Below are 72,089 nucleotides of genomic sequence, written 5' to 3'. Positions count from 1 at the left end.
GTGAATCAGAAATCTTGACTTGCCATTTGGTTTCAAAAGCAAGGGGTAACTGAATCTTCTTGGCGTGTTTGGGAGAAAACAATTGGAATAGGAGAGTATTCTCTTCACCCTTGTGGTGAATCAGAAATCTTGACTTCCGAAAGTTGATCCACTTTGTATAGTTAAGATCCTTTAGAGGGCCTGCTCTCGGACAACCTGAGAGGGACGACCCAAGTGGGGACAAGCCGATTACCTGGCTCTTCCAACCCACTATAAACTCAAGGCTACCAAGGACACAAAACTTTGGTAGACGTAGTGTTTGTCTTCGCCTAGTGTGATTGCTTATGGGATTTCGACCATAGGGAGATCACTAGGCAAGAATGCTTAAGGTACTCTTGTGATCGCGAGATCGGTTACTCATCGCAAGGTGAGGTGTCCCGTAATTGGGAGCAAGAGGAACACTATGAACGGAAGCCCTATCTAAACACCTTAAGTTAGTAACTACCTTTTTTAGCCGCTCAACTTCTTGGTGCAAGGATCGATCCTAGTGGACTACCCGGATCACCCCAAGATTTTACACTCACCATCTGTGTTCCCTTGGTTATGCTTATGGCATTTCCATGACAAAGCTAATATCTCTTGTGGGAAACCACTTGGTGTGAGGCAAAGGAGCATCAAGTGTGGGCCAAGTTGTTGAGTAATGAACCATGAGTTCTAGGTAGATATTGCTTGATGTGTCCTCAAATGTGGTATACTTGTGAAAATCTTTTGAACATACACATGATGATAATTCTAGAGAATTTTTTTGAGACGTCACATATGCTTGTATCATGCAAGGTTGCTTTGTCCCTTGCTTGATTGTTTGAAGAATACTCCATGTGTCACTATCTTGCTTGGAAAGAAATTGTTTTTGAACATCAAATTTGCTATGCTATCAACTATTGTCAAACTTTGTCAACCAAGTCAAAACATCAAGTCTTAACATTTTTCGTGTGTTGCTTCCTAAGGGGAGTCTCATCATTTGAATTTGATTTTCTATGTCTCTAGTTCTTGAACATGCTTAAAGTGGCTCTTTGGTCTTAGTGCTCTTGGTCTTTTTGTCTTCATGGTCTATGTTTTCTTGCTAGTTATCTTTTTGCTGAAATGGTTTCCTTGATTTCTTGACTACACACTTGGGTTGGAGAGTTGTTCACTTGTCACCCTGCTTGCTCTATCTATTTGGCTATTTGGGCATCTTGCCTAGCTATTGACTTGAGTCATTCATGTCGTAATTTTCTTGGACATATTGTTTGACAAGTCACTTTAATCTATCTCTACTATCTTGGCAAGTGAACACTCTACCTCCTATAGTTTCAACATCAAGTTATTTTCTAGACTATTTTATGCTTGGCTTTGCATCTAAAACTATGGGATCTGAAACTTGTGCTACCAAACTTCAACCAAATCTAGATGATCATGATATCCTCCATGTCACTAAAGAGTTTCAAGTTCTATATGCACAATACAAAGAACTAGAAAAGACAAATGATCTTTCTTACCTTCATCTTTCTAAGCGCATGATAGAAATGAAGTCTAAACTTGAGAAAAGGTTAGAGGAGAAGATTGCATCATTACATGAATCTTCTTTAAGGTCTTTACATGCATGTGAGTCACCTTCTTTGAGTTCATCCTCTTCTTCTAGGTCTACATGCTCTACTTTAAGACATCAAATGTCTTTATCTTCTAGATCTAAAGACCTCTTTAGAGAACAAGCAAGTGATACCTCCTTTGAGCCTATGCCAAAATTTCATGATGAACCTATCTTTGACAAAGTTAATAATGAATACATGGATTCATTCTATTCACTTGAGAAACAACCAAATGACTGTAGACATACTTTTGAGAGAAATTTTACTCCCTTGGGAAATTCTTATGATGACTTTTTGAGAACACTTCTTGGCACCAAGCTCATCATGTTGCCTAATTCTAGCTCCTATGGAAACCCATTCTTGGATAACTATTGTGCTTATCATCAACATAATGAGCATAGTACTTCAGATTGCATTGAGCTAAAACATAAAATCCAAGATCTTATTGATAATGGAATTATTGGAACCTCTAGTGACTCATGTGTTGAGGATACTTCTCTTGAGCAAGATTATGTTGATGAACCTATGTCTATTAGTGGCTCCATTATATCCTCCACTTCTTCCAACACTCGTGCATCTCCCAACACTTCAAAGCTTTCCAAAATGCCTCCATCAAATAAAGAACCTAATGCTTTCCACATTGACTACGTGTATCCTCAAGGGCTACCTCTAAAAGAAACTCAAGCTAACCTTCATTTGGCTGCAAACCTTTTCCATGCTACTAATCCTAAACATCCTCAACCTTCATGCACTACTATGCCTAATCCAAGCACTACTCCATTCACTCTTCATTCTCCCTTGTCCTTAGAAGTGGCTCAATGTCAGGAGGACTCTCAAAAAGAAAAAGCTATAAATGTCAAGAAAGATCAAGATCAAGCACCCTTTCATCTCTTTCAATATTTTTCCCCTCCATATCCTATATCTTGTCCACCTCCTAAGTATGATGAAGATAACACTTCCATTATCTCCCTTGAGCTTACTGAAAATTATGAGAAAAGTTCTCTTCATATGCTATCCAAAGCTACTTGTCAAGATCAAAGCATCCCCTCATGTTCTACTTCTCCATATCCACTTCAAAATTGTGCTCAAGCTTCAAGTGCTTCTATTAAAAATGTTGTTCCTATCAAGGGTACTTATGAGTCTATTGATGGCTTTGACTATGTTGCTCAATCTAAAGATGTTGATATCCCTTTTCGCTATCCATTTGCATCTCCTAAGTCTATCCTTGGTCCTTATCCATCAAAGCTAAAGAATTCAAACTTTCCATCCATTTTGGGGCCTTATGTTCCTCCATCTCCTACATTCACTCCTAGCTCATTCCCAAGCTCTCCTATAATACCTCAAGATCAACAAAGACACTCATCCTTGATGAATTTTCACCCATCTATACATCTAAACCAGTCATATCATCCTTATTCATCCACAAATCCCAAGTCATTTGGAAGTGAGAATAAACATAAGAATCCATTGAAAAATGAAGATCACTATGTCCCATCTAATCGACATGTGAATGCTAAGAAGGAGAATGCACAAAAGAGACCACAAAGGTCCACTATTAAGAGAGCTAAATCAAAGAAAATGTGGGTTCCTAAATCCATCATTGAAGAAATGCAATCTCAAGCACCCAAAGAACGAGGAAAATTTAAAGCTATGTGGATTCCCAAGTCTCTTTTAAAAGACTTGAATATTGAAAATACTTCAAAGTTGACATTCAAGCTTCCAAAGGCTTCCATTCCATCTTCCAAAAATCTTTCTAAAAATATTCCAAAGCCTTCCACTCCACTTTTTTCCAAATCTCTTCTACCACCTCATACATCTAAATCTCAAGCTATTTCATCCATGATTCCTCCATTGTTCCAATACCCTTCAAGGTGTGTGTCAATGTTGATCTTGTCCAATATTTCAGCTACCCTCATGAAATCCTCTAAAGCTTACACCTCCTTTCTATACATGAACTCTTATCCTCCATATACTCTTCCTACTACCATTTCTCTTTCATCACCCTATCAACATCTTTGAGCATACCTTTCTATGGTCTTGGCTTATCATGACTTATCTTTCCTATAGGAGCACTATCTAAATCCAAAAAGCTTGAGCTCTTTCTAAAAATTCAAAAAAAAAAAAAGAAGAAAAAATAGAAAGAAAATAAAATGAAAATGTGCCTTGGTGAAAACCACTTCTTGTGGCACCTTGGTAGCAAAAGTAAAGAGAACTAAATTTATCCTATGGTGAAAACTACTTCTTGTGGCACCTTGGATAAGTACCATGATGAAAACCTGGCAAACAGGCGTCATGCGTAATTCTTCCATCATCCATCTGTCCCTTCTTCTCTCTTTGATCTTGACAATGTTGAGCTATCTTTGCATATTGGCTATCTTATCCACCAGATTTTCTATTGTGCTCTCCCATTCACTCATAGCCTCTATCTTGAGCTTTATTCTTATTGCTCTATCCCATTGCTATACTATCTAGTTGACCCCTTGGTCTTGATCACAATAAATAAAACATGGTTCTCATAGGCCTCTTGACATGTCTACTCTCTTGGATTTCATGCTTTCATGCTATCTTTCTCATTAGCTTCCATCGCTTATCTTATATGCAATCACACTTGTTGGCTTCATTGCTTATCCTACATGCTATCTTTCTCATTACTTCCATTGCTTATCCAAAATATGCTTCATATGACTATTTCACCTCTTTCCCTAGCTTGGGTACTCTTGAGGAGTCAGTCCTTGAGGATCACTTTCACTTGCTTCATACTCATTTTTCATCCATCTTTGCATATCCACCAGCTCATTGCTCCATCATATCCTATACCTTGCTAGACATTGGGAGAAAATGATGTGATCTTGCTTGAGAACTAGTGATATCTAAAACCTTCTAAAAATTCCAAAAAAAATCATATATGATCCTGAAAAAAATCCTAAAAATCAGAAAATGTCTTGAAAAAATGATCATCTTAGTGAAAACCTCACTTTGATGTATCACCAAAAAAAAAAATTTAAAAATACAAAAAAATTGAAAAAAGTCCTGAAAAAATCTGTCAAGTGGTGAAAACCTGGAAATAGGCGCTACTTGAAATCCTTGCACCTATTTCTATCAATCTCAATCATCCACTTCGCTACACATTTCCTAGCTTGGAATTGTTTCTTGTCCTCATCTTGGGGGCATAGCTACTTAGCCTATTGAGGTATTCTTGTGGATTAGGGTTTCTTTGACAACTCACAAAATCGTGTTTCTCAACACTTCCCCCACTTTGACATCAAGTGTTTTTTAACACTTTACAGATAGTTTACCTATAGTCTCCGATGTCGCGATATCTCACTATCAGAATCAAGTCTGGAAGAAATGGCCAAGTGACTTGCACACACACACTTTAACACTTAAACGACTGAGCTATGCTGACATTTATCTACTTTGTGTGCTGTCTATGATGATTTCTTTGCCATGTATTCCCTCCCTAATAGTCTTTCAAGGATGTCATTGACTAGAAGACTGGGGGCATGGGACACATTTTCTTGATTTCTGCTTATGGGTATACTTTTGTTTGTCTATAGTGTTGTAAGCATTTATGTTGGTCCTATTCAACACGTTGACTTACAAATGTATCATCCTTGACTGTTTCGCAAGACCGCACTCAGGGTTTATCCTGGCGCTTATGCCTTGATACAGGTGTAATCTTGCTAAATTAAACTTAGGGAATCTAATCGCGTAGTTATCTTGACTTACATGTCTTTGATGCTTATATTGGATTTCCACATACCTATCTAATATCGATCATATTCATATCCTCATAGTTATACTAGTGATGGTTGTATGATCTCATGATGTCCCTAATAAATGCTCAATGATGAAATTAAGAGTCTAAATGTTATGCACTTCTTGCTGGTAAACCACTTTGCATGTTAGCTTGCATTTTAGGTTCATTTTCTAGCTTAGTCTTGCATTCTTGCATATGGGGAGAGCTCTCTCTTCATCTTTTTGTGGACATATCAGCTAACTCCTTTCATATATTTCTTTACTTTCTTCTTGTTCATGTCTTTTCACCTTCTTAATCTTTCGCTTCATCTCTTTTCTATCTTATCATCACATTATATAAAGTTTTGACCTCTTAAATAATTTTGACGTCCTAGATTCATTTTCGGGATCAAAATCCAAATTCGAGTTCATCTTGATGGTCAAAATTGTCTTTTAAAATTCTACTTTCTTCTAAGCAGTTAGCTGACCTTTTGAGGTCTAATCTCCGAATCATCACTGGGGCATCTTCATTTCTCCATGTCTTCATCATTTCCATACTTCATATCTACTTAAATTCACTATTTCATGTCTAAAATCACCTTTCTACTCATTTCAACCTTATTTTTATGCTATATCCTTCAAGGTCAACTCTAGTCAAACTGGGGCATTTTATCAATTTTTTTATATAGTCATTCTTGGGTTCTAATCATCTATCTGTCATCTTGGACATTGCTATATTCTAATTTTCTCATTTCTAGCCAGTTTTTGCATCCCCTTACCTCATTTCAATTTTGATCCCGAGGGGGCAGAAATACTCTATCTATTTCTTAGGAGCATTTGTTTGACCTTATCACTTGCTCTCGATCTATTCGCTTTGCTAGATGTTAGAATTCTTTTTGGATCTTAACATCATCTTCCTAATGTTCAGTACTACTGCTATCAGGCTGTGCATTCAGGACTTGCTATCTATTTCTGCATTTCATTCTTTGAAATCAGATATCTATATCTATCACTGCCTACTTGGCTTTCTATTTTCTTTGACATAATGTGTTCCCAGATCGATCACACATTAGTCAAAGAGGGGCAAATGTAATCACCTAAAAATGGTCATCTAGACTATTAGCCCCCTTCTCAGCATTTTGGCTAAATTAATTTAATCATTTATCTAGACCAAATTGCTAATAATCAATTTATTTGATTATAACCTATAGTTTGACTATGCTATCCTAAGTTCATTATTTGATTAAAAGAACATGTCCCCTTTTAATTAAATAAAATACCCCATTCTTCTAACCCACTTAAAGTGCACACATAAAGTCTTTTTTCTATTTTGCAATTAAAAGAAAAAGCTTTGTGACTTTTGTCTTATATGACAAGTCAACTTATATTCTATTGGTTGATTTGTGTGTGCACATGGATCACTCCTCTTTTCAAATTCCACCGTTGATCATCCACCATCTTCATCTTGATCTCTACCGTCCATACATCTTTAAAAGGGAGAGAGCTTTCCCCCTCAATCTAATCCATCTTTTGAACATTGTTATGCTGCAGGTTTTCTAACAGGTTTTATTTGGAGCTTTGTGGAGAACTTCTCTTCCTTGTCTACATTCTCTCATCCATGGCATTTTAGCTTAGATTCATTTGCATGTTAGTTTAGCTTCTATTTTGCAATAATCTATCTCACATAGCTTAATATTTGGATTGTAACACTCTCATCCATGCTTAGAATAGCTGCATTTGACATTCTCATTCTAGCTTAATCTTCATTTGCATTGCATCCTTGAGGAACTCCTTGGGACATTTGCATTCTTGCATCTTGTCTTTGGAACCTCCCATTGCATGGTTTACTAGCAAGAAGAGTATCTCTAAGGCTCATCTGAGAGCCTTCTTATTCTTAAAATATACTCTCTTGCACTCCGTGGATAGGGAGCTCTAAGCCGACATCCGAACATTCCAAACTCATGGAATCGTTTGGATAGAAGGGTTTAGAGTGGGACACTTTCGAGTGTACAGTAGGAGCAGTTAACATTAAGTGAGGGGAAGGTGAGGCAACTGCAGCAGTGTTTGGGTGAGGCAAAAGCAGATGTGGAGCATTGGCGAATGATGACTGATCAAATGTAATAGTAGTGGGATGTAGCCTAACGAGTGATCATTGCACTGGGGGTGAACAAGTTGGTGGAGAATGTGTTTGTGGAAATGCACCAAATGGCCAAGGTACACTAGGAAGCTGCTTATTGGATGGGATGTTATTATCAGGCATTCCCACATGAGGACCAGCGAGAGGTGCAATTTATAGATAAAGAATTTACACATTTGTTAAACATGCAATTACGTGGCAAAAGGTTTCCAATTCCTATAGAAGCGGTATGGACATGTAGGGGGTTGACACTAGGAGCTTCTTCATCTAGAGCTAGGCCAAAAGAGACACTATTAATCAGACACCCTGTTGTGCCACCTCCCCCAGGAGGCTAGAATAAATGATCCACTAGACATTGTTGGGATGTAATGCAGTTAATGTTGTCGTAGGTGAATAAAAAATTTCTGTTTGCTGTTGTGGCAACTAATGTTGATTGTAATGCATTGTCATGTGTATTTTTAGTATTTTCAAAATATATTTGGATGTTTTTCTGATTTTTTCAAATATTTAAATGTTTTTGGAATGTTTGGTAAATATTTGAATATTTTTTTGTGTTTTTGCGATAAATGTTAGGATGGTTTAACTCTTGTAAAAATGGGAACAATACCATCCATGGAGTGAGGATAACCATGACTGGTAAGCAAGAATGTCTGTGTGTGTATGAAGAACCAATGCAGACAATAATAATGCCAAAAGGGGGACATTTCTCCAGGTGTATGACGAGATGGGCATTCTCGAGGCCTATGAAAAGGCATTAGGGGCCCAAAAGAGGACACTTGGATCTCAAGTATGCAAAATAGGGCCTTGAAAAGACGTTTTTAACTCGAGAAAGGCGTGTTGGGGGCCCAAAAGACATCAGAGGTCTTGAAAAAATGGTGAAACAAGGCCTATAAAAAGGTTTTTGGGCAGAAAAAGGCATTTGAGGGGCCTACAAAAGGCGCTTTGGGCCTAAAAAGGTGTTGGAGGGGTCCAAAAAGGATGCTAGGGCCTTGAAAAATGCACTAGAGGGGCCCAAAAAAGGTGCTTTAGACCTAAAAAGGCGCTGGAGGGGTCCAAAAAGGACATTGGGGCCTTGAAAAAGGTGCTAGAGTGGCCTAAAAAGGCACTTTGGGCCTCAAAAGGCACTAGAGGGGTCCAAAAAGGACGTTGGGGCCTTGAAAATGGTGTTAGAGGGGCCTAAAAAGGTGCTTTGGGCCTAAAAAGATGCTAGAGGGGGTCCAAAAAGGATGCATGGGCCTTGAAAAAGGTGTTAAGGGGGGCTTAAAAAGGCCCTAGAGGGGTCCAAAAGGACACGTGGGCCTTGAAAAAGGTGCTAGAGGGGGCCTAAAAAGGTGCTTTAGGCCTTAAAGGGCACTAAAAGGGGGAAGCCAAGCTCGCACACTTATGCTTACTTATTTTGTGCCTCTGTTTAAGTGAGGATGAAAGAGTCCAACAGATATCTAGGCTTTCAAGATAGCATTGACATTTTTGTTGAAGAAGGCTAGACTACTCATGGCTACTACAACTTAAATAAGACTAATGATTCATGGGGAGTTGTTGCTCTTGAAAAGAGGAGGGAAACGAGGGCACCTCTTACACTATCCACATTGTGCCGGATTTTCCAAAGTCCTACGAAATGTTTCAAGACATCACCACACTTCTTCTTAATATTAACGCGGTGTGTTGGGTTCAAATAGCTGATGTCCTATTATATAGCCACAATTGAGGAATTGATAGGAATTTTAGGGTGTTGTTGACAGGAAATTGCCCCCTTTTTGAATGCTTTTGGCTAGTTGTGAATTTTTTTGTTATTGTTAGATGAATTTTGAATTTTTTTTTGGCATTTTTAAATAATATTTGAATTTGTTGGTATGGATAATTTTTGAATTTTTTTTGGTAAGTTTGGATAATTTTTGGATTTTTTTGGCATTTTTGGATGATATTTGAATTTTTTTGATATTTTAGAAGAATTTTGATTTTTTTTTTATAGTGTTAAGCTATTTTTGATTTTTTTTTTTGGAAATTTTGGATGAGATTTGGGATTGTGGGGGTGAAACGGAGGATGTGAGCAAGATTTGGTGGAATATGGGAGTAACCAGGACCATGTGAGGTACCTAAAGAGGCAATGAAAGAGTTTATGACACCAAATGGGGTGATTGAGGGCTTAAAAAAATATTGGAGATCATTAGGCAAGGTGGATGGTGGAGATGTGCATTGATTTTCCTGCAATTCATGTCTATGGTATCTCAATACATAATCAGACTTCTTATGTTGCTGAATTTGTTGTGCTCTCTATTGTTGTTGTCATACTAGCTATTTCTATTGTCATGTACATTCAATCAAGGAAAGGGGCTTTGATTTTCTCTTGTTATTGTTATTATTATTGCCATTACGAGCTTTTTTTCCCTTGCTTTACTATTGCTGCCATACTGGTTATTTTTCTACTATGAACCACATTTGATGCCAAAAGACCTCAGAACTGTAACCCACGAATGTTTCTCAATTGGGTATGTGTGAAATTAATTCTAGATCAAATACCAGCCTGATAGACTACTCCAGTCCAGGCTATAAGCTTCTCAACCCCAGATAAACAAATAATTTTCTTCCAAATACCTCCAAATAATTCAACTATAAATGCTACCCCTTTCTCTTATTCCTATCTTCTATTATTTACAATGGAAAGCCTCAAAGAACCAAAATTTATCTTAGAGACGAAGAATCAACCATTCAACTGTAGCCTCTTTTCAGCATTGAAGGCTTTGTGTTGTTTAGGGAAGTCCAAAAGCGTTGTTTCTCACCCCTTTTCAAATTAGAGGTGGCATTCTCATTTCTTCTATACCATTTTTTTTGGTATTTTTGATTTTTTTTGGATTTTTTTGGTATTTTTGATGTTTTTCTTAAAGCTTTTAGACATAAAACCATTTGAGATGGATGCTATTGATAAGTTCTACTAATTCTGTACCATCACAATCTGAAAGTTGGTAAGTACCAGCCCTAAAGGATTTTGTGATAAGGTAAGGACCAATCCAGTTGGCCTCCCATTTCCCTTTCTTTTCTCTTGATGCTTGGTTCTTGGGGTTTTCTCTGAGCACTAGGTCACCAATCTGAAAGACATGAGGTTTGAATTTTTTGTTATAATGCCTTGATAATATGTTATGATACACTTTGAGATGTTCATGCATTATATGTTGATGTTCTTCTAACAACTCTAGCTATTCTAGATAGACCACTCAATAATCCTCATCTAATAGGACGTCTTGAAGAGTAACTCTCAAGGAGGGGATCTCAACCTCTAAAGGGAGAATGGCTTCACAGCCATAAACCAAAGATAAGGGGGTCGTGCCTGTAGGCATCCTAACACTTTTCCTATAGGCCCAAAGGCTGAGGTTCAATTGTAAATGCCAATCCCTACTAGTATCATTGATAGTTCTTTTGAGGATGTTGATGATAGTTTTGTTGGTAGCCTTTACTTGGCCATTGCCTTGGGGATAATAAATTGATGAGGAATGGTGTATAATGTGAAATTTTTCACATAATTCATCAATTATTTGAGTTTTAAAATACAAGGCATTATCTGTGAGAATTGCATGAGGTATGCCAAACCAACAAATGATATCATTGAGAATAAAAGAGGAGATCTATTTTCCCATAGAGTTGGCAAGTGGTGTCACTTCTACCCACTTGGTGAAGTATTCGGTGGCAGTGATAATCCATTTATGCCCACTGGAGGAGGGTGGATGTATGGTTCCAATCAAATCAAAACCCCACTGGTAAAAAGGCCATGGCATGGCCAAAGGATTTAGCTCTTGGGCTAGTGCGTGAACAAGGTTACCATGGATTTGACATTTTTTACAGGTTTTGACAAAATCAATAGAATCATTTTCCATGGCTGGCCAAAAGTAGCCCATTCTAAGAATCTTCTTTGCTAATGTGAACCCACTCGAGTGTGGCCTACAAATCCCTACATGGACTTCTTTCAAAGTGACTCTAAACTCATCCTTTTTGAGACACCTAAATAAAGTACCGTCAAGACCTTTCCTATACAACGTATCAGCCACCAAGGTGTAATGGGAGGCTTGGTGAATGAAATTTCATTTTTGGTTACGTGAGAGGTTAGACGGGATGGTGTTATCATGCAGGTAAGTGATAATGGGACTATACCAAATGGAATCGAGGGTGGTTAGATGGAAAACGATAAGGGAATGGGGTTGAGTAAATGCAAGTTGAACCAACTCTTCCACTAGGAACTCATATCGCTCATGCTATTCCTGGAGCTAAAGTAAGGAGGCCAAGGTGGCCATAGCATCTGTTGCTCTATTCCTTTCTCTAGGAATTTGTTTGAAAGTAATGTGAACAAAACATGCCTTGAGTGCATCAACTATATGTTTATATAAGGCAACGATTTTTCATCTTTTGTCTAATAAGTATCAGTAACTTGATTGATGATTAACTAGGAGTCTCCATAAACTTCTAGGGTTTTCAGTTTCCATTCCAAAGCCAACTTGAGACTCAAGACCAAAGCTTCATATTTGACCATGTTGTTGGTGCAAGGGAAGAGCAATTTGTAAGATTTAGGAATGGTAACACCAAGTGGTATGATGAACAAAATACCGGCACCTGACCCATTGTGTGTGTAGGAACCATCAAAATAAAATTTTCATGTTATTGGCTTTGTTTGAAGGATATGCATATCAGGGAAGTCAACTAAGATAGGATTGGAACTTTCTATAGGTGCATCTACCAATTGATTAGCAATGACCTATCCTTTTATTGCCTTCCTAGCCACATACTCAATGTCAAACTCGTTTAGGATCATTACCAATTTAGCCAGTCTACTCATTAATGTTGTCTTGCTGAGAAGGTATTTGAGAGGATCAATCTTGGAGATGAGCTTGACTTTGTGCTTCAAGAGATAATGACGTAATTTTTGGGGAGCAAAAACTATGGCTAGGCAAGCCTTTTCAATGAAAGAATAATTAAGCTCATAGTTGACTAAGGTGTGACTGATGTAGTAAATGGCTCATTCTTTTTCTTGGTCATTTTCTTGCACCAGGAGGGCTCCAATTGACTTATCCGTTACATAAATATACAATAGTAATGGTTTGTGTGATATCAGAGGTACCAACACAAGTAGATTCATCAAATAGGTTTTAAGTGTTTCAAAAGCCTTCTGACATTGATCATCCCACTTAAAATTTATGTCTTTATGTAGCAAGTGTGTGAAAGGTATACACTTTTCCACCAATTGAGAAATGAACCAGCGAACTGATTGAAGCCTACCTTGAAGGGAGCATAATTGATTCAAGTTCTTTGGAGGTTGCATACTAATTATGGCTTGTACCTTCTCGGGGTCAACTTCTATCCTTTTAGCTGAGACAATATATCCTAGGAGCTTGCCTGATTTGACACCAAAAGCACATTTCTTGGGATTCTAAATTTTGATTGAATAAGAGTGACTCAGGTGTATCTAAGTTCTGTATGAAATCTATTTTTGTAGTTGATTTGAGGAGGTTTAGAGGTTTTGGGCATTTGACGGTTCTACTTGCTATCCTAGCGCTTACTCGTATGGGTGACCATTTTGATTTTGCTGGTATACCTATTTTGCATGGTGGCATGAAAGTGAGTTGGATTCTTTTAGTTTTTAGGCATTTTTCAAAAGTGAAAGTTTTCATTGACCATGATTTGTTTGTAGCAACAAGCTAGATTAGACAAGGTGTTTGCCAATGTTGATAGAATAAGGTTTACTTTCATGAAGTCATGTACGAATGTGTGTTTCCAAACATTCTTGGCTTGATGTACAAAGTGAGGTAATGGTAACTATTGGGTTGATGATGATGTAGCTTTGCTTATTTCAAAAGATGTTTTTGATCAGACACGAAAATTCTTAGACTTTGTAAAATACCAACATGGAAAAGGGTATCCAAATCTATTGTTTGTTCGCAAGTATCATGTTTGCAGACAGCCTATGTTTCATGTTTTTGCTCAAATGCATCACAGGAATGCTCAGATCAATTATTTCAGTAATCAAATGCGTTGTTTCTTTGTTTATATGCATTATTTTAATGCTCAGATGTGTTATTTTAACTTTCATATGCATTGTTTCCTGAATCAGATGCGCTGTTTGAAGTCTCAGATGCGTTGTTTTATAGGTGTATACATCATAACAGAAGTCAAAAGCATTACAAGAATGTTCAAAAGCACTGTTTTATGCAGCATATGCATTACTTTAATGATTGTTCAACAATATCTTCGTCTTAAACTTGGCTTCTCAATACCGGTTTGAGGTTTGTCTTTCTGAAAGGTTTATGATCTGCACTGGTGTTCATTATTAAGTTTGAAAGCACTTTCAAGCACAATAGTAGTGAGATCAAAACAAAATAATAATAAAATCACACGCACCTAGAAAACTAAAAAAAAAAGGCTTCCTAGCAAGGTTATCTAAGGCTGGTGACTAGTGGGTCTTAGTGTTCCAACTATATTTGGATTTACCTCTCTTGTGATAGAGAGCTTCCCACCAACACCAGGGAGGTTTGGTGCAATCCCTTGCAAGACTACTAGAGGAAGGCTACGTGCCAAACACAGGTGGCTTGCATTCAATTAGGAATACAAGATTGGGGGGCAATCCCTCTCACTGGCCCTATTAAGGCAACTCGGAAGGTAGCCCTTCTATGGCTCGATTATGCTACCTAATGAAAAGTGAGAAATGGAAATCACAAATAGGTCTAAGAATTTGATCATTTGAGAAGAGTGAGAGCATATCTTTAGTATTTTGGCTCCCCAAACACGAAAAACACAAAAATTTGATTTCCAGCCCTTATACTACTAAAGACAGGAGGGCTCCTAATTAGACTATGTGTGGATTTTTTTCCTCGTTCAACTGTGACCGATCTTTACAAAAGGTCACGCATTTTGATCAACTTGAAGGAGTTGAGAGCATAGGCCTACTTCTTTATCAGATTAGCGAGATTGAACGTTCTTATTAAGTTATATTTGAAAAACTTAGAAATGCCACATTTTTTATTGACAAGAGTCGAGGTCCACCTACTTGATTCGGAGCTAGCAAAGGCTAGGAGCATTTATGAGGGTCTCCATTCATGTTGCATGCTATCTGTAATCTAAAGGCTTGTTTGTTAATGAAGAAGGGATCTGTAAACAAAAGATATTCGGATCCGGAAGTTAGATACAAAAAATTGCAACTTTTATCAGATGTGCTACAGAAATGCTCATATGTGTCACAGAAAACCTCATATGCGCTATTCTATCATGTAAATGCGCTATAATAAAATCAAATGCACTATAAGATCTTCATATGCTCTACAGAAATGATCAAATGCATTATAGAAACATTCAGAAGCATTGTAGGAATGAGCAGATGCGTTACAGAAGTATGCAAATGCATTATAGAGAAATGTAAATGTGTTATAGTACTATGCAAATTCATTACAGAAAAATGCAAATGTGCTATAGTAAGATTAAATGCATTAAAACAGAGTTCATAAGCATTAGAATATCTTTCAGAAGCATTGAAACAAGGCGCAAAAGCATCAAAAGATTCGATTATGGCCCTTCTATGCTTGGGAAAGACTTTGGAATGTCGTTCTTGCTGATATGAGGTCTCCCAGAAGCAATAGAACCTATATTTGATCAAATATGCACAAGAGAATAGCCAAAAAAAAACACAGATCTATAGTAGAAATGAAAGATTAGACTAAAAATTTTGAAAATAGAGAGGCTTTTAGTTCAGCCCCACAGTGGGCACCATTTTGTACACGGTATGAACGCGTATTCATGAAACCTTATAGTAGAAATCAAATGGACTAATGACAAATTATACTAGACCCAAGATATCATCATCAGAATGTAATCTCTACAAGCATCTCATGTCTACCTACCCACATCCTTCGCAGTTTCTCCTATAGACTTTTTAGGAGACTTTATTTCTCCCATTTCCTCCTCCGCTCCCGACATGTTCTTCATCTTCTCAAATAGACTATCCTCCACCTGCATCGTTGACCTATCATCTGTTGCCCCCTACAATGCTTGTTGCGCTACAGTTCCCGATAACATCATTAAAGCTGAAACATTTAATTGAACGCATATTCATGAAACCTTACTATAGAAAGCAAATAGACTAATGACAAACTACACTAGACCCAAGATATCATCATCAGAATGTAATCTCTACAAGCGTCTCATGTCTCCCTAACTACAACTACTAAAATAACTCTCAGACCAGCATCTTAGTGACAGTTCTAGAATGGAATTGTACTAAAAATGCAGATCTACAATGAAAAGTGCAAGATCTATAACTAAAATGCGGATTATATGTGAAAAATAACTCTTAGAAATGCTCTTGAAATGATCATGCTATGAACTAAATATGCAATAAATGAAGCTAAATGATGCAAAATGACACAAAATGATGCTAACAATGCTATGAAATTGCCACAATGAAAATGCTAAAACAATGAGTCTAAATATGCCTATAGTGTAGATGCATAAAAACTTGGGTCCCTTGCCTCTTAGATTTCACTTTTGATTGGGGGTGAAAGTGAAACTCAAAATATCTCATAAGAGGCTAGGAGGAAGAGTCCAACAGACTTGGTTTTGAGGATAATATGGAAATTTTTCAAATTCTTTTAAATGGTAAAAAGGAGATTTTCTATCTTGTGAGGATAAAATGATTTTATTGATTTAATAAATAATTTATTTTCAACACTTTATCTTTTTTCTTTCCTCCCTTTTTGAATTTTATTTTATGAATTTGAATTGTTTTCTTTCTCTTTTAAAGTTGATTTAGGTCTTGTAGATTTGATAGGTGATTAATGACCTGATGTGATTTTTTATTTTGAAAGTCTGTTGTGTTTCTTCTAATTTTCTTTTTAATTTGGACTTGATCGATTAAAATTTGTGTGAATTAAATTTTCACCAATTTTTTGGTGTCTACACTTCTATCTTTTTGTCTTCTTCTCTCATGCATCCATGGCTTCCATCATCATGATCTATCCTTGCATTTTCATATTAGCTTAAATCCATATTTGTTTTCATAGATTAATATTGCATTGTTATTTCCTTTCCTGCATTCCTTTGTATTGTCATCAATTAGATTGGTTTCCATATTCATTTGCATTCATATTTTGATATTTGAATCTCTCATTTTATGGTGTACTTGCATGGGTACAAACAAGATCAAACTAAGGGATTCTATCACAAACCCTTGCACTCCATGAATAGAGAGCTATGAGCTGTCATTCGAGACCTCACTCTTAAGCAATCTTGGATATAATAACTCATAGAAGTGTGCTCACATTTTAGGCATACAAGTACAACCTAGATGGATTCATCAAAATCCCTTCTTGTTGGAAAGAGGGTTAAGAGTGAAAGGAAGAGATAATAATGCCCAAGTAAAGCGTAATAGAGGCTCATATGTACTAATGATAACTATATTGTTTAATGAGATTGTCTGTATCAAAAAGAACATAACCACTCAATATGATAGAAGCGAAGACCTCAAATATAATCACAAAAGTCCTCCCTAGTGGGAAATACACCTGCATAAGTGTTCTTTTGTAAGTTTTATATGCAAAGTTAATAAAAACCTATTCAGAGTTCCATGGGCATTAAAAAAAAATGATTCAGTAAACTCCCAATTTCAGTTATGAGGTCAAAACTGAATGGTTTCAAATTGAAAATATAGATAAGGTAAAGGCCGGACTTTAAATTTAATAGGTGACTCTCAAAGAACCTCATATGTCAATTTGGCATTGAGCTTGGCCACAATACTTCTTTAGGAGATTCTAACACGTCACGTTGGTGTTTGGCTTGCCCTAACTAATTTTGTTAGCTGTTGTAGTTCATCATGCACAGTATCCAGCTGTTTGAAATTTTTTAATCAAACCAGAAAAGACTGCTGTGTATGCCTTAGAAATGGAAAAAATCCTGTCAAGCAGAGGTAGACTGTTGTGAATACCCTGGCCACTGGTTAAAAATCCGCTGCCATAAAAACTGGTGAATTTTTTATTAAGAAACAAATCAAATAGAGATACGCTGAAAGAGGTGCGATCTTTGACCTGTGATTTAATAATTTTACTATTATAAAACCCACAAAAGCTTTTGCCATAATATCAATATTTTCTGGTACACATGCACTGAATTAACCCTAAAGCTTGACACTAACAGTAGATGCATAAAAAATTGGCTGTTGTCGCCGTCAGAAAAAACATTGTCTAAATAACAAAGAAAAGAAAATTAAACTACCCGCACATGGCTGGGTGCTCGCAATTTTCAAGAGTGTTCATATTTCTAGAATGTGTTGAAGATTGTAGTTGCGATAGAGATTTTTATTTCTGGTTTAAAAAAATTAAATTACATTTTTAATGACTATTATGGTCACCTTCAGTTGAAAGAAATATTTGTGAAAATAGTTAAGTCAATATTATAGTCATGCGAAGAGGCATGCATATGAAATATGAAGGGTCTTGTATTTGAAATGTGAAGAGACCTTTATGTGTAATATGACGAATCTCATTTCAATCTATTATGTGATTGCTCGTGTTATTTTGCTAGTGTGGCTGGGTTGTTTCCTTCGAAGAAGGGTTTTACAGGGATAAATGTACTGAATCTTTTGTATATTGTTTATACTCTTCTATTGCTGTTTATCTATATTTCTGGACTAGAAATTTAACAGTTTGCAGGCAAAAAAGAGTTCATTCAATCATATGGGAAACACAGTGGTGAAGACTGCAGGGAGGCAGGTGGCATGAAGAACAGAACAGCTGTTGCAAAAGACACATCATCCGCCGGGATAAACTAGGGCCCACGCACCCAAGCAAGATGACAACATTCAGGTTGAAATAGACTTTTTAAGGCGCAAAATCTCCCACGAAAAGTCTATTGACTAATAATAATAATAACTAATAAAAAATAGGTTCTTTTAGACAGGGCTTCTTAAAGTTTTATTGTGGGTAGGTTCTTTTAGACAGGGCTTCTTAAAGTTTTATTGTGGGTGCTATTAAGACTTTCTAAGATTATTATAAAGTGAGCGTTTTAATGAGTTTTGTGGTGCAGTTCAAGTTAAAAGTTTGAGATCCTAAATTTATGGAAGCTTGATCTTATAAAATTTTGTTATTTAATTAATGTTCAAAAAATTACAAAATTATGATAAAATTTGATAAAATTGATTAACAAATGGCTGAAAATAACCTTCCTATCCATTCATATTTGGAGCTCTAAAAAAAATAAGGACTTCTATTTTCCAAAAAAGAGGTTTCAATTATTTTAGTAGCAATTTTTTTTTACCTACCATTCCTTAAAATATGTCCTAAAGCCCTTCATGAAACCCAGCTTACCCACTCCTTTGCTGCTTGTTCCAGCTTTACAGGCAGGCTTAAATGATGATGGCAGAAATGGTAAATGAGGAAAGTTCTCCCTTGCATTGACATATGTTGTCTTCCTGGCGGTTAGTGACCTGCATGGCTAATGCTACCTAATGAGATGTGGCGTACAACCAAATGGTTCATGTGCTTTGTTTCAATTTCAACATTTTGCATGAAAATTGCATGGAGTGAGGCACCTTGGAAAGTTACAAGGGGATGGTGGTGAATTTAACTGCACATCTGGCACATTTTGTCAAGCAGCCAGAATACTGGGTGGGGGGATGAATCAGGATTCCCTGAATCTTTTTTATTTTAAACCACAAGTTACACATTTCATTCATTGAAGTAGAAACCAAATGAACAACTAAAACATAAACAACACGAGTACAAGATAACACCAGATTTTTATCATTGAAAATGCAAATGGGAAAAAACACAGAGAGGGTTGGATCTCAATATTGTATAACTAGTTACAGAATATTACAATGCTTACTACATGGCTCACTGCCAAAAGAGATTACAAAATTAACAGTTAGGATTGCATCAAATGTATGCATAAATCAGTTCCTTTGTGGTTCAAACACAGTCTTGACAAACTTCATCTGTCCTTTACTGATTCACACAACCTTGATATCCTTTCGCAGATTCACATACCCATTGCATTAGCATTTCTTTTTTGTTCTATATTAAGATGAAGATACACCAATCGTATACATACTGTACTGTGCTGGCCAAGCCCAAGCATAAGTAGTCAGCTAGGATAATTCATTACACATTTCAGCTAGAATATACTCAATGTTTGCTTCCATATATCAACCAAAATAGTATCAATATTGATGCCCACTTGAGATTACATGTTTCATTTGAACCTTAGTCATATCCCAAAGTTATAGTATCAAAAATATTCATCTGTCTTGTTCAGGAGGAATAGGGCAACTGGCAAACTGAGTTACCAGACCAAAATTGCAACCCGACCGAAGTGTCAAAACTCATGAACACTTGAATATATGTACACTAGTAGTAGCAATACATTTTGTCAAAAGCACATAACCATATCTGTTGTGTGGAGCAACATGAATCAAAACACTATTAACTGTTTCACTTAGTGTCTGAAAGCCATAGCAGAATAAGTCAACGAAAGTGTGTTGACATCATACGACATTCTCCTTCATCAATGACAACATTTCCAACACATTTTTGCTGATATGTTTTCAGAGCCCTCTGCTCGAGCTCTTGTAATGATCATTGCTGATGATTAATGCCATTCACAGCCCAACTATAATTAAATTAATGTAATGCTCCCTTTTTGCCTGGCATGTCAATGAATAAATAAATACTAATGCTAGCCTATTATATATTCTCTCCATAGACTAAAGAATGAGTTAATAAAGGGTGTTAAGTGTTTCACTAAATATGAGAAAAAAGTTATAGTTATTACTAATATGAATTTAATTATTCATTGGCAATTATTGAAAAGGGGTCCAACTTAAGTTACGACTTACGTCTTTCCTAGGCCAGGGGGTGAATTATTAATGAGGCAAATATTATTATTTGCCTAAATTGCTAAATAATAGAATTAAAACAAGGAAACAGATAGCTTCTTGGCTGAGGATTGCTATAAAAGGCTCGATTGGGGTTTGTCTCATTCTATTTGAAATATCGATGTGTTGCTAATTTCTCCACTCTTGCCATTTGACATAGCAGCCATATCTGAGGAGAAACCCTTGGATATCCGTAGGTTGGACAGAAATTCAACATTACTTGACAAGAGGACTCACTCTGGGTTCATCATTGAGAAAATTTCTATTGTTGTAAGCAGGTTTTTGGAGGACAAATTATGCGTGTTCTAGCATTGTAATAGCAGTATATTTGATGTAACAATCGTGCATGTTTTATATTAGAATCATTATCAATAGATTTGTGTTTGTAATTGATTATTTCCTTGAAAATCTAGATAGTTTCCTTGCATGTTTTCATGTTATTATTTTGTAATGAAATGAAGCAAAACATGTCAAGATTTGAATACACAAATCAGATTTGAGAGAGCATCTGAGTTTGGGTTATTTCAGTTATATTAGAGCCTCAAATCCTGCCAGCCTGTGAGGGCTTCGGTTGTTTAGTGTTAAGGAAAAAAACACATTTTCTAGCATTGTAATAGAACTATATATTTGATGTAACAACCATGCATGTTTTATTCCGGATTCATTATCAATATATTGTGTTTGTAATCAATTACTTCCTTGGAAATCTATATTGTTTCTTTGCATGTTTAGTCCATATGTTTGCATGTTGGTATTTTGTAATGAATTGAAGCAAAACATGTCAAAATTCAAATACCCTAATCAGATTTGAGAGTATCCGAGTTTGGAATAATTTGTTTTGATGAATAGTCCTTTTCTATTAATAAATAATATACTAAGATTACAATTCACAAAAAAGGGTCGGGGGGTACAAGATCACCCCGCGAGAGTTCACACAGTCAAAGTTGGAGTCAACAACTATTTATCAAAAAAAACATATAAGAAGCAACCCTCAGGCAGCTAAAGCAGTGCCAGCTGAGGGGGCTGGTTCATCCCGATCATGAAATCCTCAGTCATCCCTGGATTGGCAGGCAAGCTAGGAACAGTCTAGCTATCAACAACATCATCAGGGGCTTGGTCAGCATCCTTGGTATCAGGCTACGGAGGTGAGATGGCCAATTCCAGGTGAAAGGGCCACTTTCCAGAAACCACATGCCGAGGACCAGGAGGAGGAGCCAAGGACTAGCCTGTGTCACCACGAGGTGGAGAAATCGAGTGGTGACACCAGCCACCATTGCCACCTCTGGGAGAGTGGTGGCAGAAGCCTATGAACGCAGCGTGTGCAAGCAGCGGCCCGAAGAACTGCACCCTCGACGACGATCTCTGGGCAGCGTGGTATCAACTAAGGCATCTGGAGGTACTATGACAATCGTACAAGGGGCATTGCCTCAGTGATTGAGAAGCTCTTGAAGGTGGGCCACCTCACTTGGATCTACATCATTACATTATTACAAATACACGCTTTAGTGTACATAGCAATATTTATATCAAGAAAACTGTGAGTGGAAAGAACATCATTTCTATCTTTCCACAAAGAACAAAATCTCCATCCTGAAGGTATGCTAGGTTTGGATAAATTTTCTAGGGATCCTGGGGGAATCACCCAAAATAACCATATGCCAAGAAAAGGGTTCAGGTCGAAATGGCTTTAAAAAATCATGAATCCAGTGCCAATAATTTTGAGCACATCTACAGAACTAGAAAATATGTAGGAAAGACTCTGGCTGGCCACAAAATGGAGATCAAGGATTCGGAACCTCAATATGCTTAAGCTGAGGCCCAAGGGGAAGATCTTGAAAAGCCAGGCACCAAGAAAAATAAGCAATCTTGGGTTCTATAATGGCACTCCAAATAGTGTCAAAGCGCTTTCTCCATTGAGAAAGGAAAGATTGCAAATGCCATCTCTGATTGAGGGTATCCACCATTGGCAGATGGGGAGAAAGCCATCTATATCCCAAACTTGGCTTGTAGTGGTGAAAGGAGTGGCAGGATACCACTTCTAGTTAGTCCACCAAGACCGAACAAATTGGATACCCACTTTATGAATTATGTGACCTAGAATTGTAGAAAGCAACAAGTCAAAAGTCTGTCGATCTGAATGGGCAAGACGGTACTGGACTTGCATAACTTCCCAAGATCAGAGACTCATGAAGACCCTAGACAAAAGATATTTAGGAGTCTTGATGCCACATTTGAAAATACACAAAGCACGAACACCTTGAGTCTTGTCTAGGGGAATATCCTAGATGGCAAACAAAGGAGACCACCAAATCTTCTGTTGGTTCAAAGAGAGCCCATCACGGAACTCATCACCAGACCACCAAAGCCAAGGCTTAATAGCTTCCCAAGCTTTCCATATGCTCTTGATAACAAAAGAGCCCTGTATGCACACGGGTTCTCGCATGATGAGAAGGGTTTGAAAGCCAATCCCCTTCCATGTAGGTTTGTTAATAGGAAACCCAGAGGAAATGCAATGCCGAACCAGAATCTTCTAAGCTTCATCTCCAGTGATGGCACAAATAATCCTTTTTGTACAAAGAGCAAGGCCTTGCTTCTATGTGGAGAGAAGGCGAAGGCCTCCAGACTCTTTGGGGAGACATCAAAAATCCCAAGCAACTCTGTGAAAGCCATGATGGTTGAAACTAGAAGCCTAAAGAAAATCACGAGCATTTGCTCTAAAATCTGATAGGAGGCTTTAGAAGGAGCCCAACAAGAAGAATAATAGACATGCGTAGCTGCAAGAACTTTAGAGCAAATCTGAAATTTGCCCACAAGAGAAAGCGGTTTCCTAAGCCAATAGTCCAGCTTCTTTGTAATCTTGGCAACCACGGCGTTCCACAGATCCACTGGCGAAGCTTGAAAGGCAAAAGGAATGCCTAAATAGTGGAAAATCTCCCCGTGTGTGACCCATTTCCATTCAAACTAGTTAAGCCAAGGCAAAGCTGGCAAAAAAGACTGGCAATAATAGAGCGTTTTATGCCATTAAATAGTAGAGTCAAAGGCTTGACAAAAAGTGTCAAGGCAATTCAAGGCATTATTGATGTTTTCTTCATCCTCCAAAAGAGAGAAAAGAATCATTAGCAAAATAACCATTGACCAACTGGGAAGAGGACTCTAGTAAACAAATGCCACGAAGCAAACCTAAAGACACAGAGTGGGCTAGCAAGTAACCAAACCCTTCAACAGCAAGAACATATAACACCGGAGCCAGAGGGCAACGCTGCCTAATGGAACGGAAAAGCCCAAAGGCGTTAGATTGGGAGTTATTGATAGTAATGTAAGTACTAGCATCTCTAAAGAGCATCTCCACAGACTACAAAAAAATTGGGATCGAAACCAAGAGCCTGGAGCATAGCCAAGATGAAAGGCCATTTAATCCAGTCATAGGCTTTAGCAAAATCTATTTGCAAAAAAACAGATGGCTGATTGGACTTGCGAACCCACTCCATACCTTCCCAAACAGCAATGATGTTGTCAAGAATATACCTGGATTTGATAAGCCAGTTTGCTCAGGCCACACAATTAAAGGAAAGAGATGGAAAATTTTAAGAGAAACTGCCTTAGCAATAATCTTATAGGACACATTAAGAAGGGTAATGGGCCACCAATTACAAATATCTTGAGGATTACCAATTTTAGGTATGAACTTGATGTTTCCTTTGTTGATAATAGCTCCTAGGCTTTTAGAATGATAGGCTTCAAGATAAACTTTGTGCAGGTCGGGACCAATATACTCCTAGAGGTGTTTGTAAAATTCATAAGGAAACCCATCACACCCAGGGGACTTGTCATTAGCCATGGAGAAAACCACCTCTTTAAGGTCTTGGAGGGTAAGAAGTTGCTCACAAAAAGCACGTTGCTCAACCGCTAGGTGGTTTAGACTAACAGAAATACACTTTCTGAGGGCTTCCTCCCAAGCAACCAAATTTCCCTGCAAAGCAAACACATTTTCATAATGATTAACAAAAGCTTGCAAGATGTCAAGGAGACTGGAGAGAACAGAAGTGCCTTGTTTGATTTTTTTAATCCCAAAATTGGTATAACGAGCTCAAAGAGCCTGAAAGAACTCCTTCGAAGCTTTATCACCAACCTCCAACCAATGGAGGTGAGCTTTGATTTGGGCCCCTCAAGCAACATAATTATCCACAACCTGTTTGTCATGGCACAGTTTGGCAAGTTGAATTTGCAAATCAACATCAATAGGGTTAAGTATGAGAGCCTCAGAAGCTTTCTTGAAAACAGTAGTAGTGGATTCATAAGACTGCCTTCTAAAAACCGCCAACTACCGCCCATAGATGCACAAAAAGAAAGTGGTTTTGGTAATGGCATTATTCCACCACTGAATCCACCTTGTCTGAGAATGCAGATGTGGCTCCAAATTCTAGACACGTAGGATATGAGCAATAGTGGAAGCATGCATCAATACTAATGTATTGAGGAAAAACTAAGTCTTAACAACTCGCTGGACAGCTATGTGCCATGAAATAGCAAAATAAATGGGATAGTGACCTGATAACGTCACATTTGGCAAGGGAATGATAGGTAAATCTCGATCCTCAGAAAAGGAGAAAAAAATTGTGCAATAATCATGGCATGATCGAGACGTTTTAAAATACGGTCAGAGCCAACTCGAAAGTTGGACCAAGTGTGCCAAACCCCACTATGTTGGTGGCAGTTAGTATTGGGATCAAAAAGGCCCAATTTATTATGCATGTAGTACCAGGCTTCCCTTTCCCCAACTATCCAGTGAAAAGGCAAAATGTCATCTTTATCAGAGGCCAACTCAACCATATTGAAGTCACCACACATAACCGAAGTAGCTGGAGGCAAGTTGTGAGCTAGCCAACCCCACAATTGAGATCTTTCCACAAGATCATTGGGAGCATAAATATTAACGACTCCAAAAGAATGATTGTTAATAGGAAGCAAAAGCCAAATGATTCTATGCATGGGGTCAAAACCGCGCGAAATAATAGCAGAATAAAGACAAGGAGACAAAAGAGTAACTCCACCACCTCTACCAAAAAAGTGCAGAGAGGAAATCATAATGCCATCTGGCCAAATGACTTGACATGTAGAGGAAAGCATGAAACCAAAGAGCTTAACTTCTTACATAAAGAGAAAATCTAAATTACCAAGTCTATGATGGGTATCCCTGACATAGTACTTTCTGGAGAGGTTTGTAAGACCTCGCATGTTCCATGATAAAAAAATTCATAAAAATTCTTCAATATCTTCCTCCTCGAGAGAGAGGAGTAGTTATTTTGTAAGAAAGTTGAAATTTGGTTAAAGCCAGAAGGAAAATCCTCTGGACTGATGGCCCAACATTTCTCCTCTAGTTTCTCAGCATGTCTGGGAGGACTGCGAGAACATTGCATATTCTGAGTCGCTATGTAGGAAGTAGCAAAAGTGGGTGTGAATCACAACCAAGGTGTTAGCCCTAGTAGCCACCTTAATCCCCTATGAACTAGGGTTTGAAACCTATGAAATACCAAGGTTTGGTTCCAAAAACACCACTTGTGTCGCTGCAATGGCTAGGGTTTGCGCTTCTATTGAAATAGGAGGAACCGAAACGATGGCCGCATATGACTATTTAGGAGCCAAGAGAGCCTTGCCCTTGCACCCAATAGTAGTCCATTCTTCTTTTTGCTTCCCTTCTACTAGTTTGACAGGGGCCTCTTTAGGCAGGGGTTTAACCCTAGGCATAGCCAAAGGGCAATCCCTAATCTTGTGTTCCGCTGACTGGCACCTATAACAGGTGTTAGGCAAGTTCAAATAAAGAACCTTCTGAGATAAGGTTTGGGAACCAATTTGTATCTCCACAGAATCCTTAAGATCCTTGGAGAGATCAACCTCAATGCAAATGTGTTTCTGAGGATGAGCATTGAAAAAAATTTCATACTCCTTTGTAATAACTTTGCCAAGAGTATTGGCAATGGACTAAGTAAAAGCCAACATGGCAAGGGTGAACTCGGGAACTCTACCTACACAACAACCCTAAACTTTTTGTCATCAGAGACAGTGAAATCTTTCGACCATCTTTGAAAAACAAGCAGGGAAGAACACACAGACCAAGGACCATTGCTAAAAACTGCATTTTCCTGTGATGGGTTGGCAAAGCGAAATTAAAAAAACCTTGGGTAAGGTTTTGCTCAGCGTCAAGGTAGACTCCATGAGGAGTTTAGCTCTTGTTAACCCATTCTCAGAGCATAGCTTCAAGAGGAGTCCTATTTACAAAATACCCTATTAAGGTATGTTGTTCTAACCAATCACAAGCAGCATCAAATTCTTGCAAAGGAAGGATAATATCAGGATTACCTCGTGAAAAACCTTCGGGACAAACTTGCGAGGACATTTATTCAATGGAGGTGACATGGCTTTCCAAAGCAGCAACGTGACCACTAGTATCAACAATTGGGTCACCACTGGCCGGAGCCATGATAAACTAGCCTAAAAACTCCCACAGTAAATGCAGTTTGACAGGTGGAAAACATAGAAGGAAAGCTCAACCAGAGAGCCATACACAAGGAAACTCAAAGTTTGCATGAAACCCTAGCAGAGCGAAAAACCAATTCTCTTTGACCGCTTCTTGTTTGGAATATTTCAGTGGTATCAGATCCTCAAATCTTACTGGTATTTATTTCTTTATTGACATGTCAGGGAAAAAAGGGACATTACAATCCTTCCTTCCTGGAGATTGCTTGCCCTCCTCAAGTAATATGTATCTGCATGCTGAAACTAAATGCCTAGGTTCTATATCAACTTTAGTAACACTGTTCCACTAGTCCATTGTGCTACTTTGATAATTAACAACGTTACACCCAGAGTTGTGAACCAACTCATCACATTGCATTTGAATCCTCTTTACTCTTTTATGTTATGATGCAAAAAATCTGCCCTCTTACTAGCTGCATCAGCAACCCATGTCTCATGACTATCTGCCCAAATTTGAATGCCAAAGGTGACCCCATAACATTGTCTTTTCCATAATTAAGGGCTGCAGTATCTTGAGGATGAAGAGATCCATCATTGCTGATAAAACAATCAGTATTGTTGTCATACATTTGTGTCATGTCTTTTTTTCTTGCATGCTGGCTTTTCCAGTTGCACGTGTGCCAGATGTTATTGCATGGCAATTTGGTGAATACTTAGATGATTACATGTATGTTTCTGAGCAATTGTGATTAGTGGACTTGTGTTGCATGTTAGTTTGGTGGATACCTAGAGGGTTGCATGGTATTTTTAATCGATTTATGAAAGTGGGTTATTGGAGGTCAGTTTGAATTCATTCTATGCACCCTAGAGTGGTACTATCACACAAAAATTACAACAGAAGCAAGTTAGGTAAGCTGAGGATAATCTCATTGTTGAAGAAATGGGTGAGAGGAGAGCAAAAAGCCTACCTAGAGACATGGACCATCAGCTTAATGATTGCTTGACTACTTTTGCCCAACAACAACAAAAAATGCTACAATAGTTACATGAATGTATGATTACAACCATGGGCCAGATGGGATTGGACCATTCACAATCAAGAAGGTGAAGAAGTGAGAGTAGTAGAAGGCATAGTAAAATCAATAGCGCCGCTACAACAGTTTTAGGTAGACCACTTTGACCTACTTTCTACTAAAAAGAGACCAACAATCATCTACAAGTTCAAAACAATAGCATAAGAGGAAAGAAATTCAAAGGAGGTACCCAAATGGTTTAGAGGACAAAAGGAAAGCATTGGGGAGTGACTCTTATGAGCTTTTGTCATCTTTGCAAGAAGATTTACAAGAGGATTCTATAAGAGAAATAAACATGTCTTCTCTTGATGTTAAGCTTGAGATTGATATGGATAATGATGGTGTGCATCCTCTATGTGATCACAATGCATCTTCTAATGTGTTAGTTGATTCCAATGATGACACAAATCATTCATATGAAGGAAAATCAGAAGATAACGTTCAAGGACTTTTTGGGAAACATGGAGCAAAAGCCTTTGGTGTGGGAAGATCTGCAATACCGTTTGGTGATGATTGATGATTTTGTTTACTTCCTCATTCTCATGAGTTTGCAACCATTATACATGGAATAACCAATGTAGAGGAGTCTTTAAGTGTTGAGTACAAGTATGACGTTTTCAACAAAGAATTGCTTGTAAAAGTTGAAGACATGACACAAATGCATAACAGTGCTGATTGTTGTAACAACAGTGATATATCTCTTCATCCTCAAGATAATGCAACCCTTAATTACAGAAAAGACAATGTTATAGGGTCACCTAATGTTGGCATTTAAATTTGGGCAGATAGTCATGAGACATGGGTTGATGATGCAACTAGTAAGTGGGCAGATTTTATGCATCATTAATAGAAGATGTAAATAGGATTCAAATGCCCTATGATGAGTTGGTTTACAACTCTGGATATAATGTTGTTATTATAGAAAAGACAACGTTACAGGGTCACCTGATGTTGGCATTTAAATTTGGGCAGATAGTCATGAGACATGGGTTGATGATGCAACTAGTAAGTGGGCAGATTTTATGCATCATTAATAGAAGATGTAAATAGGATTCAAATGCCCTGTGATTAGTTGGTTTACAACTCTGGATATAATGTTGTTATTATCAAAGTAGTGCACCGGACTGGTGGAGCAGTGTTTCTAAAGTTGATAGGGGATCCAAGCATTTGGTTTCAGCATGCAGATGCAAATTGCTTGAGGGCTGCATTCTCTAGGAAGGGAGGGCTGTTATGTCGCTCTTTTTTGTGTGGCATGTCAATAAATAAATAAATACTAATGCTAGCCTATTATCTATTCTCTCCAAAGGCTAAAGCATTAAGTTAATAAAAGAGGTTAAGTGTTGAATTAAATTGGAGCAAAAAGCTATAGTTATTGCTAATATGAATTTAATTATTCATTGAAAATTATTAAAAGGGGGCCAACTTAAGTTATGACGTAAGTATTTCCTAGGCCATGGGGCTGAATTATTAAATGAGGCAAGTGTTGTTATTTGCCTAAGTTGCTAAATAATAGAATCAAAATAAAGAAATCGATAGCTTTTTGGATGGGGGATTTTATGAAAGGTTTGATTGGGTTTGGAGTCTCATTCTAATATGAAATGTTGATTTGTTACTTGATAATTTCTCCATTGTTACTGGTTTGACAGTATCCATATTTGAGGACAGAAACCTTTGGGTATTCAGAGGTTGGATGAAAACCCAAAACTACTTGAGAGGTGGACTCACTCCGAAGTCATCATTGAGCAGATTTCTATTGTTTTAAACAGGTTTTGGAGGAAAAATTATGCATGTTTTAGCATTGTAATAGCAATATATTTTGATGTAACAACCACACTTGTTTTATATCAGAATCATTATCAATAGATTTGTGTTTGTAATCAATTATTTCCTTGGAAATCTATATTGTTTCTTTGCATGTTTAGTTTGTATATTGTACGTCGGAATGACAGGACAATAGGATGAGTTTTTGGGATGCAAGGAAAATGGTCCTCATTTTTAGGACGACGGGGGCACGGCAAGGGCACGGTGGCAAGGGGAGGACAGGGTAGGGAAGGGTGTAGTATACATATAGAACTTGAAATGCTAGTTATGAAATGATGTTTCAGTAGAGCATACCAACTTAAAATACTTTAACATAGAAAAATTGGAACATGAACTAGAACCATTGAACATCCAACATAGTTATATACCTAATAGTAACACTCAGAAATCAAAATTCAAATAGAAATTCAAGTACCCATCCAAGCGGTGGCACAGTTGTGGAATGACGGAGGTGGGGGGTATTTGGGTACTCAAGTACTTGGTGCGGGTACTTCGAGGTTTGGGACAAGGCTGCGAGTACCCGTGTTACACTATTATTTTGTAATGAAATGAAGCAAAACATGTCAAGATTCGAATACCCAAATCAGATTTGATAGAGTATCTGAGTCTGGATTTCAAATAAGTTCAACGTTACATATCTTGAATACAAACAAAATGTACTTTTATCTTTTATTGTAATCCCACTAGAGTTTTATCTGACAAATCCACTGATTAGTTTTTTCTAACTAATGTATTTATTTAAGCGCATATGCTCAAATTGGTATGGCTACGCTGTAGTAACATGGTTCTGGTTCATTATATGCATAGCTAGCTAGCCTCTACTACACTTGGTAGCATCGAATCTTCTTATCTAAGGGTACTTAAGAATATTCCTATTTTCATACTGTACTAGTTCATAAGCTAGAGGCTTTAATAGGCAAAGTTGCTTTGCTTTTGTTTTCAAACCCTGAGGAGGATTATCAAAGCATTTACTTCACCACTTTGCATTTTGAAGGAGCCAACTTTGATTTATGATAAAAAATTTAATAAAGGTGAAAATAGAGGGTTGGGATTGAAATAGCTACTTGGAACCAATGTGTGATTTTTCTAGCACCATCAGTTTGTTAAGATTTTGTGTGGGAAATGTTGTGTTTAACATCATTGTTCCTTTTCACACCATACTGATGTATGTTATCACATGTTTTTCACTGTTTTATGCTTGGAAAGAAACACTATGAGATGATGCAACTTGCAATGAATGTACGGTGAAATTCAAAAACATGGACACAGATAAATTTTCTACTAATTTTTAACCATGGTTATGGGAAGACCCGTCTCCCCCCTAAAAGACACGTCTCGGAGATAGAGACGTTTCTTGGAGACTTTTTGCATCTCCAGAGACCTCAAAAAAGGTTAGAGACTTCATGACGAAGTCTCCCAGTGTCCTAATCCAAAAAGTGAAGTCTTTCCAAAGACTCCATGAATTGCCCCTAGTTGTACTACCATCAGAGGACCCTGAGTTGGAGACTGGTGATTTTTTTGGAGAACATGATAGCTGAAGACCTTGAGATGGAAGATCACAACCTTGTGGAATAGATGATAGTACCATCAACATACTGGTACTAGATACATTTCTGATTTTTATTTACTGTACTATGTTTGTTGATTGTTGTTTGCATATTGACAATTTTGCATCAAAATATACTTTAATGAATTTAAAATTTGAATATGTAATGATTATCTCAGCGATTATCAAGCTGATATGATGATGATTACATGCAATATTCTGAAAACAAGTATGACTATGAGATATAGTAATCTGATCGTGTGAGTTTTGAAATATTTGACTCTATATTAATGTGACATTACTATTATTATTTACTGTAGTCTTTTAGTTTTACAGCATTAATATTTTGCATTTAGTATTAGACTCTTTAAACTATAACAAAAAAAATTGCCGTCTCCAAGTACACGGTCTCCTATTTTTGAAAATTTGCAGAACTGGTACCAATACCAGTACCTGAGACCTCCAAGTCTCCCCGTCTCCCAGTCACCTTGTCTTTAACATAAATCTGACACACAACTGCAGAAAGAATAGACGACACAAAGGACACTACAATTTGAGCAAATGCTCAGGAATAAAATGCTTAAAGGGAAAAACCCATAAGAGAGATTCTATTAGAAAACATCTTTAGAAATGGTATTGCAATAGTGGAATCAACCTCTAAAACACTTAGAACTACTTAGCTCTGATACTCGACTTTGATCTTGTTATTCAAAACACCCCTCATGAGTCCAATGCCTTCGCTGTACCGCTTGAGAGCGCCAGTCTTAGTTCATTGTAATCGTTCTATAGTTATGTCAATAGAAGCTACATCTCTATCCTCAACACACCACTCACCCTACGACTGCGAGCCTTCCACTGACAAGGATACTTCACAACCACAGTTATATTTCTTACAGAAGCTGCTTTTCCTTCTCTCTGGTTCAATGATATGCCTAAGGTGCCACACCCTTTCTTTTCATTCTCTATTCACTCACATGCCTAAGCACAAACCTAAGGGGAATGGTGGAGATTAGATCTAAATGGACGGTTAAGATCTGATTTTCAACACTTGCATTTTCATTAGACAGTCATGTGAATTTCAGAGAAAGACCATGTTAGATTTTGAGGATACTAATGCAAAAGAAGAGGGGGCTCAAATCATCCTTTTTGCAAGATATAGACCTAAACTACTTTTGGAAGGCACTTTCCAAGGTAATATTTAACACTTCCCCTTACTGAGGAAAGTGTTCATTGCCACAGCCAACTGGTCCCTGAAAAATATATGTTTGGTTCTTGGCAAGGATTTTGTGAGGATATGTGCAACCTAATTCTCTGTAGCTGTTCCTCAACAGTTAGTCAAGCTCAGTTGCTCCTCTCTGAACCCAATCATGGAGTGGTACATAATCGCAATATATTTCGACTTGTTATGAAACACTGGATTCTTTGTGAGTTTAATGTAACCCTGATTATCAAAGTTTATCATTTTAGTTCTCAACTCTTGACCAAATCAACCAACTAGTAACTTATGAAGCCAAATAGTCTCACAACTAGCCTAACTGGCTGCAATATACTCATCCTTAGCAGAACTCAAACCAAGACACAGCTGCTGAGCCCAACCCAAAATGACACTGTGAAGTCCTTTTCCTGTCCGCAGCACATCCTGCCTAGTTTGAGTCTGTATAACCAACCATTCGAGCTCCATCCCTGACATAATTCAGTCCACAATTTACTATGCTTGCTAATTACCTCAAAATGTGTTTTTCTGCAATCCAGTGCACTCTCCTCAGTTCATGTGCTGACTGAGAGTGTTCACAACAGACAAATCTCCAATGTAGCATTGACTGGGTATGCCAAAGAGCCAATCAATTTGTCAATACAATATGGGACCTCCAATGCTGACTTTGAAGCACCCAACTTTTTCTGGTTGGTGGTCATGGGCCTGCTGTTCTCCACATGAAATCTCCTCAGAATGTCAGAATGTCTGCAACATACTTCCCCTCCCCCAGAATAATTTGCCCATCCTCTTGTCAAAACTCCAATCCCAAGAGATAATGCACAAGTCCTATGTCCATCTCAAACTCCAAAGCAAGGTCCTTCTTGCAACTATCTATGAGCCCAACTCCTACAATGAACAAGTCATCAACATAAAGTACAAGAATGAATGGATCATCCTAAACCACTATATAGTAGAGATTCAGATTTTCCTCACTCCTTGAAGGCCATCTGCTGCAAGTAAAAATCAATCGTAGCATACCAAGCACGTGGAGCTTTCTGTAAGCTGTATATTACCTTCTTCAGACAGTACACATGAGATTTTTTGTCAAACTGCTCAAATCCCTGTGGCTATTCAATTTATACCTCCTCATCTATGAGACCATTCAGAAAAGTGGTCTTCAAATCCATTTGATGAATCCTCCAATCCATCTCTGCTGCAATGGCTGTGACACTCCATATAGAAGTATCCCTCTCTATTGGAGTGAAAGGGTTATCATAATCAGTTCTATCCTCCTGACAGAATCCCCTAGCCACAAATTGAGCCTTATACTTCTCTTTGGTGCCATCTGCGACATAATTCTTATACAACAATTGACTTCCCTTTGGTCTAGGTGCAACATCCCAAACATCATTCTTCATGATATTGTCACATTCTGATCTGCTGCCTCCTCAATTGTGTGAAGACCCTGAATCTCTGATGTCTCTCACCATGGCCAGATAACCACAAAATCTCTCAGTTGCCAGACTCTCTCCAACCATCCTTTGTGGCTAACACATTAACTTCTTGGCCTCTTTCAGGGTATCTAACCATCTTGACAATCTCCTCTATGAAGTGACCTCCTGTGGAACAATATCCTCATGCCCCCCAGTCTGCTGTGTGAGTAACCACAGGAAATGTACCTCTAGAACCTATGGCATGACTTGTGCCCTATACGTGACCCTGTGAATCTTTACCTAAACCATGTATGCCTAGAGTACCCATACTAGGTGAACTCGTAACCCCTAAACTCCATGTGTGTGAAACCTGTGACTTTGTCCTCAATGATTTATAATCTTGTGCTTGTGGAACCTGATTGTGACTGCCTCTCAACTCACATCACTTCCCAAAGGCTTGCTTCAAAAATATGACATACCTCCTCACAACAATCTTCCTTTGTACTGGAATGTAGATTTGATAGGCCTTTGAGGTTTCGCTGTAGCATACAAGAATGTGCTTCTTTGCAATGGGCTCCAGCTTTGTCCTCTTCTGCAAAGGGACATGAATATGTCATGCACCCACAGATGCGAATGTCTCCAATATTTGGCTACCTCCCACTGAAGGCCTTCAGAGGGATCCTACGCAATTTCTTATGGGGACTTTGTGCTGCCCCAACAATTGCTTTGTTCTTTCTCTCTGCCACCTTGTTCTTCTGAGGGGTATAAGGTATTGTTATCTCCTTCTGTTGCCAAGGACACTTCACAACCACCATTATATTTCTTACAGAAGCTGCTGTTCCTTCTGATATGCCTCAGCTGCCAAACCGTTTCTTTTCATTCTTTATTCACTTACATTCCTAATCACAAACCTGAGAGGAATGGTGGATTACGGTTAAGATCTGATTTTCAACACTTGCAGTTTCATTAGACAGTCACTTGCATTACAAGAATGACCACGTCAGAATTTGAGGATATTAATGCAGAAGAGGAGGGGGCACACATTACCCTTTTGAAAGAGAGAGGCATAAAATACTTTCGAAAGGCACTTCCCAAGGACCGATTTCACTCTGCTCACAATAGCAGCATAGCCATTTCTGGTTTGCCCACCCAAAACTATTACACAAACATCCTATGGAACTGTGTTACACTCCATTTTCTCCACAATGTAGCATGTAATGTATACCCTATATGGCTAAAAAAAATTAGTGGATCACTTCAGAGATGTGCATCGATGGATTCGATGCATTCCATTGTTGGAACTGGAAGAAGGGATCATCTCCTAAACTTTTCAAAAATCATTTTTATCAACTCCCTGGATTAAAATGACTTCCTGCAAGGTCAGTTTGATGTGCAGATTTCCCATGTAATGAGCCCTGGCTTCAGCAGAACATGTAGCTTCCATTGACCTAATATGGATAGCTATATAGTATATGACTATCCCTCCTTCATTCATACTTTGTCATCATATACAACTTACCTGCACAAATATAAACATCCCAACTAAGATGAAATGTTCATTAGTAATCATCCATATGTGCATCCTTGGTCTTCCCCTAGGACTCTCACACCAGAGTGATGTTTGAATTCCTCACTTGCCTTATCCTGGAACATTTTCATACAGAATTTTGCCTCTCTGCTTCCTAGCTACAACACATGGATTTGGGTTTTCTCTATCTAGAGGCTTCATGAACAACAATGTCAGTTCCCTTTGGACATAACCATGTATCACTGTCAAGTGTCAACACAGTATCCTCCTCTCTCATCATGTTGAAGAATATTGCAAAGCTATATCAATGCATTTTGTGTTTTTCAACTCCTCTCTCTTGCCTCTGATGATTGTCAAAATAATCATCATAGAATCTTCAGGCCTTTTTTATATCCAACAGGATAAGTGCCTCGTCATACAATAATTATTAATTTTCCCTCCATAAGAGTGCATAATCACATTAAATTGAGTACATGAGATATCAAGGAGGTCACTGAAACCCTGGCACTTTAAACATACCTGCACTAACTGCATACCAAATTGAACCATTTATATCCATGTTTCCATCAAAAAAACCTGAATCTAAACTCTTGGTCTCTACCATGCATAAGTTACTAGATGCAGCAGCACTAGGCTCTGATTTAAGTGACTCGTTCTGGCATTTATCTTCAATTTTAGGTTGTTCTAATGCTTGCATTGTGCATGGCTTCCAGTCTATCTACCACAGACAACAAGGTTATGGTTAGACATAAACACATAAATATGGTCATATTTCAGTTAATAGTATTTCTGCATTAACTCATGGATTTTGTGGGCTGATTGTTTATTTGAAGTCTCATTAATTCTTGCAAACATAGACAAAGTGCATGACTTATTTTTAAATTTGTTTTGAAAGCTTGCTTTGAAATGCTATTAGTATAATGGTAATTCTTCAAATCTTTATTAATCTGTAATGTTGAAACACAGAATGCTCATATCTTTGGTGAGCTTATGACTATTATGCAGAATGTGTGCAAAAGGAAACCCATGCTCATGCACATTTGTTATGAAATGTAATTAGTGTCAAGATCCATTCTCTAATGGCAGAAGGGGTAAACTATAGTGCATATAAAACTTTGGCCTTTTAATGAGCAGATTAGACAAGCATGTGTAGTACTAGTATCTGTTTGATTATAAAAAATTATATGCAATTAATTTGCAGACAAATAAAGTTTGGTATGCAAATTATCAGTAGGCAGATAATCATAATCTTGCAATGCATTGAGGTTTAACTTTAGATATATGACTGCAACCTTTAAAATTATATTCAATGAATTTGAAATACCATTTTTTTATGCATCATGAGTTTCAACTATGAAAATTTTGATTCTGTCATGTTGTTTTGCTCATTCAGGTAGAAAACATGTGTTGCAGCTGGACATTTCATTGGTATTGAGGATACATCAAACATCTTGTCATTGAAAATATTATAAATTTATTCATATTATGAGGTTTTCAAGGTCTATTCAGAATTGATATTGCAGGGAATTCCATTTATATTCATCATGAAAGTGTAAGATTTCTCTGGATTGAAATTCTCCTATCAAATTGCTTTGAAGATTGAAAGATGCTAAAGATTTTTTCTACAGTTTATTAAATTACAACTCTTAAGTCATAACATGCGCTGTTGTTCTGGATTCCTATTGCATGCAAGTTATGCCTAACATACTTCATTTATATAGACTGGATGCTAATGCCGGGCTACTCTCCAACTTTGAAGTGATGAATCTGTTGCTTTCCAGAGGAGCCACTCAAGATCCTTTGGGTTCATATGGCTCTGCAACTCGGTCTGAATGCGAGGTAAATATTTTTGCAACCTTGAATCTCATGAGTAGCATACATTTCTATGGTAAGGATTATGTGTTTATCGGTTTGTAAGGGCATGCTATAGCATCTAATAGGCATTAGTGTATTTTCCTTTCAAAATAGGTTTTCAATTACTTGGCACAGTCTACGGTGGGAACCCTGACTTCAGAGATTGTACGGGAGTTCTTGTTGAAGGCAGAAAAGTTTTCGCTCACAAAAGCAGAACGGCTTCAAGTTCTAAATCTGAGGCCTTCCACAGCAGTTGAAGTCCATATGGTAGATATCTCATTTGTTGGTCTTTATTTTCATTTTATAAGTACCTTTGGATATTTGAGAGCCACTATACTATGTGTTTGAACTTTTGGGTACTTTATGAGTAAATTAGGATTTTCTTATCTAGTTTATTCTACACATCATGGGCAAACAGATAATAGAAGACTGTGAGGAGAGAATGTCAAGTTCGACTGTTGATGAATTCCTTGAAATGGTCAAGAGTACTTCACCACCCCCGCCAATGAAACCTCAGGTACAAGATGAAGAGGAAAATGACGAAGCAGATGAGGGCAATGCTGAAGAAATGGATGTTGAGGAAGAAGTGGAATAAATTGCCTCTGATGTCAACCATCAAGTGATTGCATATTGTAATTTGTAATATCATAATCTGTTACATAAGTAGAGGTGGTGTGGCATAATATTCTTTACTAGAAAGGAGAAGGCTAGGTAATATAAAATGTGGTCAAGTGATATAACTGAAGATGTTCTTTGAATGGTAACATCTAGTGCAATTTACTAATGAAGTAGTAGGGATGCAAGCCATTTAGAGCAGAGAGTATATCTATTGTACTGAGACAGTTCCAACTTAAAGATCTTTCTCTTTCCTTCCCTGTTCATGCACCACTTTAGATATTTACACCAATAATCTCATCCTCATATTTTAGACATCGAATGCACATATGCCTTGGCTGAGCGATCCTGTGACTCTTGCCATCATCCTCTCTCGTGGATTCCGAACTTAGGAATGAAAGCCACCAATGAAACCAGTCAGAATCAGTCAGAATCGCAAGGGTTGAATTACTATGTCATTCATAATCATTGTCAGAGGACTCTTATTTCCTTTGGAAAAAGTGAATGAGTGTTTATCTCCAGCTGATAAGTTAAACTGTTACACATAAATTGCTTGGTTGAGTGTTCCACAGCTGCCACCTCTTGCCATCGTTCTTTCTCCTGGAGAGTTTAAACTTGACAATGAAAGTTGCCCATGAAACCAGTCAGATGTGCAAGGTTGAATTATTATTCATCCTCACTGTCAAAGGACTATTCTTCTCTTTGAAAAACGAGAGTGACTGTTATCTTCAGTTGATTATCCATTCCCGAGTCCAATTCTCTATGTAACAAAATTGGAAAACAACCTTGGTCTTCTCAATCTTGCATGCCCTGGTTTGAAGATTGATGGGGGTTTATCCTGAACCAAGATTTCTGATGCTCAGGTATAGGAAAATTAGAAAATCTGAGTATCTTATGGATATTCTAGTGATTTGGAAGAAGAATTTTACAGCTATATTTTTAGGAGGAATAGGTTTTTTAAGGTGGAACCTGTTATAAGTAGGAACCCACTCTTCGCAATGCACTGAGCTTTGAAATGTTGTAATGGATAGTTAATGCTGTAAGGGATAATTTTTAGTTATCTCTGTAATGAATGAATGAATGTAGTGAAGGTTGAAAGAAGGAGAAGATCTCCACGATCCCTACTATTCTAAGGAGAAAGGGAAGGTTCGCATGATCACTGGAAACAAAGATTTGATTTAACTGCCTTGGGTGTTAAGTCCAACAAAAAACTCCCCTAACGTTTTTGTAGATTGGGTGAGACTTCCACTTCTTGCAATTGAACGCTACCGATTGTCTCGTTTGGAATATAGCACACATATATCCTTCTCCTCCTCTTCCGTGTAAGTAACAAAGATTACTCTAAGAAAACATAACAAGACAGTACTGTTGAAATAATGGACTCACAAATCCTGTTGCAGAGAATGGTAAGAAGGGAAAACCCACTGCTAGCAATAACATACCAGTATTTATGTTAATTATGAAAAAAAAACTGTACAAATATATAAGGACATTTTATTCCTCGATCTAACTAATGCACTCTCTCCTCTTGAATGATGTTTGTTGTTTAGTTATGTTAAAGTGAATAATGAAAAAATACTGTACAAATATATAAGGACATTTTATTCCTAGATCTATCGAATGCACTTTCTCTCCTCCTGAATGATGTTTGTTTTTTTATTTATGTTAATGTATTATCGGTTGCAATCAATTGAAATGTTCTAAGCTCACAGAAGAAAAGGCACCTAAAAAGGTAATGAGTTGCATCTTCAAATCAATAGAACAAATATAAATTTCAACTAAATCAAAGAGAAAATGAAGAAAATTCAATAACAGATCCAGAGTTCAGCAAGACCACAAGTTAATTTGCTAGCCAATAATTTACAATAATCTGTTTGGGGTAGGGGGCATTAGAATTGCTAGCAATATACAAATTAGAAGGGGGTGCCGAGGCCGAGTAAAGAACTATCCGGCAGGATTTGCTGCTGTTACTAGAACTATACTTGGGAGGGAGAGAAACTAGCTTTTGCCACCGTCCGCCATGCGAGCTATTCTGTTCAGGGGAGGGAATAATAGAATAAAGGGCTTCATGTGCATGCATGCAGAGGGCGCCCATGGAGATATTATCTTGTAGAATTTTTTAGAACATTTTTAAATATAGATGATATCATATACAAATTTCTCAATCATCAATTGAAAACACAATAAAATTTGTAACTTTATCTATATTTTGTCTTTAAGGTGATATGACATGAGAGTTGGTTCTGATTAAATTTAGTGCTCATCTTAGCCTTCATACTATAAAAGAATTGATATCCATTTGTCTTGCAGATTATCGGTTGCAACTTATTTTGTACTTATAAATAGTGTAGATGGCAGTTTGTATGCATAAAAGCTTTTTCATCCAACAAATAATTTTTTCATAGATTTTGCAATCTTTATTTTTTAATTTTTGATGAATAGTTCCTTCTCTATTAATAAAATATTAAAGTTATATATTCACAAAATTACCTTTCTTGAAGGTTCTTCACCTAATGAGTTGATTGGTGGTTTTTCGTCACTTTAAAGACTCTCCTTCAACTTTTCTCTCCATCTCCTCTATGTAATATGCTTGGAACATGCGTCATCCTATATTTCATGGAGTTGGAAGGTTGGAGATGGTTTGAGAGACGGGGATATGTTTTTGATAAGGAGATGCTTTAGGTCAATTTTTAAGGGTACTTAAAAAAAAGGAGAAATTTTATATAGAGAGAAATTTTAAATATGTATATCATAATATTGATAAAGCATTCATTATAGGTATTTTAGAAGCTTAATACATAGCATTAGACGTGAATTGAGTTTTGACATGTGAATTGATAAGAAAAATTTAAAAACTCAAAAGTTTTCATGGTTAGCATATGGCATACATATAGCAAAAATTGCCAAAGGCTCCAAATTTCAACCATGAAATGATGTAGCATATTAAAATTTAAATATTATAACTAAACTTTTGAGTATTGAACATAGAAGTCTATAATAAGATAAAATTGTCCATAATCAATAAATAATAGGGCTAAGAGTCTAAATTGATGAGATTTGACCTTCTCTTGTTGTTGTTCTCATTTGTAAATGTGAAAGGGAATTTATTTTCCTTCTTTTTGGTTATTCTAAGATTGGATTAGGTTTTAGTATTGTTAAATGTAGTTTAGATGTCCTTGTGGGCTAGCCATCCTTTTATTCAAAATCTAAAAATGTATAATTTTTTAACACCAGCAATCCAAAAATGGCTTGGATCATAGGTGACAACTAGAAGTCCCCTAGGCCTGGGATGGCCAAGGGACTTCTAGTCATCTCCTAGCAATCCCAAGGGCCTCTAGTTGTCCCTTATGTCCCCAACCACTTCTAGAGCCAAGAGGGGGTATGGGAAAATGACATCTCCTATCCGCACACCGAGCTAGAAATGGAAGTGGGTCATAAAAACCTAGGGACATATCCATGTGGAACATAGCCTTCATCTAAGTCTTCATTAACCAATTCATTAATAATTTCCTCTAGTTGTAATTGTATTTCCATGCATAGTAGTGTTATGTTCTTAGTTGTCAATCCCAAGGATATTGAGTATGACTACTATGAGGCAAAGACGAATCAAATTATGCAATCTGCAAGAGACTAGAAACTAGGGTTGTCCATCGATGAAAAGATCATTGTGATTGTTGGGGGTTAAAAGTGTCTTGTTTTTACATCCATATGACCCTCATTTACCATCATTTCTATTTGCCTTTAGTCCCTTGTTGTTAATTATTTAGTAAGAAAATAAGAAAATGCTTGAATTATTATCAGAGTGAAAGAATGAACTTCTTTAGTAGCATGGTTCGTAAATTTAATATATTTTGTCAAATTGCTATAGGAATTGGTTATGAGGAGGAGAATGATGGAACCGACTAAGTCCACAAGTTACACAAGGGACTATTGGTGATGATAGTTTTTGTCTTTTGCACTTCCATGAGGGCCCATTTGGTTGCAGGATTAGGAATAACTATTCTGGAATACTTATTCTAGAATAGAAAATGGGGGTACACATTCCTATTCTTTGTTTGGTTTACCTAGAATTTGATAGGGAATTCGTGGACCCAAAAATTTATGCTTTCTAAGATAAATAAAATTAGAATAGGAGTACGTATTCCAATTCCACCTATTTGGGTGGAATTGCAAAACCTCATTTTTGGGCCAAAATTGGAACACATATTCCTATTTTATTTCATATTCCAATTCTGATTTCATGCATCTAAATGAAGAATTCAAAATTTTAAGAATTTACATATGCCTATTCCGCTTGTATTCTTGTTGCCAAATGGGTCTTGATTGAATATGATAGTTTTAGATCCTTGATTTTAGCATAGGTTGTTTAAATGGAATATGGTTTAATGGCATGTGACAAAAACCATATTCTTAATATGATATAATTAGTTATCGATTGGGTAGAACCGATCCTAAGTTTAAAGTTTATGTTTTGTAGACAATAGACCTTTACTCGTTTGTGTGCGAGTGAGCAATTGATCAAAGATAGAGATATTTATTGTGAAAGTAATGGTTGATGAGGTGTAATGGTTGGGAATGTATGTTTTGTTTTTGAATTTCATATGATTAGATTAGTTATTAAGGTTTCTATTTTAGGCTACTTATAACTACTAATATCAATTTGCAAGAGTTTGTTTAAAATTATTGTTATGGTAGTGTACATCTAATGACTTCATACATTCATGCATAATGGTACATCGAAGAATTAATAATTTTATTCTTATTGGGATGGGTGACCTCCTAGGAATTCCTAGTGCTTCACCTTTGTGAGCATCGCCTAGATCCAATGAGTGCTATGTGTTCCATTTATTCTCATGAGAGATGGAGTCATGTTGAATCGCTACTCATGAAACATGGGTCAATGAGTTTGACTCAAAAATCACATAGTTAAGTCCTGATAGCAATATCACAATTTGACTTGCTATGGAAATTATCTCCTACTTATCAATTTTATTCTTCTTTGCTTCCAATAGTCATTACTCAATAGTCATACTATGCAGATATTGAATATGACTAGTATGACTTTAGACATTCATGCATAATGAAACTGCATTACCTCTTGTCACAAGTTTATATCTCTTGTTGTAGTCTCTTCTCTTGTTGCATTTCTTAAATTGAAACTTTTTTCACTTAACATTATTAATCCATTGCACCATATTTCCTAAAGAAATTGGATGTGCCCCAACAAGTATTAAGAAACTAATTAAAGTGAGAATAATCTATAAGTGTGATTTTATTTGTGAGGTTGGTAAGAATAGAATTAAATATAGGACATGAGTGTAGTGATATTTAGAGGATTAGATTGAGTAAAGCATAATTTAAGGTTAGGCATAATGTTATTTGTGTTCCATGCACATCATCCTCGCTTAATTTACTCCCTTCATCCTTTCGGCAAGCAGCCACAATATATGTCATCAGTTTACGATCTCATATTGACATTTGATAGGAGTAAGATGGGCATCCATACAAACCCCAATTTAAGTCAAAACAACAATCAAAATCAAATTATAATTTTACCCTACATTTTTATCATTGTTGTCAGAAAGATATTAAAGATGTGAAGTAGTTGTAAGTTAAGTTAGGAATAGTGCACCTTTGTGAAAGCTTCAATAATGATTGACCTTGCTTAAGCCAGTACCTTAGGTTTGCATTGTAGTAATTCATTTAGGTACATGAATAGGCCTAGAGATAGTCAAGGTTAGTTTGTTAAGAAAGATTCAATACATAGTTCAAAAACCAAAAAAACACAAACAAAAAAAAGCCCATTGTGTGTCGAATCAAGAACTAAGTTAGAATAGGGTGATACATCTCTAACTAGACTAACTTCACCAATAATGTCTTTTGAAATATTCAAACAATTTAGATATTCTGCTAAAGCTAGGTGTAAAAAGCCTCCCAAGAAACACCTTCAATCTTCTTGTACACCTTGGGCAACAAATGTCCTTTAGGAATTCATGAGAGACATTAGGGCAACCTAGATGAGGGCAATCCACAAGGTGCACTAATCCAACATAACATTATTCTCTTGACCTTTGAACTAACCCCCTGTTGATGATGTAAATATCATGATGAGGGTAATGCACAAGATGTGTTAATCCAACATAACAATATTTTTGATGAAATATCATGAATATTGCAAAATAAAGGAGTGTGGGTTGAAATCTTCTGCATGAAGAAAAAAGAATAAGAATATGTGGAAGATTTCTTAGAATGGTTCACATTCATCTTACAATACTCAAGACATCCTAATCTATCCCCTAACACTATCAATATGCTCTTCCTTAGGTGAATTCAAGATGAGACCATGGATGCCCTAAATTTGATTGCCAAGGGTGGCATTTCTAAGTTACTTTTTAAAGATATTTGTGATATTTGCAAGAATTATTCTCGCTCTATTCACGAAAATTCAAGTAAGTTTTCTTCCATAGATAACACATCAGGCATTTTGAAACATGAAATTGTTATCTTACTTGAAGATCTTAAAATCATTTTTTTTAATCACATGGGAAAGTGAATTTGATAGCTTGTATACTCGCAAGAAATAGGAGGAAGTAAAAAAGCTCTAGTGGTATATTGTTCAACTTGTTATAAGAAGCATGTGCTTAAGGATTGTTCTTATAATAGGACTAATGTGGCATCCCTCTAAGAGGTTAGCAAGAGTTCTACATTAAGACATCTTCTTAAATGGGTGGCTCATAAAGAGTACACTAAGAAGCCAACTTACTTCAAGGCTCCTACACACCCATCCAACATAGGCAATACCACCACATTTCCCAAATGAACATTACTTAGGATTTGTTGAATACTTTACAAATCAAGGATCATGGTATGGGGGTTGGAAACAACCTTAGCCTTATTCATAATGGCCCCCAAATTATCAATTTGGTGTACAAATGTGGTTTCAGGCATAGAGGCCATATGCACCACATCCTTCTTCATATCCACCTCTACAATCATACCCACACATTCATTTCCACCATAATTTTCATTTCCACCATCACCCTTCATAAGCTCTTATCAACAACCACAATAGTTTCTTCCTCATATACCGCATTATCTTCACATCCATGCCCACTCAACCAAATCCTAACCCTAACAATAAGCCATCTCAACCTATATATATATATATATATATATATATATATATATATATATATATATATATATATATATATATATTAATGAAGTGGAAAGTTGTCTCACTTACCCTGTAAATACAACATAATTGGATGGAGTATAGTTGACATCAAGAAAAGAAATACCATTTCTTGATTACTTCTTTTTTTAACGTGTGCAAAAAAGAGACTACAAAAACAAAGTTTGATCTTAGGAATTAATTGTGTAATGTTCATATTAAGATTCCTCTTTTATAAGATATCAAGGGCATTCTTGTGTCTAATAAAATTATCTTGGAAATATTCTCACATGAAAAAAGGAGGATATGAAGATTGCTCAAGTTATTAGACAATTAGTAGACCTAATGTTGCAAAATTTGAATATTCCCAAATACGTAGATCCAGGGAGTTTGGTCATCCATGTAAGTATAGATTAAGTTACTATCCCTAATACACTTGTAGATTTAGGTGTTGTTATTAATGTAATGACTAATTAGCCAAAAACTAAGTTATCTCTTGAAGGGCCTAGAGCTACCCCTACTATACTCTAACTAGCTTATTGGTCACTAGTTAAGCCTGAGGGAGATATAGAAGATGTGATTCTTTCTATTGATACTTGGGACTATCTGATCGACTTGATGATCTTGCAGCCCAAAGTTAAGTTGGGAGCTATCCTATAATCTTAGGGAGATCTTGGTTGGTTGTCGCCAATGCTTTCACTCATTGTTGATCAGGTAACATGGTTATCTCCAATCAAGAACAAACTAATTAGTTGACATTGTATTCCCTTGCTCAACTTTATAAGTTGATGATCATGTTTGGGTTGATTGTGACTTACAAGCACATGATCTTGAAGACCCACTTAGGATAACCTTCTTGTTAATTTTCTCGATAATAGGTATGGATCCAATGATATCTTAGAAATTTTGGTCTTTCCCTTGCATGTAACCACTAATTGTCCTTTGGGAATTTTCCTTTGATAGGTGGTTCTCAGTCCATCCAATGATTTCTCATATCACATCAACAGTTGCCTCACTAATGTTTATATGGCCCATTGTTATCCTTAAAATTATTTGAACCATCACAAGTGTTAGCCCATGGTGCTCCTTTGCAATATGAACCCATAGAGATCTTATCGTGTCACACTCTTAATATTAAACTATAATTACACCCCACTGAAATAAGGACCTTATTTCCATGCTTAGGGAACATAAGTATGTATTCTCTTGGGAATTCTAGGATACATGTGGCTTTCATCCAAACACTTGACCTTTCTCTGTAGGATATAATCAAAAAAGAATTACCAGAATTGCTAAATGTAGGGTTCATATATCCTATTTCGGATAGAAGGTGGGTATCTCCTTTAGTTGTGGTACCTGTATACCTAAAATATGAGCATACTTCTATGAGTCATTATATCCAAGATTGCTCAAGAATGAGGTCTCAAATGGTGGCTCATATCTCTCTATTCATGGAGTGCAAGGGTTTGTGACAGAAGCCCTCAATTTGACCTAGTTTGTGCCCATGCAAGTGCACCATAAAATGAGAGATTCAAGGATTAAAAATATGCATGCAAATGAAGATACAAGCTAATATAAATGATGACAATGCAAAGCAATGCAAGAAAGGAAATCTAATCTTTGAAAGGAAATAACAATGCAATATTAAACTATGAAAACAAATATGGATCTAAGCTAATATATGAATGCAAGGATGGATCATGATGATGGAAGCCATGTATGCATGAGAGAAGAAAACAAGAAGATAGAAGTTCTCCACAAAAAGTTTTAATGCTCAAACTCCTCGAAAAATCGGTCTCCAAACTTGCAACATAACAATAGCATAATCGTAGATGTCAAAAATGAGGAGAGGGCTCTCCCTTATACAGAAGAATGTGATGGTGGGAGGCTTCTCACAACCAATATGGGATAATAGAGTTTGATCCATGTGAGACAAAATTCCACCAATGAGAAATGAGGAGGAAAATTAAATGAGGGAAGGAAAAAGGAATTTATTTAATTTTCATTTATTTCATTTCCTTTTTCACATGGGACTTTATTAAATTAAAAGGGAGCAAGTTCTTTTATTTAAATAAGAAATTTTTAATCAAATTAAAAGAGGGTTTTTTCTCTTAATTAATTAAATGTGGATTAATTATTTAATTAAAAGAGAGGTTTTCTTTTAATTAACTAAGACTCGGGAGAAAATGATCAAACCTTTAGGAAATATTAAAATAGTTAAATTGATTACAATTTGATCAAAAAAATTGATTTGAATTGATTTAATGAAAGATTACAAATGATTGATTTAGGAAATTTGATAAATTAAATAATGGGGGCCCATAGTCTACGTGACCATTATAAGGTGCATACATTTTCTCCTCTTTGACTAATGTGTGATCGATTTGGAAACACATGTAGTCAAAGAAAGAAATTGAAGTGTGAGATCGATTTCAGATCACAAAACAACCCAAATGTGTGGTCAACTCGGGAACACATCAGGACAAAGAATATAAATAAATTTTGACTTTAAAAAGTCAAGGATAAAATTGATAAAATTGAATCAAGGATTGAAGTTGATAAGTACTGCCCTCTCGTGATTGAAATTGAAATGAGAGAGAGGAGAAACAACAAATTGATAAATTTGATCAAATCAAACAAAAGATAAAGTTCTTGATTTATGAAAGATATAAGAATCACAGAACCAAGGTAGATCATCAAGCATGAAATATTATGCCCCAAAGGTGAATTAGAAGAAAAGAAGTGGGATGAAAGTGAATGGAAGGTAGAAGTTTGGAAGATATGGAAAGAAACAAAAAGAACAAAAGAAAATGTTTCGTAAAAAATAGAATGCCCCAAAATCAATCAATTGTTTAAGATAGAAATTTCAATTGAGATCACGAAAGAAGATAAGGAAATGAAGATCAAAATATGACCATAGTTGATTGAAAGTCCACAAGAAAGATTAAGGGAAAACCCTCTCAAACTCATAATGCAGCTTAAAAATGCAAACTAACATGAAGTCTAATAATGCAAGCTACATGAAAATGCAAAGGTGTACTTGCAATAGCGCAACTATAACATAGGATTTTGTGTTCATCATTCATTAAAGAATGTAAAAGAACTTACTTTCATCATTGGGCCATTATTAATGGACATTGAAAAATCACACAATTAGCACTAATTACAAGTGCAACTATGAAGATATGAATGTGATTTATATCGGATTGGAATGTGGAAAGATTCTAACATAAGCATCAAAGACATAAAGGTCAAGATGACTTTGATGTTAGCTTACCCAATTTAATGCAGCAAAACCATGCTCGCATCAAGGCATAGATGCCAAGATGACCAGAAGAATGGTTGTGCAAAAATAGTCAAGGATGATGCCTCAAATCTCCTAAGTGTTTCAAGGGACAACAAGAGACAATCTAGAGTTTCAAGACCACACCCACAAGGAGAAAATAAATAAAAGCATGCCCCATACCCCAAGTCCTCTAGCGATGCATCTTGGAGAGACTTATCAGACAAGGACACTCAATGAAAGTCAATAACAGTCAACACATAAAGAAAATATCATGACATAAGTCAAGCATTATGTGTTTCTCTTTAATTAAATTGTAAGTATGTTAATTGATACTGAGTTCTAAGGACAAGGATCAAATTCTTGCAAGCAGGGAAGATCACAGGACAAAACTAGGTAAGACCAAACTGATAAGTGTTGAAAAACACTCGATGTCAGGGGTGGTATTGAAAAATACAATTGAGGTGGTGTTGAAAAACACCATTTGCGAGGTGTCCTAAAGACTAACACGGTGAAGCGACCAAAGCTAACATAGTTATGCCCCCTAGACAAAGACCAATTACAAACCAAGGCAACGAGGATAAGGCATGGTGGAGAAAGGCCGAGTGTCAAGGACATGCACTAAGAAATAGGGGTGCAAAGGCCTCAAGTAGTGCCCATTTCCAGCTTTTCACCACTTGGATTTTTTTTTAGAAAATATAATTTTTTTTGGAGATACATCAAAGCACTTATTACTAAGATGATCATTTTTTCAAGATATTTTCCAATTTTGTAGAATTTTGACAGTATATCATTTTTTTTTATTTTTGAAATATATCATTTTTTGTATTTTTCAAGATCAATAAATATGTACAAAGATACCCCCAAAAAGAACGGACATCATGGATAGAACTTCTTCAGGTGCAAGACATTGATAGGATCAAGGGGCTACTCTCCCTCTGTTGTAGACAGTAAATAGGAACGATACCCAAAAGTTGCTCTAATAATGTAAGGTCCAAGCCAGTTAGGTTCAAATTTACCCTTTTGACCTCTATTATGTTGATTCTTAGGATTTTCTTGTAGGACAAGATCTCCCGCCTTGAATTCTCTAGGGTGTGAACCTTTTCATTGAATGTTTTTGACATGCACTTTTGATAGACCCTCATATGGTCAAGATGCTTGGTGTTTCTTATCTAGAAGTTCTAACTCTTGAAGTCTCATGGCACAATAGCCTTCATCTGTAACTAGACCTTTGAGGGAAACTCTAAGTGAAGGAATCTCAACCTCTAAAAGTAACATTGCTTCAACACCATATGTAAGGACAAAAGGAATAGCCCTAGTAGGAGTATGAATACTTGTTCTATGGCCCACAAAGATGGATTTATTTGTAAGTTCCAATCCCTACCATTCTTATGAATTGTTCTATGTAAGATTTTGAGAATGGTTTTATTTGATGCTTCTGCTTGACCATTTCCTTGAGGGAAGTAAATGGAGGACCAATGCTGTTTTATCTTGAATTTCTTACAAAGTTGTTTAAGGTCCTTATTTTTAAACTAGCCTCCATTTTTAGTGATAAACTCAGAAGAAACTCCATATCTACAGATAATATGATTTAGAATAAACAGAGAAACTATCTTGCTCGAGGCAACAGAAAGTGAGACAACTTCTACCCATTTAGTGCAGTAATTAGTAGCAATGATAATAAACCTATGTCCACATGATGAGTTGGGATGAATATGCCTAACAAGATCAAAGGCCCAACACTAAAATGACCAATGAGAGATAGAAGGAATGAGTTCCCTACCCAGAGCATGTATAGGTTACCATGTTTTGGACACTTTTCACATGACTTTGCAAAACCTATTGCATCAATCTGCATCATGGGCCAATAATAACCAGCCCTAAGTAACCGTCGAGCCATGGAAAGACCATTGGAATGTCCCCCACAGATGCCCTCATGGATGTTAACTAACACTTGATTAGATTCTTCCTTTTCTAAGCATCTAAGAAGTGTTCCATATAGACCCCTCATATACAAATCTCTAGAGATAAGGAAATGGCGAGAGGCATTTCGAATAAGGTTTCTGCATTCAGATCGATTAAAGGTGTCAAGTATAATGTAATCACAAAGGTATGAATAAATGGCACCATAATGGGATGACTCATGACCAACAAGGGTACAAATAACATGACTTTCTTAGGAATCATAGATAGGGTGATGTAGCTCTTCCACCAAGAATTGAAATCTTGATTCATGTTGCTCTAATTGAAGAAGTGAAGCAAATGTAGCCATAGCATCAGTTGCTTCATTTTCTACTCTAGGGATTTGTTGAAATGAGACAAATGTGAAGTAGGATCTGAAGGAATCAACCATTTGATTGTAAGGTACCAATTTCTCATTTTTCGTTAAATAATTGTCATTGACTTGGTTGATTATCAGTTGTGAATCCCCATAGATGTGTAACTCTGTAACTTTCCATTCTATAGCCATCTTAAGTCCATTTGTTAAAGCTTCATACTCAGCAATGTTATTTGTACATGGAAATAATAACTTGTAAGATTGAGGAATTGTGTACCCATGAAGAGAAACAAACAACATACCAGCTCCAGAACCATTTTGCATAAAGGACCCATCAAAGAACATCTTCCATATTCTTTCAATCATATACATGAGGTGCTCATCTAGAAAATCAACTTATATAGGTAAATTATCTTGTAGTGGGAAATTAGCCAATTGATCTACTATGGCTTGCCCTTTGATTGCTTTACGCTCAACGTACTCTATGTCAAACTCTGAAAGGATCATCATCCATTTAGCAAGTCTACCACTAAGGGCAACCTTACCTAGTAAATACTTAAGTGGATCAATTTTTGCTATGAGGTGTATAGTGTGCGCAAGCATATAATGCCACAACTTTTAGGAAGCAAACACAATTAGGAGGCAAGCTTTCTCAATACTAGTGTAATTAACCTCATATAAAACAAGAGTACGACTAATGTAGTATATTGCTCTTTCTTTCCCATGTTCATCCAGTTGAGCTAATAATGCCCCCAAGGAAGACTTTGTCGCTGAAATGTATAGAATAAGTGGTTTCCCTAGGATAGGAGGCATTAAAATAGGAGGATTTGCCAAGTATTTCTTGATTTGATCTATGCTCTTTTGACACTCTTCATTCCATACACATTTGACTCCTTTATATAAGTTCTTGATGAAAGGTTGAGCTCTGTCTACCAACTGTGAAATAAACTTCCTTATAGATTGAAAGCACTCTTGAAGACACCTCATTTGACTAATGTTTTTAGGAGGTGGCATATCCATGATTGCTTGAACTTTTTCAGGGTCCACCTCTATTCCTTTTTCTAAAATAATGAATCTTATTAATTTTCCAAAGGTAACTTCAAATGCACACTTTTTAGGATTTAACCTTAGTTGAAATTGTTTCATACAATCTAGAATGACTACTAAATCATTTAAATGTGTATCTCTTTTCTTAGACTTGGCCTAGGTGTCATCCACATAATCTTCCATGTTTTTATGCATCATATCATGAAAAATAGTTGTCATAGCTTGTTGATAGGTGGCTCCTACATTTTTTAATCCAATAGGCATAACGTTCCAACAATAGGTACCCCATGCACAAGTGAATGTAGTCTTTTCTTGATCTTTAGGAGCTATCTTAATCTAATTATATCCAGAAAAAAATCCATTAAGAAATAAATCTCATAACCTGCAATCATATCCACTATCATGTCTATATTAGGAAGTGGAAAATCATCCTTTGGGCATGCTCTATTAACATCTCTAAAAGCTGTGCAAACTCAAATGGTTTTGTCATGTTTTGAAATTGTTGCAATGTTTGATATCTATTTAACATAGTCAATAGCTCTTATTAATTTTGCACCAAGGAGTTTCTCATATTTTTCCTTGACTAGGAGAGCTATGTGGGGATGCATCTTTCTCATTTTTTTCTTAATTGGCTTAACACTTGGAGCTATGGATAAGTGATGCATAATAAGATTAGAGTCCAACCCTGGAAAATTAGAATAAGTCCATGCAAAATTGATCTTCTTTTCTCATAAGAACTTCATGTAGGATTATTTTTCTTGTGATGACAAAGAGTGAGCCAAATATACCATTTGTGGAGCTTCGTTCGTACCCAAATTGACTGCTTGTGTTGGTTCAATAAGTGCTAAAGATCTATCTTGAAAATAACTAGGGAGATGATCAAGTACCTCATCCTCAAGCACCTCAGAGAGATTTTCACTATCAGATACATCCTTTCTTTTTACTTTTTTTGGTTCTGACACTGCCACATAGTGGTTTTCACTGTCAAAAATCCTATTCTTTTTATTTTCTTTTCTTTTTATTTTGTAACTAAGGTACTTGATGTCTAGCTCTATCATGTTGGTAGTCGGTTCACTGGTGGAAGAGACTATGGGTTCAATGGCATTCAAATAGCAAGCTAACTCATAATCATTTTAAAACATTAAAAGCTCAAGTTCATGATTGTGTTGGTACCAATCAATCAAATTAGGATGAATAAGGGGTAAATCAATGATTGGTTGAAGGTTATGAATATGAATGATAACTCTGGTGACCAAAGAGTCAAAGTCTCTCAAGTAACTTCTAAACTACCCAAATCGAGATTCATCCTAACAAGCGAAGAATCGTCCATTCAAATCATCTGATCCTATACATGAATTGTCGACTAACTTGGGGTGAGAACTATATGTATGAACAACGTCAATGTCCATATCAACTATAGAAGGCTCTGAGAGGGGGTCCTATTCATACTCATTAGAATTTGTTTCTAGATCTCAACTAGGATGCTTACACCATGAATGCTTGGTACGTTTGGACGTGCAAGCCTCAATATCATCAAGGGTCACACTCTCTTGTTCCAAATTGGCAATTACTTCATGAGATACTAGACTATCTGAATCTCCCCAAAGGAGATTAGTAGAAGGGACCCAATCTTCACACATATCTTGTTGATTTTCCAAATTAGATATGTACTCTTCTTCTTCTTCACTATCCGACTTATCAAGGATAGGAGCAACATTATTGTGATTTTCATATCCAAGGCCAACTGGCTTCTTAGACTTGTGTCTGAAAAGACCATGATCAAGGGGTTCATCTCTAGCATCCAATCCATTACTAAGAGGGCCATGTCTAGGATAGCCCATCTTCTTGACAAAAGTATATCCTCTTCCATAAACTTTAGGAGAGGGAGTGAAGTTCTCGTTGTGCATATACTTCTCTTCTCTATAAATCTAATCTATAATAACCACATCTTCTTTATCATCTTGAAAGGCACTAACGACTATACAAATGTGTCAAATAATGCCATAGTTGAAGAGGAAGGTTTCATCTCTTGTGAAGGTATACCATAAGACCTAGGTGAAACTGGTAATGTTGTAAGGGAGTTGAGTTGATATCCCTCCATGCCAAGGTCTATGGATTTGAACTTGTCTTTACATTCAGCTAAAGTTGCATCAAAATCATCTACTTCTCTATTGAGGAGAACATGAGTACTTGCTAAAATCAAGTTAATAGACAAGGTATTATCCCTAGGTATACAAATCGTTGTTCCATTGTAAGGGAACTTAACACACTGGTGATAGGTAGATGGCAATGCTTACATATCGTGAATCCATGGTCTACCAAATAAAATATTGTACGCAAGGAGTCCAACATCAACTATTTGGAATAAAATATCTTTTTCAATAGGACCAACCCTAACGGGAAAGATGGCCAACCCCTTTGAACTTCTCTCTACCTCATCATAGGCGTTGATAATAATCTTCTTTTTGGTATCGTTCAAAATAACCTAATGCCTTTAAAAGACTCAAATAAAAAATATTAAGCCCAACACCCCCATCTATCAACACACGCCTAACATGGGTTCTATGGATAATGACGAGATTTCCTTTCCATCTCCATAATAACTTGCCTTTCTTCCTCTAGGCATCTAAATTGTTCTTCCTTCTTAGCTTGTTCTTCTAGAAGGGCTTTTCTCTCATGCGCAAGTACTTTGAGTTTGTCACTCACATAACCTAAAGGTGTCATGAGAAGTGTACATGGTCTTGACTATATAAATCGATTACCAGTAAATGTTGCATTCAAACGAGTGCCAGAAGGATCACTAATTCAATCATCATATTGGGACTTCTCTTCTTGATAGGCATAATGCTTACCTTTCTCAACCCTTTGGTGTGCATCCAAATATCTATCCTCAATATGGGATGAGGTTGGTCTATTTTCACAAGTGGGACCACCACTCAAAAGGTCAACATAGTATTCACCACTTTGATTCTTCTTTTGTGGAGCCATTGTAAAATCCATATCCATATCCGAGTGAGGTGATGCTAAGGGTGTACTTAACTCAATAAGGTCATTACTAGGGTCAAACAAAGCTTTTGGAATATTTTTAGGCAATTGAACAAACACAAGTTCTTTTCTCTTGCGTCTTTGATGAGTTTGAACGAAAGGTAATTGTTTAAAGATGAATTGAGGTCACTTCCCTTGATCTACTTGATATCTTGTTGTAACTGGCATGAAAGAAAAGGAACTAGGTGATAGGATGACCCTAAGAAACGTTGGTACCAAACTAGGATAGTAAAAGCACTCACTTGTCCAAAAGAGATGTGATAAGATACAATTTTGCAATAGGCATAAACCAACATTACCACAGAGGTGCCCACAACTTTGGGTGAATACCCTAGTACATATGGACTAGAAGGATGATTTAACCAAATTATAAATAATTAAAATTGTTTTTTTATGAAAGTGGATGGACAAGAAATTACTAAGACTCTCCAAGAATAATATCAAAGAATCCAAAGGTATATCTTTCTCAACAAGGATGGTCTCTAACATACCAACTCCAAACAAGGTCACTTATGAAATCAAAGATCAATAATTCAAGGGGTCAAAGCACAATAACCCAAGGTGCAAACAAGTTTCTAACAATAGGGTAAGTAGCCTAATTTGAACCAAACCAACCTTGGGAGACTAGAAATAACAGGATAACAAAGCAGTTTGATCATAGAGTCTCAATTCAAGAACTTAGATTTTATTTGCTTTAAATATCCAACTAGGTGTGATAAATTTTGAATCAAAAACTAGGCACGCAAGACAACAATCAAGAATTTCAAGAAAACATATTCAAACAATGAGCAAGGGGCAAAGAAAACTTGCACATAAACAAGAATATTGTTGTAGTATCAATCCAATCCCTAGAACCACCACTGTGTATGTTTCTCAAAATATTTTATAATCATGCACATAGCCCTAGAAAATAAATTTTTGCAACACTATGGTTCTTAGTAATGTTCAACTCTACAACTTTTGCAATCTAGAGTGGGCGAAATCCAATCTTGGCGCACCAGGGTTTTGACATATTCTAAGAATTTAATCAATCAAAGATATTGAGGAGATTCTACAACCCAACAAAATACTACACCCATGGGGATATCCCCCACAAGGATATTTATATAGCGATTGCTACTACCACGTCAAAAATAGCTATTACCGCTTGAGGTTTTGTCCATGTGGTTGACCCAAAAAAAGGAATGACCACTACAGTTAACCCTCTCTAATCAAGGAAGACTCACAAAGTTGTACCACATGGGGACTTGGTTTGGATTTAAGGGTTCCAAGTTTGTGATGTGTCCAAAAGGGAACAAAGCATACTCCTCTAGCCTCTTCACCTTACCCAAACATAGAAAACAAGATTCTTTGACACACTAATTCAAAATCACCTCACCAAATTTTTGAAAAAGCCAAAAAAAATACCACAAATCTCAAAAGAGAAAGTACTAATGGATGTTGAGGACAAATCCAAGCGGAATAGTGAGATAATAACAAATATCCTTCCCTACCTACAAGGGGATCTATCGTCGAGAAGAGTTTTGCATGTAAGGCAATTGAATGAAGTGCATTCCCTCAAGAACTCCACAAATAGTGTTCATAGGGACTAATTACTATGTGAAACACATGCATAAAAGTAAATCTAAATCCAATTTTAGAGCACCAAATGAAGTGTGAATTTATAAAAGCATGTAAAAGCACTCAAGCCAAACACATGAGAGGGTTCATTTTACTTCCAAATCCAAATGTTATAGAGATACAACAAAATTATTGGTAATCCTTGCAACACATCTTTTCTCTATTGTACCTTTCATTTATGCTTGAACACTCACCCGCAATGAACAAAGCAACAAGCAAAACAAGTCAACGCAAGATATGCAATATATATCCAACTTATGCAAAACTAGTGTTAGATCTAAAAATCTAATTTTTAAGAGTGATAGTAACTAGAAAATAACCCAAATGAAATCTCACATCATGCATTGATCCATATGAAAATTAAATTAAAGCTATTCATTAAATGTCTTTTTTTTAATATTGATTTTTGACCTAGTCAACAAGATTGAGCCTATATGCCATGAATTTGGATCCAAAACCCTAAATGAAGAAAAAAGATCCCTATCAAAAATCAGAGAGCTTTCCAAAAATGTCAAAATTTTGAAACTATCTATTCATCTGTGCCCTGGAGAGCCATTTTGTCAAAACAGACCAATTTTTACAAATCGAATTATTGAGCCTTAATATGATCTCTAAAATCAAAATACAAAGAACCAACTTTGTTTAGAATTTAGAGAGCTTTTCAAAAATGTATACTTTTTTGAAAATTTGCTAATTTGTGACCTAAAATGATTTTATGATTTTTCATTAAAAAAATTTTATATAAAATCAAAAATACCTCAAAAAACTCTAAAAGTTGGACTCAAAATTGTCTGATGTGTCACCACTTACAAAAAAAAAAAAAAAGATCAAAATACCAATTCGCTTGTGAGATAAGATCAAATATTTATAATCTAGAGTTTTTTGTCTCCAAACAAATCTACACAAAGGGGTTAACTCCAAAAAAATCTAAAACTAACAAGTAAAGGTGGGTTGCCTCATGATGGGCACCAAAGATATATACCTAAAATATGAGCACACTTCTATGAGTAATCATATTAAAGATTGTTCAAGAATGAGGTCTCAAATGGTGGCTCATAGCTCTATTCATGGAGTGCAAGAGTTTGTGATGGAGGCCCTTAATTTGACCTAATTTGTGCCCATGCAAGTACACCATAAAATAAGATATTCATGGATCAAAATATGCATGCAAATGAAGATGCAAGCTAATCTAAATGATGACAATGCAAAGCAATGCAAGAAAAGAAATCTAATCTATGAAAGGAAATAACAATGCAATATTAATCTATGAAAACAAGTATGTATCTAAGGTAATATGAGAATGCAAGGATGGATCATGATGATGAAAGTCATGGATACATGAGAGAAGAAGACAAAAAGATAGAAGTTCTCCACAAAAAGCTTTAATGCTCAAACTCCTCCAAAAATTGGTCTCTAAACTTGTAGCATAACAATAGCATAATCATGGATGTCAAAAATGAGAAGAGGGCTCTCCCTTATAAAGAAGAATGTGGTGGTGGGACGCTTCTTACAACCAATATGGGATAATAGAGTTTGATCCATGTGAGACAAAATTCCACCAATGAGAAAAGAGGAAGAAATTAAATGAGGGAAGAAAAAAGGAATTTATTTAATTTTCATCTATTTAATTTCCTTTTTCATGTGAGATTTTATTAAATTAAAAGGGAGCAAGTTCTTTTAATTAAATAGGAAATATTTAATTAAATTAAAAGAGTTATTTTCTCTTAATTAATTAAATGTGGATTAATTATTTAATTAAAAGAGAGGTTTTCTTTTAATTAAATAAGACTTAGGATAAAATGATCAAACCTTTAGGAAATATTCAAATAATTAAATTAATTACAATTTGATCAAAGAAACTGATTTGAATTGATTTGATAAAATATTGCAAACCATTAGTTTAGGAAATTCGATAAATTAAATAATGGGGGGCCCATAGTCTAGGTGACTATTTTAGGGTGCAAACAATACCAAAAAAAAAATGGTAGGTGGCACATTTGTGTAGATTACATGACATTAAATAGGGAAACCAAAAAGGACCATTTTCAGTTACCATTTATTGATCAAGGTATCTATACACTTATAGGAAAATGGATCGTCTCTTTCTTACAGGGTTTTTAGTAGATATAATCATATCCACATGGCTCTAGAAGTTTGAGACAAGACCATTTTCATATGTCCATGGTGGTACATTTGCTTACAATGTTTTTTCCTTTGGGTTATCTAATACCTGAGGCAGCGTTCAAAGGAAAGTGTTAAGTATTTTCATTTATCTAGTTAATGATTGTGTAGAGGTCTATAGGGATGATTTTATCATACATGGAAATGTTTATGAAGAGGCTAAGGATGATTTAGAAAGAGTACTTAAAAGATGTATCGATATCAATTTACCTTTGAGTCGTGAAAAAGGTATCATGTTGATGACTAAAGAAATTGTGTTAGGCCATTTTATTTCTTTGAAAGGAATTTAGGTTGATCCCAAAAAGATCTAGATAATACAAGACTTACCTACACCATCTATCTAGTCAAAAGGATGTTAGAATATTTTTTGGTCATGCTTGGATTTTATCACCTATTTATCAAAAACTTTAATAAAATTTCCTCTCGTGTGTTTTCCCTCTTAGATAAAGATGTCGTCTTCTCTTGGATGGCTAAGTGTCAGGATTCTTTTGAGACTATTAAGACAAATCTTGTAACCACCCTAGTTCGTAGAGGACCAAATTAGGAATTACCATTCCACATCCATGTTGATGCTTCTGAAATTTCTATGGGTGTGCCTCTTCGACATAAAGAGGACAATCTCTTTTATTATATTTAATACATCAAAAAAAATTTAATAGGTGCAAAGGTAAACTATATAGTAACTAAAAAATAATTTTTAGTTGTTGTTTATGCTATTAATAAATCTTATCATTATATTACTAGATATAAATTATTTGCTCATACAAATCATTTAGGAATTCACTTTATAATGAATAAGCATGTAGTAAGTTGTCAAGTAATTAGGTGTTTTCTTTTATTAAGAATTTGATGTCACTGTACTTGATAAGCCTTAGAGAACAAATGTGGTTGCAGATAGACAATTTACAATGCACTTATACTGAAACCCAAGAATAGGTGAAATTTTTTCCACATTAGATGCTAACCTAAGGAGACTTTTGAAGTGCATATTTTATGTCATCGACCGCTCCCTCCCAGTGTTCAATTAGAAGCTTGGTTTCACCTCTCTGCAACAATATTTATTAGAATGTCATTACCACAACAAATGGTGGTAACTATCAGAAGTTAAAATAGTCTACAAAAGAAAAGCACAACAATTTTTCAATTATAAAATCCAATTAAGGAAGATTAAATAGTACTCCATGGCTATTAGGGTGAAAACCAATGTTTCAAATCCTCCTTTAGAAGAAAATTATCTTAGAACATTAAATAAATAAAGGTTATCCACGAAAAGTTGTTGCCCTTGACAGATGAACAGTAATGCTTTTGAGAGTGTAAAAAGTGACTATGTTGATCTTACAACCAAGATTGACAATGATTTTGTGGGAGGTGTATGTGTGAAAATGCGGCCTCTGCTAACATACACACTTCAACACGGTCATTGTATGCAGATTCATCCCGAAATGAACATTGGATTGTTCATCCAAAAATCAGCCTGCAAAGCGACCTGTTGCCTTCTATCTAAAGGGAATTGCTTATCAAATATCCTCAGATTTGAGGTGTTTAAGCAACTAGACCCTCTAAGAACAAAGGATTTGACAATGAAATTAAGCTAAGAATGAGTATGCAGATTAATCTAGAATGAAAGATGCAATGTAATCTAAGAACAAATAAAGCAAACTAGATTAAGCATATGCATGATTAAACTAAAATGAGATTAAACTAAGAATGAGAATGTATGCAAGAAATGTAAGTAAATGTGAGCATGAATTTCAACAGCAATTTGATGCAAATTCTCCAAATTCATCCCCCAAAATGAAGAGATGAGGGTCTCTTAAATAGACTTTCCTAAAATCCATCAACGGTTGAGATCAATTCGGATCAACGATCAGGATTGAAGATGAGGTTCAGTTATAAAGGGAGATTCCCAAATTAAAGGGAGTTAACAGATTTAATTTGAGTAGAAAAAGGAGTTAACTCATTTAACTCATTTTTTATCAATAGTGAACTGGAAATTTCCCTTTTTGAACTGAAGAGAGATTTTGTTGAGATATTTAATTAAATAAAATGAGATATGCTCTCATAATTACTTTTTCTATTTAATTAAATAATCTTTAATTAATTAGAGACACTTTTCTTATTTAATTAAATAACTTCATTTAATTAATTAGGAATGGCTTCCCATTTAATTAAATAACTTTGTTTAATTAATTAGAAGTAAGTACTCCATTTAATTAAATAATTTCGTTTAATTAATTAGAAATACCTTTCTCATTTAATTAAATAATTACATTTAATTAATCAAGATAGGCATATTTATTAAATTAAATAAATTTAATTCCATAGTACATTACCCTTAGGATATAATTATAATTTAATTAAAGTATAAATACTTAACAATTAAATTATAATTAAATCAAGTAAGTTTAATGCGACTAATATGAGTGCGTACTATAGAAATTAAATAAGAAATATGATGAATGCAGATTAGGGTTTTCTGCATTTGACAATTAAGTCAAGTAGCGAATAATAGAATGAGAATTGCCTATTAGAATAGGACTTAGAAATTATAAAAAATAGACCAGAATTGGTATAATGGCAATGAGCCAATTTTGGGGTATTACATTTTGCCCCTCTTTGAATGAATGTGCGAGCAGCACGTTCAATTCAAATTAAATCATAAAGCATGAAGTGAAGATGAGATTGGTTCCGAAGTTGATGACACAGAGACCAATTGATAAGCTTTTAAGGAACATCTCTAGAACAGAGCTTAATCCTAAGGCATCCAAGTAGAGCACTTAGATACCTAAGATTGATAGCATTTAAAAGACTATCTTCAGAATGAAGCGTAATCTTTAAGGATCTAGACAAAACATCTAGATACCTGAAATTGATAGCATTTAGAAGATTATCTCCAGAACGGAGCTTAACCTTCAAGGATCCAGATAGAACACCTAGATACCTGAGAATAATAGCATTTAGAAGACTATCTCCAGAATGGAGCTTAACCTTCAAGGATCCAGATAGAACATCTAGATACCTGAGATTGAAAGCATTTAGAAGACTATCTCCATAACAGAGCGTAATCTTCAAGGATCCAGATAGAACACCTAGATACCTGAGATTGATAAAAGATAACAAGGTCCAATCATGAGTCATAGAATCATCCCCAGAACGAGGCTTGATCCTCAGGAGTCGGGGTTTAGACTGTCCCAATACCTGTCCATCGAACTCTAAGAAGAGTTGTTATAAAATTGATCAATTGATGAAAAGATAAGATAGATGGCAAAGATGCCAGATAGAAGGGAACAAGATGCCCTGAGTGATGAGATGCCCCAAGTGATAAGGACATAAGATGGGAACCAGATGCCCCAAGCAATAGTTATTTAATGATGTAATCATCTTGCCCCCTCGGGAGTGAAATCGAAAGATGACACACCAGAAATATGATTTGAAGCAGTATATCATGAGATATAGAAGAAATTTGAGATTTAGCAGAAGCTAGAAGAGATCAGAATGATCTAAAGAGGATTTAGGGTTGATTTGAAATGATTGCAAAGTCGCAAAGACCAAGTTTGACCAAAAGTTAACCAGATTGAACCACGGTTGACTTGGGTTGACTATTTTCAAAAAGAATTTTGAAAATATGGAGAATGTAAAGTTGAAAGGATTCCAAAAATCACAAAGTATCAGAAAGATTTGGGCTGCACAAGCGTTCAATCACGTCGGTCCCTAAAATTTTAAAATGCATTTTTGAGGCTCTTAGGTGTGTCAGATTTCGAATTTGATCCCGAAAATAGATCCAAAATGGTCCAATTAGCCAGGGGTGTGATTTTTGCGCAAATTCGAGCACTTTGAAAAATTTGATCAACACCTATATAAGGGCTTGAAGGGTCATTTTCAATTCATTTATGCTTTTTGTCTTGTAGTGATTTTGAGCTCTGATAGAGACATGGCAGTGAATGTGAGATATCATCATTTTGAGCACTCCAGATGACACAGTCGACCAGCAGACTGCGGACCACTGGTGAGTCATCGATTTCCCATCTTCGTACTTTTGTTTTCACGCATTTCGAGGTCATTTATGCATGTGTTTAGCATGTTTTAAGATTATGAATTCTTTCTTCGCGCGAGACCAATCTCTTCTCGTGCGAAGATCTTCTTTCTTCGCGCGAAGAAACAGGATGCGTTGTTTCTTCGCACGCGGCTGAAGAATCTTTGCGCGGGACAATTTTGGTTTCACGTGAGGATATGGATTCTTCGCGCGAGGTGATTCATGTCTTGCGCGAGAACCTCTTTTATCATGCGAGAAGATCTATCTTCACGCAAGGAGATCTTTTTTCGCATGAAGGCTAGATTCTTCGCACGAAGAAAGAATTATTTCGCATGAAACTGTATGTCTTCGCGCAAGATTTCATGAATCTCGCTCAAAATTTTGTGACAGTTTTGTGATTTCACACTTAGAAATTGCACTTTATTTCGTTTTGATGCTTCGATTTGACTTGTTACTGATCGTTTGTTTGTCATTTTTTTTGTTGTGCGTGCAGGAGGTCTTCGGAGACGTTTCATTTAGATCTCATTATCCGCCATATGGAGAGTTATTGCAAAGTTTGGATGACGCAGATCGGGCACACATTGCTTGATTGGGTTTGTCTTCACTATGTCAAATTCTTGCCGTGATGGTGAATCATGGCTTACTGACTGCTTTGGTAGAGTGTTTCCATTCGGAGACAAACACATTTCATTTGTCGATGGGTGAGATGACCATCACACTAGAGGACATATGGAGGATCTTGCGGATTCCTTTTCATGGGACCCAGGTGGTGTATGATACAGTGCCTCAATTAAGGACAGAGGCACTATCCGTTATTTTTGAGATAGAGCTACCGAGAGGCAGGGCCATTAGCTGGGATGAGCTGATGCATACCTATGGACCCACATATAGGTTGGCATCCGTGCTGGGTATTTTCTTGAGCTGCTTCCTATGTCCTGATAGGGGACAGCATGGGTTGGAGTGTGGATGGGGTGTCATGCTCCGTAGGATGGTTGAGGCACCCAAGATCTTTGGGTGGGGTCAGTGCATGTTGGCCCATCTTTTTCATGAGATGCATGAGGTCATCTTCCACGAGAAGAAGACCATGGCTGTGGGTGTTTATGTTCTACAGATCTGGGCTTGGGAGCATCTCCCTGTATGTAGGTCAATTTTTGAGGATTCTTGGGAGCCCATGGAGCCCTACATCTGCAGATATCAAGGGCATATTACCCAGGCCCACTTGGGTAAGACTAAGAACTGGTGGACACATCTCAATGACCTCATGTCTATTATATGGTGACCCTGGAGAGAGATAGAGGACTGGGATGATGCTCCTAGAGAGCTGCCTTGGATGTTTAGTTCTCAACCGCTGGTAGGCAAGACAACATCAATCATAGAGAGATTCGTGATCTCACGAGTGTGGCGGCAGTATGGTCGACCATAGGACATTTCAGCTGAGTGTTGTGCCTATGCCAGGGTGCAGAGAGATATTGAGCGGGGATGGCCTCCACGGATGGATCCAGGACGATCCATGATAGATATCCGCAGCCTAGCTGCAGTTCAGTGGGACTACCTGCCAGCGATAGCAGATGTCGGGGTTACACCTGCATATCAAGCATTTTTGATCAGTCATCCATACCCAAGTTTTACAGATCTAGTGGGGATGGCAGGGCAGGTACAGGGACAGGGACAGGGATAGGTGCCCCAACAGTAGCAGGAACAGTCACAGTTGCCACCACAGGTCCAGCATCGGGTACAACATATGCCTATTCCCCCATGTCAGATGGGATCAAACCCAGGTGCTAGGGGTAGTGGGACAGGACACAGTCGGCGGAGGAGGTAGAGGACAGAGGAGCAGGCCCCTCAGCAGGAGATCCCACAGCAGCAGGTGCCTCAGCCACAGGTACCTCCACCGCAGCAGGCACTTGAGATGGTTGATGAGGATATGTCGGATTAGCCGGCAAGTGGGGTACAGGATGCGGTACAGTGGTACCGTGAGTGGGTTCGTGCATCCTCCCGACAGTTGGGAGAGTTGCAGATTGCATTGGCAGTCAAGGATGCGCAGTTGGTAGAGCAATAGTGAGAGACAGATTTTCAGAGAGAGCGCGCGGAGACTGCAGAGCGAAGATTGGAGCTGGCACAGGATGAGATCCGCTTCTAGTCAGCTCGGCTAGCATATTATTATGCGACATATACTAGTGCAGTACATGATGAGACATTGCAGGTTCAGCGATTCTCTCAGTATGCGCGAGAGTCTGGAGGTGCACGACCTCCTGTCAGGCCGGATATGCCACCATTGCCTCTGCCACCTACTGCCCTTGCTCCTCATGCTACTCCTGGAGGCGAGAGTTCGGGATAGAGTTAGATGCTCTATGTCTGAGTTTTGATTTTGATCTCTGGCTATGTATCGATTGGTGTGCCAACACCGCATGTATCATTTTTGATCGATTGCGCTCGAGTAGTGCCCATTTTTGTACTGACCCATTCTTTGATATATATATATACAAGATTTTGAGCCAAGTATTCCTGTGTACATTTCATTATCTATTTTGTTTTGCTTTGATGTACATGAGATGTATGTTGTACTTAGATAGAACGCATATGTATGAACTGACATCTTATGTAGTGTTGCATGTTTTTGTTTGACAATCACAGGTATTCCATTAAGGAGCGTGAATCAACAAACCAAACGCTTGTGCAGCCGTAGAGGAATCTGATGCATGTGAAGTATGAACAGAATTACCATCGAATTGTGTGCTAATGCAAATGAAGTATGTAATGCAAGACTATGTTAAATGCAACCCTAGGTCTAGTTACCAAGCCTCAACGATTTATCATCATTGGATATAAAATAAATCTCGTATGTTATACAACTCCCACTAACATTGCAATCATGAAAATATGAATATAACATACGTTATTGGGATGTCAGAATTAAATGTAAGCATTCGAGGCACAAAAAGCCAAAATGACCAGAACATTTGTCCCTTTTAATGTAGCAAGTTAACATAAGCATCAGAGCATAAACACTAGGATGACCTGAATGTTTCTTACATAACAGCCACACCAAACACATGGGAGATTCCTCTTATGCTAAGTATTCAGTATTCATTCTGTCCACAATGACCCTTGCGTTCGTAACCTGAGACAGAAGTGTGCTAGATATACTCGCAGTGACCCATACATTCACTTAATAGGACGAGTATCAGTATGTACTATAGCATGAAGAGTTCACTCCAACAAACAAGGAGAAGAACCAATGTCATTGACATATTTGTATAAAAGGAGTCGAGGTACACACGGCCATCCAATACGAGATGGAGGCTCTTATAGTGGACACCCCTCTTATAGGAATAGATCAACTTATTAGAACTAAACTACAAATAGAAAGCAAAGAAAAAGATCATGCCCCTAGTCATTACTTCTCTAGTCAAAGATGACATCATCGAGTTGCTCGAGGAGATATGATAAAGTAAAAGAAAGCAAACAAAGAAAATGCTCAGCATATCCAAACAAGTATATCATTTTTTTTTTGAGTTCAATGTTTTCGGGATTGATGTCAAGTGCTAATGTCCAGATGATGCAGGAGCATCTTGCATGGGAAAATTATTGAAAAAAAAAAAAAAAAGTTGGAAAAAAAAAAAAATTTGTGGAGGAGAGAGAAAGTGACAAAAATTAGAGGAGAAATAATAAAAAAAATTAAAAAAGGGAAAAAGGAGAAAAGAAAGGAAAAGAGGATTTCTATTTTCGAGGTGCATAGGTGGCATAATAGAAAAAAATTAAAAAATAAATCGTTGTCATTCCATTCATTGAGGTGTGTGGGAAGAATTCTAGAAAGTTATGAATATTGTAGAAAGTTTTGGAAGATGTAGAAGGTTGTGGAAGATGTAGAAGGTTGTGGAGGAATTCTAAAAGGTTGTGGATAAGTCATGCATGAGGTGGTAAGTGCCTATTTAAGCAAGGCATATGAGCATTTTTCTAAATCAAGCTCAAGGAGAAGCTTGGAGAAGCTCAAGGAGTAGCTTGAGAAGTGGAAGCTCAAGGAGTAGCTTGAGAAGTGGAAGCTCAAGGGGAAGCTCGAGGAGGAGAAGCTCAAGGAGAAGCTTGAGAAGTGGAAGCTCAAGGAGAAAGTGAAGAGTGAGTTTTCCTGAGTCTGTAGACAGAGTGTCGAATGTGAGGCAGTTTATACTTGGATCTTGGATAAGGTTGGAGAAGAGCTAGTGACTGTGGTTTAGAAACAAGGAGGTTGCTTGGTGGCTTGTGAGCACAAGTTGAGATCTCGAAGGTTTCTACCAGAGTGTGGATCTGGACTAGCTTGGGTTTGGGTTGGATCTTGAGAGATCTTTTTAAAATGTTATTGTAATTACTATTGGATTTTCAAGTATAATAAAATTGTCTTCATATTGTTGCATTCTTGGTTATGAGTTGGTAAGGGTGGTGTGGCCCTTTGTCAGTGGTATTCGAGCGTACCTTCGTCAGTGGTATCAGAGCGTACCTTCATTACCAGAACATGTAAGAAAGAAATCTCTTCAGTAGGGTGACAATAGTAGGCAAACGCAGTCAGAATGACTGGTGACTGAGGTCAAAGAGGAATCTTCACAATGAAGAACCTAAGAAGGACTAAGCGACAGTAGATAGACACAGCCAGGACGACTGGTGACTGACGCAAAAGAGATCTTCCATAAAGGAATCTTGAGACATGACCCGAGCAATGGTAGGCAGACACAGTGGAAACAACTAATGACCATTGCGAAAGAGATTCTATGAGGAGAATTTCGAAAAGAGTGACACTAGCGATAGTAGGCAGACACAGTTAGAACGACTAGTGACTATCACGTAGGAGATTCTATGAGGAGAATCTCAAAAAGAGTGACACTGGCAATAGTAGGCAGATGCAGTCAGAATGACTGGTAACTGTTGCATAGGAGATTCTATGAGGAGAATCTTGAAAAGAGTGACACTGGCGATAGTAGGCAGATGTAGTCAGAACGACTGGTGACTGTCGTGTAGGAGATTCTATGAGGAGAATCTTGAAAAGAGTGACACTGGCGACAGTAGGCAGACGTAGTCAGAATGACTGATGACTGTCGCATAGGAGATTCTATGAGGAGAATCTTGAAAAGAGTGACACTAAGGGGGAATGTCCCCAAGCTGTGATAAGACTCAATCCATGGATACATGAGCGAAAAGCAGGAAAGCAAAAGCATGAAAGTGACTGTACAGAATAGCCAGAAGATGCACTGCAAGATGGAGCATTGAGATCAAAAGGTGCCTGTTTACCAGGTTTTCATCATCTTGGCAAGATTTTCTTTTTTTGCTACCATGATGCCTATTTCTAGGTTTTCACCAATGGCACTATTTTTGTTTTTAAATTTTATTTTATTTTTTTGGTGTTACCAAGGCGCCTATTGCTAGTTTTTCACCAAGGTAACAATTTTTTTCAGGACATTTAGATATATACAGAGAGCTTGTTGAGATTGAATCAACTATAAAACCGCTTCAGGTGGAGAGTGTTCATAGGCTCTTTAAGCACTTCTCCTTCGATTATGGAAAGCTGATAGGCATTAGATCCATATACTGCAGTAATGATGTAAGGACCTAGCCAGTTTGGTTCAAATTTTCTCTTTTGCATTCGTTGTTGTTGATTCTTAGGATTCTCTCTCAGGACGAGATCACCCAGCTGGAAGTCACGTGGCCTAATTCTCCTATTGTAGTTTTGTGCCATTCTTTGTTGATATGCTCGTAGATGATCACAAGCCACTTTTCGTCATTCATTCAGCAACACAAGCCCTTGAAGCCGAGCTATCCTATAGTCATCATCAGTGATAAGGCCTTTCATTGAGATTCTCAAAGTAGGAATCTCAACCTCTATTGGAAGTACAACATCTGCCCCATATATCAACGCAAAAGGAGTCGTGCCTATTGGAGTTCTAATGCTTGTTATATATGCCCACAGGGCTAGATTGATCTGGAGATGCCAGTCTCTCCCTGACTTACTGACTATGTGATGAAGAATTTTGAGGATCGCCTTATTGGATGCCTCAGCTTGGCCATTACCCTGAGGGTAATAAATGGAAGACCAATGTTGTGTGATCTTGAATTTCTTGCACAGTTCCTTGAGGTCTTTATTTTTGAATTTTCCTCCATTGTCAGTAATGATTGAGGATGGTATACCATATCTACAGATGATGTAGTTTGTGATAAAAAGTGCTACAGTTTTGCCATCAGCAATTGTGAGAGGGACTACCTCTACCCATTTCGTGAAATAATCTGTAGCGGTGATAATGAACTTATGTCCATTAGAAGAGGTTGGGTGAATCTTCCCCACCAAGTCAAAGGCCCATTGTTGAAATGGCCATGTTGTAGTAGAGGGAATCAGCTCTTTGGCTAGAGCATGAATGAGATTCCCGTGTAGCTGACACTACTTGCAGGACCTAGCATATTTAATAGATTCTTGCTCCATTTTAGGCCAATAGTAACCGGCACGAAGGAGTTTACGAGCTAGTGTTAGGCCATTGGAATGAGATCTACAAATGCCTTCGTGAGCATCAATTAATGCGCATTTGGACTCATCGAGTTCTAAACACCTAAGGAGTGTTCCATCGAGACCTCTCCTATACAGATCATCAGCAATAATAACATAATGTGAAGCGTTACGAATTAGGTAACGTTTCTCATTCTAGGTCAGACCTTCTGGAATGGTTTGATTAAAAAGGTAGGAATAGATGTGATGGTAGAGGGATGATTCTTGTCCTATAATAGAATAGATCATCCTAGAATCAAGTGTGTCATAGGCTGGGTAGTGTAACGCTTCCACCAAGAACTCGTGTCGTAGATCATTTTCTGGCATTTGTAGAAGGGAGGCCAGAGTGGCCATGGCATCAGCCGCTTTATTATCTGTATGTGGAACCTGTTGGAAGGTGATGTGTGCAAAATATTTCATCAAGTCATCAACCATGCATTTGTAAGGAATTAGTTTTTCATCCTTTGTTTGATACACATCATTTAATTGGTTGATGACAAGCTGAGAGTCACCGAAGATATCCAACTGATCTACTCTCCATTCAGCTGCAATTTTCATACCATTGATCAAAGCTTCATATTCAGCAATGTTATTTGTACAAAGAAACAGAATCTTGTATGCTTTGGGCAATGAGTATCTCTGTGGTGTGATGAAAAGTAATCCAGCACCTGATCCTTGTTGTGTGAAGGACCCATCGAAGAACATAACCCATGTATGGTGAGTGAGTGTTAGAATTGACTCATCTGGAAAATCAATGTTTATTGGTAGAAGACTTTGTATGGGTGCCTCGGCCAGCCGGTCTACAATTTCCTGTCCCTTTATAGCTTTGCATTCAACATATTGGATGTCAAACTCACTTAGTATCATGACCCATTTAGCCAATCTTCCTGTGAGAGCTGTCTTACTGAGCAAGTACTTTAATGGATCTATTTTAGCCACAAGCCGTGTAGTGTGGGAAAGCATGTAGTGTCTCAACTTTTGGGAAGCAAAGACAACTGCCAAGCAAGCTTTCTCAATAATGCTATAGTTTTTCTCATAAGAGACCAATGCTCGGCTCAAGTAATAAATAGCTCTTTCTTTGTTGTCATTGTCTTCCTGAGCCAACAGGATTCTCAAAGATGTTTCAGTGGCTGAAATGTATAAAAGCAAAGTCTTCCCATGCATAGGAGGCATCAGGATTGGTGGATTGACAAGATATTGTCTAATCTGTGTTAAGCTTTGCTCACAATCTTGGCTCCAATTGAATTTCACACCCTTATGTAAGGTCTTTGTGAAGGGTTGTGATTTATCCGCCAATTGTGAAATAAACCTACGAATAGATTGAAGCCTTCCCTGTATTCCTCTCATCTGACTGATGTTTTGAGGTGGTGGCATGTCCATTATTGCTTGTACTTTTTTTGGATCTACTTCAATTCCCTTTGCAGAAACAATATATCCTAATAGTTTTCCTGATCTAACACCAAATGCGCATTTCTTAGGATTGAGCCAAAGGCTAAACTTTTCCATACGATCTAGGATTGGTCCCAAATCGTGCAAATGAGTATTGTGTTTAGCACTTTTGACCAAGGTATCATCAACATAGTCCTCCATAGTTCTATGCATCATGTCATGGAAAATTGTAGTAACAGCCCACTGATATGTAGCTCCAGCATTCTTTAAACCAAATGGCATCACATTCCAACAAAAGGTTCCCCATGCACATGTGAAAGCTATTTTCTCTTGATCTTCTGGCGCAATTTTTATTTGATTGTATCCAAAAAAACCGTCCATAAGTGAGTACATCTCATAACCAGCCGTCATGTCCACGATCATATCAATATTAAGGAGCAGAAAGTCATCTTTAGGACATGCCAAGTTAAGATCACAGAAGTTTGTACAAACTCTGATAGACTTATTGTGCTTGGATACAGGGACAATATTGGATATCCATTCAGCATAATCAATTGCATGAATGAAACTAGCCTTCAGAAGTTTCTCCAATTCGGCTTTGACTAGCAATGCAACATGAGGATGCATTTTTCGAAGCTTCTATTTAATTGGTTTTACGCCTGGTGCTATGGACAAGTGATGCAGGATAAGATCAGGATCCAATCCTGGCATGTCAGAATATGTCCAGGAAAAATTTATTTTCTTCTCCTTGAAAAAGGCAATGAATTGTTCTTTTTCTTTAGTTGACAATGACTGAGCCAGATGTATTACATGAGGATGTTCTTCTGTACCCAGGTTAATTGGTTGTGTCGGCTCTATTAACACTGATGATCTCTCCTGAAAGTGACTGGGAAGGACATCAAATATCTCATCTGCGAGTGCCTCAGAGAGGTTTTCACCCTTGGATACATCTTTTGTTTTTACTTTTTTGGGATCCAACACTGCCACAATGTGGTTTTCACCATCGGACCTCTTGCATTTTTTCTTTTTAATTATGTGACTGAGATATTTGATGTCGGACTCAGTCATGTTGACACTCTTCTCATTGGTGGAAGACATTACAGGTTCGATAGCATTTAGGTAACAGGCAAGAGCATAGTCATTTTGGAATGTGGGGACTTCATTAGATGCATTGGAGTTCCAGTCTATAAGCTCGGGATGTGCGAGTGAGAGAGTAGTGGCTGGTTCAATTGTGTTCATAGTATAGTCATTAAATGCGTGGACCAGCAATTCGAGACCTATGGCTACCTCACCCACGGGTATATTCAAATGCCTTAGAGTATGAACATTAGTAATTGATGACTCTAGGACACTAGTTGGATCATACCCCTGTGACCTATCCCTAGACGTTTCACTCACTTCAATTTGATTTTCATAGATATGCACTTGGTCAATGTCTTTATCAGTAGTCGCTTCTGAAAGATTGTCAAATTCATATTCATGAGAATCGGTGCTACATGGTGAGAGACTATATAACTCCCCAACAGTGATAGGGACATACTCTCCTTCGGCCTCTAGATTCTTACACAAATACTCAATATGGCATGACTAACTAGATTCTCCCTTTTCTGAATGATATTTG

The 72,089-nt window shown here is 37.0% G+C and overlaps 1 protein-coding gene across 5 annotated transcripts; it reads left to right on the top strand.

Annotated features, from left to right (window-relative positions):
- The first annotated feature begins 17,215 nt into the window (after positions 1-17,215).
- Positions 17,216-38,180, top strand: LOC149527847 (uncharacterized). 5 transcript variants are annotated; one of them, XM_089812087.1, is made up of 6 exons: positions 17,216-17,517; positions 18,156-18,308; positions 36,841-36,999; positions 37,169-37,286; positions 37,416-37,568; positions 37,720-38,180. In XM_089812087.1, the coding sequence occupies exons 3-6, from the start codon at positions 36,992-36,994 to the stop codon at positions 37,894-37,896; spliced, it is 456 nt and encodes a 151-aa protein (XP_089668213.1). In that variant the 5' UTR covers positions 17,216-17,517; positions 18,156-18,308; positions 36,841-36,991; the 3' UTR covers positions 37,897-38,180. The 5 variants fall into 5 exon arrangements, with proteins under 5 accessions (XP_089668213.1, XP_089668214.1, XP_089668212.1 ...); XM_089812088.1 differs by having other exon boundaries at positions 18,149-18,308; XM_089812086.1 differs by lacking the exon at positions 18,156-18,308.
- The last annotated feature ends 33,909 nt before the right edge of the window (positions 38,181-72,089 follow it).

The sequence above is a fragment of the Cupressus sempervirens genome, unplaced genomic scaffold, assembly GCF_028749045.1.
Source record: "Cupressus sempervirens isolate cs-2001-9-10 unplaced genomic scaffold, ASM2874904v1 CseChr00s100002_03, whole genome shotgun sequence".
Classification (NCBI taxonomy): domain Eukaryota; kingdom Viridiplantae; phylum Streptophyta; class Pinopsida; order Cupressales; family Cupressaceae; genus Cupressus; species Cupressus sempervirens.
Note: the sequence above shows the minus strand (reverse complement) of the source record. Positions and strands in the feature narration are given on the sequence as shown.

Bases quoted from the DNA above. Each gene is read 5' to 3' on its own strand.
- LOC149527847 (XM_089812085.1), top strand. From the start codon at position 37,134: ATGCAAGTTATGCCTAACATACTTCATTTATATAGACTGGATGCTAAT. The intron at 37,287-37,415 runs GTAAATATTTTT...CTTTCAAAATAG, and splicing joins CAACTCGGTCTGAATGCGAG to GTTTTCAATTACTTGGCACA. The intron at 37,569-37,719 runs GTAGATATCTCA...ATGGGCAAACAG, and splicing joins CAGCAGTTGAAGTCCATATG to ATAATAGAAGACTGTGAGGA.